At 40.3% G+C, this 72,089-nt stretch overlaps 5 protein-coding genes across 8 annotated transcripts in view; 2 read left to right on the top strand and 3 right to left on the bottom strand.

The window, feature by feature from the left end:
• Positions 1-813, bottom strand: part of LOC141590447 (F-box protein CPR1-like) — a 1,200-nt gene extending 387 nt beyond the window's left edge. The window contains exon 1 of the mRNA XM_074411039.1: positions 1-813. This exon is cut by the window's left edge and continues 387 nt beyond it. Coding sequence (XP_074267140.1) covers positions 1-813 — 813 coding nt within the window.
• Positions 814-10,966: 10,153 nt separating this feature from the next.
• On the top strand, positions 10,967-15,253 carry LOC141592447 (uncharacterized). Of its 4 annotated transcripts, none has more exons than XM_074413124.1 (9): positions 10,967-11,185; positions 11,353-11,473; positions 11,567-11,653; positions 11,857-11,981; positions 13,405-13,501; positions 13,598-13,675; positions 13,951-14,170; positions 14,635-14,861; positions 15,016-15,253. In XM_074413124.1, exons 1-9 carry the CDS (start codon positions 11,088-11,090, stop codon positions 15,067-15,069), a joined length of 1,107 nt encoding a protein of 368 aa, XP_074269225.1. In that variant the 5' UTR covers positions 10,967-11,087; the 3' UTR covers positions 15,070-15,253. The 4 variants fall into 4 exon arrangements, with proteins under 4 accessions (XP_074269225.1, XP_074269226.1, XP_074269223.1 ...); XM_074413125.1 differs by having other exon boundaries at positions 10,973-11,185; positions 11,356-11,473; XM_074413122.1 differs by having other exon boundaries at positions 10,980-11,185; positions 11,836-11,981.
• Positions 15,254-38,164: 22,911 nt separating this feature from the next.
• Positions 38,165-41,558, top strand: LOC141590448 (protein SUPPRESSOR OF MAX2 1-like). The gene is made up of 3 exons (XM_074411040.1): positions 38,165-39,370; positions 39,592-39,876; positions 39,966-41,558. The coding sequence occupies exons 1-3, from the start codon at positions 38,279-38,281 to the stop codon at positions 41,427-41,429; spliced, it is 2,841 nt and encodes a 946-aa protein (XP_074267141.1). The 5' UTR covers positions 38,165-38,278; the 3' UTR covers positions 41,430-41,558.
• Positions 41,559-41,657: 99 nt separating this feature from the next.
• On the bottom strand, positions 41,658-42,119 carry LOC141590449 (uncharacterized). Its single transcript, XM_074411041.1, has one exon. The coding sequence runs from the start codon at positions 42,117-42,119 to the stop codon at positions 41,658-41,660; it is 462 nt and encodes a 153-aa protein (XP_074267142.1).
• Positions 42,120-52,181: 10,062 nt separating this feature from the next.
• LOC141592449 (cyclic nucleotide-gated ion channel 17-like) lies at positions 52,182-57,714 on the bottom strand. The gene is made up of 7 exons (XM_074413126.1): positions 57,018-57,714; positions 56,351-56,921; positions 55,978-56,190; positions 54,778-55,079; positions 54,273-54,384; positions 53,538-53,774; positions 52,182-53,275 (listed from the first exon to the last, which is right to left on the bottom strand). Exons 1-7 carry the CDS (start codon positions 57,044-57,046, stop codon positions 52,586-52,588), a joined length of 2,154 nt encoding a protein of 717 aa, XP_074269227.1. The 5' UTR covers positions 57,047-57,714; the 3' UTR covers positions 52,182-52,585.
• Between the last annotated feature and the right edge of the window lie 14,375 nt (positions 57,715-72,089).

Consider the following 72,089-nt stretch of genomic DNA (forward strand, 5'->3'; position numbering starts at 1 on the left):
ATTCACATTTTCGATTAATAAAAACAGTTTCCCATCAAGCACCCCTAGCTCGACATGGGAATCATTAACATCCGAAAGACTATCAGGCAGTTGTACATTATGAGTCCAACGTTCTTCCTTTATATCAAAACAACCAATCCTCGACATATGACGATCGACAAGGTCATTGCAATCGTAGAACATTATGTTAAGCAAATGGTTTTGTACAACGGTGATAGTAGAACACCATGATTTGATAGATTCAACTCTTATCCTTGACTCGACCAAGTTCCACAAATTAGTTCGCAAGCTATAAACCATGACTTCCATATATTCTCCGGATTCTCTGAATCTGACAACTTTATAATCATCATTGACTCCATCTACAATATGACACATCCCATACCATGGATCTCCAGACGACATATCCTTAATATGAAGTGAAGGGAGTTCACGGTAAGTACGTGTTGATGGGTTGAGCAAGATAAGGTCATCCAGATAGGTATACCCGCACCCTATTAAAACGTAGCATTCGCATGTAGCCACAATTGACATAAACAATTCAAAAAAAGTCGCTGGCTTTGGGTAAGTGAAATGCATAGGCGGAGCATGTGGGGAGTCTAGGTCGTACACGTTAAAGCCCATGTGTCCTGGGACGACTAAGAGACGGTTGGCGTCTGAAGACAGAGCATTGAGGTGGTGTAGTTTCATGAATGTCGGGGATGATATTTCGGCTAAAAATGATCTTGATACACATTTGAAGCGAATAAGGGATTTAACAGGTAATTTAGGAAGAATGGATAAGAATATTATATCCATGGGAAGGGAAGCCATTGAAGATGGATTAATATCTCTCACGTACGTGTAATTTAAAAGATAAACAAATGATTTCGACCCAGGAAATAGTTCTTTTATAAAAGTCAAAGACGATCAGATTAAGGGTCTAACCCCTCTCATGCATACAAATAAATGTGAAGACAATCACAATTTTGATATTTACCTAGAGATTAGCAAAAGGAGGATTTTGATTTGTTCAGCAATTGATTTCCCATTCTTCAACCCCTCAGATAACTCAAATTTGTGTGCTTGAATTGGGAAAATGTGTGGTGGTATGGTGATCAAATGTGACCTGCCAAATATGGCATTGTTTCTTTGTGAACAAAACTTGATCATATGATATATAGGTCTTGTTCCACATAGATTAAACTAGGACTATTATGAGATCCACTTGACCCAAATTTAATGTGTTCCCTCAAAATATATTGCGCTTGAAGATCTCTGATTTACAATCTCTCAATTTGTCGTTTAATATTTCTACTTGTGACTGTTATAAAGTTTTTTTTTTTTTTTTTTTTTTTCTGTTGACCAGGAGAGAGTCGGGAATTGAACCTCTGACCATTTCTTTAAAAGATGAAAGCTCTTAACACTCACATCAATTAATTTTGGAGTTTTTAAGTTGTGAGTTGTGCACATCACATACATCTGATTTTTTTACACCCACTTGTTGACATTGTGGAGGATCACTAATTCACTATGGTTTGTGGCTTTTCACATAATGAAATTGAAGACAAAAAATATCAGAAGGAGAATGAGATTACGTATATTGTGAATTGTGAATTGCTACAATATTCTCCTTCCTTCCGGTTATTTTTTATCTTTTTTTTTTTTTTTTTTTTTTTTTGGTGACGAGGGGTTGAATCCCCCCGGGCACATGCAATACCCTGCAAACCACGTGTGCCATGTGAGACATCCTTTAGGATGACAGGTAACCGCAGCACTCCCGTGTAGGGAGTCGAACACGGGACCTCTCAATTCGTTGCCATTGCAACGCTTTGAGGCACACCCGCACTCCACTACACTCAAGCCACTTTGGTTTTTTTTTTTTTTTTTTTTTTTTTTTTTTTTATCTTATTTTATTTTGGGGTCTCGGTCAATTATTGTCATTTTTATTTTACGATTGTATTTGATGAGTAATTTGATCTTTCACATTCAATTTAATCCATATTTAATAATTGACTCCCTCCTCTTTTCTTAGTCTTTGTGTCAAAAATAAAGGACAACAATTGTCCAACATGAAGAGAGTATATAACTGGCTATAGAACGAGAGCATTTTTTTTACAACATAGCATCTTCATGTTTTTGTTTGTAATAATCGATTTTATATCTCATTCCCATCTTTTGCTACAAAATTGCTCATATAACGTCCCATCTTATAAAATAAATGGAAGCAAAATGAAGTGAGTGAAAAATATGAAGCAAGACTTGTTTAGTAGTCGGGATAATACGCGGCGTATAGATCCCGCGTAGTGCATGCGCGAATGTATCGAGTTTTTATTTTTAGGTATTATTTAAATCGGTACCTTATTAATATTTAATATTTTTTTCCATTTATTTTGATATAAAATCAAAAAAACAATTAAAATGGAAAACTAATCAAAGAGAATTGAGTAAAGTTATGACATATGTATTTTTATGAAAATATATTGTTTACCATACAACAACGGATTTCATGTTATAATTTTCTCCAATTCTTTAAATGAATTTTTTTGTCACGAACCTAATAGTAAGTATAGTATGTGTTAAGTAATTTTTTAAAGTAATCATTATTGCATTATTAAAATTTTAGCAACTTATAATCTATAGTTTAATACCAAATTTATTTTATTATAATGAAAAAAATCATAATTTTGAATTTAATTAAAAGATTAGAGTATAATTATAATTATAATTATAATAAGATAAGATAATCGTTTATTAAAAAAAAATTAGTTTTTTCCTTATTAAGTTAGGTGCATTTTGGAGGAAAAATTAAGAGAATTTTTGTTCTCTTATTAATAAGGAGGATTATATAAATTTTAGAAAAAAAACTAAATTAAAGTGGTAATATATTAAACATATTATTTGTCTCATATTACATTCCCACAAACAAACTCAGTTTTCCAATTGGTGCTTTTTCCCAAATAAAAAGACGTATTGAGATTATCATTTTATCAAAATATAATCTTTTAATCAAATGATAATATTTTCATTAAAATCTAAATTATAGTCTTTTAATTAAAATAAAATAAATTCCCTATAATTTTATAAACGATAAGGGAATAGATAAAGGAGGTGTTTGGTAAACACTAGATTGGTAAATTTTTAGCATATTTAAACTTTTTAACATGTTTGATTCACCAATTTACTAATTTACGTGTTTGGTAAATGACATATTGAAACAGTAGATTGACCTTCAACCTACTGTTTTTCAATTTGTTGCTCCACCCAGCATATTCACATTAGTAGATTGTGAAAATTGAATCTGTCAACCATTTACACGTAGATACAACCATCTAGACCTGGCAAAAGCAACCTGACCCGATTGACCCGACTCGAAAAAGCTGACCCGAGACCCGAAGTGACCCGAACTACATCACCCGAATGTGACCTGAAAACCCGAATTGACCCGACCCGATCCGAACATGACCCGAGCTTTCTTGACCGAATCGCCCGACCAAAATGACCCGATCTGAAACCACCAAACCCGAAAATGACCTGACAAAATATAACTCTAATTGAACCGAAAAGACTTGAAATGGCTATTTCTCTATTATTCATTGACCCGAAAATGACCCGACCCGAAACAACTCAACCCGTTTGACCCGAAACTGCCCCGACCAACAAACCCAAAACTGACCCGAAACCCGAAATGACCCGTCCCGACCCGAGTTAACACGAAATCAATGAGAAACCCGAACTGACCCGACCCGAACCCGACCCGTTGACCCGTTTTGTCAGGTCTACAACAATCTATTAACCTAAATCCGCTAATTACCAAACACTTTTATTAAATCTGCTAATTGCAACATACTAGTTAAACATGTCAATCAAATCACATGTATAATCTACTCCGACCAATTTGCTTTTCTTTATTATTAATCCTGGTGAAGTCAAACAGTCAAAGACATTGATTATCTCTCAATTATTTGTTTGTCTTTTTAAAATACATTTTCACAAATAATAAAACTGCAAACAACTAATTGAAGAGTAAAGTAGATTTTAAGGACCCGAACTTTTGATAAAACTAGCTATAAGGACCTAAAGTATTAATAGGAAGCTTTAAGGACCTCAAATTCCTCTTTCCGTTAAATTTAACGGATATTGCAAGCAGTTGCTTTTATTTGCATGATTGCCTTTGTCTTTTGTGCTCGTATCTTCCTAATTAATTGATCTCTATGTTTATTTGAGTTTATATTACAAAGTATTGCTTTATTGAAGTTTACTGCTTCGTTGGTTTTCGGGAAATTCCATTATTTCATTTTGATGCATGAATTATTTTTAATTGCACAATTTCATTTTGAGTACGTTTTTATTAGTAAATCCGTCTTACTTTATTTGTGAAACCCGACACCTTAATCCTGATAGAAAAAGATAAAACAATTCCAATAATCAAAGATAATAGTACTAATACACGGTACTACACTTAGGGACTTAGGGTGAGCAAAACCGAATATTCGATAAGTTTTGAAATTGTATCGGATATCTTATTTTAAGAACTCACTTTTCTAGTATCCTTATCCATCTTTAAATACTATTGATACGTATCTATACGGTTTGATGAAAATTGTATCGTAAATATGAAAATTCGTATTATATCTAAGGAAATTATATAATTCATATCGTATAGCGTATTGTATACAAATATTAAAATCGCATCGTATATTTTTGTACACCCATAACTACATTAATACTCATATCCCTTCTCTCTTCATCATACTTCTTGCTTGTTGGCTCCTCCCTCATTCTTTATTACTCCCTCCTATTCTACATAATCTTCCTCCTTTCCTTATTCATCTATTCACAATACCTTCCCCATTTCCTTATGGGTGGTGCTCATTCATGTACGGATTTTACTCTTTCATGGACAAAAATGACCATTTTACCCTTTTTATTTCAACCCCAAATTTTCAATCCCAAAGCTCATCTTCTCCTTTCTTCTCATAGGAGTAATGCTGCAATTCTCATTAACCCATTAAATTTTTCTTCTAATAATATATTTTCATACAAATTTCTACTTATTTCATCATTATTAATTGTATTTAATTCTATGCTTATTCTATTGTTGTGTCTCCATTGATGAGCAAGGTCTTCTTCAATGGAAACTAACTTGTTTTTAAGACATGGGTAAGTTCTGATAATCACCCATGTAATTGGGATGGGATTGGTTGGTGTAAAATCTAATAAAAATGGTTATGTTGTTGAATTGAGTATTTAAATCAGTAAACATACAGGGAGTCAGGGTTCATTACGGTCAATTTTGCAGTCTTTGAAATCAAAATCGCTATCGAAACTTGTTTTGTCATCATGTAATCCCTCACCCCAACGCCGACGACGGTTTAAATAAACCCTAATTTAATTAGTGTATAATTAATAAAATTATGAATTAACAATTAGAATTATTACTTGATTGATATGAGAATTAATTAGCATCCATGATTGTGTAATTTGACGGATTTGAATAATTTTGTAAGTTTGATTATTTCTGTAAGGGAGAGAATTAGAGAGAGTTTTTTTGTTCCCTTTCTAGGCAAAGGGTATACAATGGAAAAATAATGAAAAAAAGTCCATGAATGAGCAAAATCCGTACATGAATGAGCAACTACGCTTCTTATTTAACCAACCTTTTTCATGTTAAATGACCATATTGTCCTTGTTACTTTTCTAATATTACAACCCAACCCACCCTTAACCCATCCCATTAAAACACTAACCTAGCCCACTAATCACCCAGTCCGCTAATCTAACCCAGCCCAATCCTATTAACCCTAACAGCTCCCGCCTTATATGTCCCATCTCATCAGAAAACCCTAACTCCCTCTCTCTCTTCCGCCATTCTTTCCTCTCTTTATCTCTCTTCCGCCGTTCTTCCTTCTCCTAATCTTCATCTTCCAACCTTCGTCTTCATCTAAAAATCTTAGATCTCTCCAGTAATTCATCTAAACATCATCAGTCTCTAAATTTTCTTCATTTAAAATCAAAAGCAATGATAAAATTCAAAAAAAATTCTAGTATTAACCTGCCTGAGATGGAGAAGAGGTATGAAGAGGCTGATCTGGGTGAGTTTGAGATGACGGATGACGATGTTGATGTTGGATCGTTTGATGTTGTTGCATGTGTTGTTGATCATGTCCCTGTGGATGAGGAGAGCGAGAGGAGAAAGGTGGTTAAGTTGATGAAAGAAGATGAAGAGAGGAAGGCTAAGAGGTGGATAGCCAGGCGTCCTAATCCAGAGAATAGAAGAGTGTTTATGGAGGAATTATATAAATACTAGAGTGAGTTTGAAATTTTATTGGAGTTTGAGGTTGAGGAGAGTGCAAGGGAGAAGAGATCTGGTGTTGGTGCATGTTCGTCTGATGTTGCATGTGTTCCTGATGCTGCATGTTCGTCTGATGTTGCATGTGTTCCTGATGCTGCATGTTCTTCTGATCTTGTCTCTAATTCAGATGATGAATTAGATCCGGTTACCATAAGACGGAGCCCAGTGATTACAAGATGGTTTTTGGGGGAGCTTTCCAAATATTGGCCTGGTTTTGGTGCCACAGAGGAAGATTAATCTTAAGGGAGGTTGATTTCTTGTCCTATTCTTTTTTTTTATCTTTTTTATGGACTAGTGATGATAACCTGTGGTGTTTATTTGGATTTCTGGTTCATCTAATTGAATTGCCCAATGATCTGTTACGTTGAGGGCATTTGATAGCCTTCAAAGTTGTTGTTCATGCACTATGCCACCACCATTTGTAGTGAAGAGGCTGTGTATGGACAACAATTTTGAGAGTAATGTTCCCTAATGCTGATTTCACTGAGTTGCTCATGTTTTTTGTTAATATCCTTCATACGCCAAAGACTGAATATTACAAAAGTAGTGCAAAGTTCAAAATGGAAAGCTAATACAGACTCTAGTTGTTTTTCTTGTTTCTTCTGCATTGTTTGATCTTGTTGCTCCTGCCTTTATCTGCCAAAATATAGAGTCATAAGCTGAAAGTGTCCAAATTTACAAAAGACGCAGTCTTTGATATGCTGAAAGTGTCCAAAATATTCATACTGTCATCTACATGTCCCATCTGCATCTTCATTTTCCTGCAGCTTAATCTAGATTAAACGCAGTAATGTTACCAACAGGGGATAAGTCCCCTGTTGGGTCATTACTTATATACACCTATTCAGTAATGGTACCAACAGGTTCAATGTCCCTTGTTGGGTCATTACTGGAGCCACTGGTACTTGCAATATTCTCTGCAGCATTCTCTGTTAATATGCTAAGTGAATTCACCAATTCACTTATAGTACTTGCATCACCAACATTGTGAACATATTGTATGCATTCTTTCACTAAATCAATATTTGCATTAAGGTAATCAGGCAGTAAACCAGCTGCTGCTAGTTTAGAGTTGTGCATATGTGGCACAGGATAATCAATGCCACCTTTTTTTTTTTTCAAGCATACATGCCTGCAATGTTATCCACACATAGTTGAGTTTAAGAACATCTTGTTCTTCATATGCAGTGACTGTGTTATGGATTAGTTCATCCAACTTAATTGCTTTTTTTTTTGTTGGAGAGATTGGATTGACCTAAAAAAAACCAAATCCAAGACATTCAAGTTTGGTGAATTGGGGGTGTGATAAGCCAATTCAATTTTCCACCATCTCAGCGATTCTTGTCGCTTTCACGAATTCAGGATCATCATTTGTAAAATGTGGTCTAGCATTGTCTTGTTGGATGATTATATGTTTACTCAAATTAGGAGGCCATTTAGCCTTTATTGTTGTGACACACGCTTTATAACCATATCCCTAGTTACTTGCTTGTTTATAGACTCTATGCATTTGGTTTCTAATGTTCCTCGCTTCTCTATTTTTGAGTTTCTTTTTGCTGGTACTTGGCTAACAAACGGCCAAATACCTATCTTTCCATCGAAAATAACATCACCATTTGACCCATACTTGGGTCTTGCCACAAAGACACATGAACATTACTTTCTCAATGAAACTCTTAGACTCGCACACATCTATGTGGTTCAGCCACCCTTACTCAAATAAAACCTTGTAGAAACTTTTGTTTTTGAAAACCATTTCTCATCCATGTGAATGATATTGCTTTGATCTTTGAAAACCACTCGTTTAGTTATTTCATGATAGTCTAAATGTGCTAGACTGAAAAGTAATCTAGCAAGTTTGTTTTTTTCATTCAAACCTGGTTTGATTGCATTTGAATGTGATTTGATCTGCTTTGATGTCACCCATCTTGATATTGTTGACTGACTTACCCCCATGTTTTCGGCAAGTGAGTGTTGGGTGGTCCTTTTGAGTAGCTCAATAAACTCCAGCTTTGCAATATCTAACACGACCCTCCCAATTTTCTTGCTTCCTTTCTTTTTGTTGTTGACATTCACTGGTATGCATCGTCTCCTTTGTGCCTGTGCTACATTCCACAGGTCAGTTATTGTCTTCCTGCAAACTGAATACCTTGATGCCAGTGACAACATTATCCCATAATTTGGTTTTCCATTATGGCTGTTTTCTAGAATTGTTTCAATGATTTTGGATCTTTCTAAGTTGGTGAGATTCTTCATTGAATGATGTTTTTTTTTAAAGGTGTTTTCTGTGAAAAGTGTTTCTTGGACACTTGCTTATAAATGAACCCTAATAAATACCCCATCTATTTATAGGATAATGAACTTTGCACACTTTTGAAATTTTGGTTTAGGCGCAATATTGAAACCTGGTTGTATTTTGGCTCCATATTTGAATTTTGGTGCCAATTTTCAGACTTGGTGAAGAGGATATCTAACATTTGACTGACAATTTTGGTTAACTTAGTTTATGGGACAACTCAAGTGGGCCAATGAAGATAAGATGAAGGAAATCTATGGTTAATCTGAAGTCCATAGCTACTGTTTTTGTTCTTCATTTCAGTATACGGTTTCTGTAATTTTGACTCGAGTTCGTGTAATTGTAGAGTTTAATGTAATTTTATTAAAAGTTTGTGTAATTTAATTATGTACTGTAATTTAATTAGAATTTAGAATGTGTAATATTTTTAACTCAACGTAATTTTAATTTTACGCGAAACCGTCTCGAATCATTTCTGAGTTGCAGCTGTGTGTTTATGAAAAGGGAGGGAAACGAAATTGCAGTGTAAAAAAAGAGGGAGTCATTAACATTTTAATTATGCAATTACCACTCTAAATCATAACACCCTCTCTCCTATCTCATACCCCCACTTTATTACTTTTCCTTATTTAAATCCACTCCTTATTTCTTGTCCCTCCCTTAAATAGGGAGGATTATGGAGAATATGAGGGAGTATTTCGGTAATCTTTTATAATTTATTAGTCATTCTAACATTTTAAATTGAGACATTTACTTCTCTTTCGAAAATCATAGAAATGAGTAAATATCATGTTTTCTCGCATTGCTTTTATTCCACACAAGGATTTAGATGTAATTTACCAAATGGAAAAAAAGGTCGTTTCAATCTAAGACCGAACCGGACCGAATATTTGGGTTTGGTCAGGTATAAAACTGAAAGTTTTAGGTACAGTCTTTGATTCAAAAACTTTTTATTTTCGATCTGATCCGATTTGGTATGGTCTGGTTTTGCACCGATGCTCACTCTTATGTCTTTTCTGGTAACACAAAAAATTTAAAACGCAAATCTTACAATTTGCATGATTCAAATCTTACACTAGTTTGATACTCCGTATTAAAAATAACCCAAAATATGCTTTTCTGTTTGAAAAAAATTGGGAGGTTCGGGTCCATCTTGCGCCCTTAACTCGACAATTTAATAATAAAAACATACCAAAAATAAAAATGGTGCAGTTATAAATAATTCGTCTAAATGGAATAAATAGCATTTTCTGACACCAAACGAAGTAGCATAAATCACAAATAAACCATTACTTGTAATATAGACTTAAATACAAAAGAAACACAAAAGACAAAGTCAATCATTTTTGGGCCACTTTCGTTAATTTTGACGGAAAGAAGAATTTGGGGTCCTTAAAGCTTTCTGTTAATACTTTAGATCCTTATAACTAGTTTTATTCAAAATTCGGGTCCTTATAGTCTACTTTACTCACTAATTGAAAGAAAGGGAATAAAAAAACATTTAGAATTGAAGACGCTCCGACCTACGAAGCCAGGAAATTTGGGTGATTATTAGAGCATGTACAATGGTAAGCAATTACTTTGTAGCTTGACAAATCTACATCACATTTTAAGCAATAATTTTGTAGCTTGACAATTTCATTCCAATGGTTTAGCTAGTTAATGAAAAAAATCAAACCTACTTAAATTTTAATAAAATTAAAATTATGAAAATAAACTAATTTGTCATTGGTTGATATGATATTGTGGGGCCATTTAAGAACTAAATTAATGAGCGCTTCTTAAGCAGTAATCTAAGAGACATCTCCAATGGTGTAGCAGAAGAACTACCAGTAATTTTAAGAAATTATGAAGAAGTTCCTAAGCTACACCATCGACTTTTCTTCTTATGAGCCCATTTTCTCTCCATTTTCTTAAAAGAAATGGAGGGGCAAGTTTCTATTGATGGTGCAGATCGTATTTTAATATCATCTAACGGTTCTAAATTTACGTATAAAGATGAAGGAAAATGAGGGTAAAAGGGGAAATTAGTCCGTATTATTTAAAGAGATTCTGAGAGGAAATGGAGAGAAAGGAAATGGAGATAATCCATTTCCGATTACTATACCATGAATCCATGATGAACCAGTGCGTCTTGTTTCAGACGGGCCTTTTTGGTCTGAAATAATAAGACGGGATTGTGTAACCATTTTACAGTTAAATGTGACCACTATTGAAAAACCAGTCACATATGCCCGTCTGAAAAATAAGACGAAAAGTGTCCGTCTGAAATAAGAATTTGTGATGATGAACAGCCTTTCTTAACAACAATCAGTATTTAAGGGCCCCTAAATTTTAAGTATCGGGGCCCTGTTCGACCGCACTCGACCGTACCACAGGAACAGCCTTGAAGGTTCTGCCCATTACCTGGGTTGCTATTTCTACTATTAATTTAGATATGCACTTGAAAATGTTAAAATGATGTCTGTCAGTACTAGATTGTTTCCTGTCTTGTTTTTCCTTAGTTGGATTGTCTGCAATTGCACTAAGCTTGAAGTACATTCCAAGTTAAGCAGGTGAGTAAACATTACTTTATTGGCTTTCAGTCTCTGATTCCTTAAATTTGCACTATAATAGCGAGTTCTGACAATTGGATATGCACTCGTGTTGGATACTTCTTTCCGAGTTAAATTATAGTCCCTCTGATTGGTCCTGACAATTTCACTAATTACTGTATTAATAGCAGAACGAACTCATCTGATGTGCTGGGAAACAATACAATATTCACTGTTGCCAACGAAGAGTTCACATTTCCTGTACATAACCGACCGTTCAATAACTGCCATGCTTCTACCATTGTTGAGGTAATTGAATAATTTTTTGGTTTAGTTTTGGTAAAATTATGATTTAAAATTTGTCATTTTGAGTAGTTTCTTAATGAATTATCAGTTTTGTAGGTAGAGAAGAGCCATTTTCTAATTGCTTATTTCGCGGGAACAGTAGAAGGAGCTCCGGATGTGAAGATTTGGTTGCAAAGATATAAGGTAGACTGATTATTTCTATGTAGTTTCTGTGAATAAAGACAGACCTAAATACGCAAGTACATATTCCCACAGAATTATTATTATCCAAATCTTGTAATAGAGTTTCGTAAGTGCATGACATTGATATAGACGATTTTAGCTTAAGACGGTCTTAAATGTGATTCTGAAAATCTAGCGGTTAGTATCCAATTCTTGTTCTGCAGGACGGTTCTTGGAGCTCTCCAGTGGTTGCGGACGAGCAACCTTCAGTTCCAATGTGGAATCCTGTTCTTTTTAAGGTGTTGAATCAATTGATTCTGTTTTACAAAGTTGGTCCAAGTGTTCAAAAGTGAGTTCTGTTTCTTTGATCTCATTATTGTGGCATTGTCAATTCCTGATTCGAATGAAATTTTGGACTGTACTGTCATAAATTTGAGAATATGGTTCTTCTAGTTATGGGGAAAATTTGTGCAATTTCGTTTTTATTAACTGGATAAAATTGATCAGTAAAAGACTGATGTACATTAGTTGCCATTGGCTTAACGACTTAATTTGTAATCTAAATTGACGGTAATCTGCCTATGAGTGGTTGGATAACTTGGATATGCAGTCTGTGTCTATTGCTCAATAGGCTCCAGAATCCAGATACATCACACAGCATGCGAAAAAATTCGTGTCCCGTGTTCTGACAGCCTATACATTGGTCTTAACCACTGGATGTCTGGATCTGCCAAGAATAGTAGAATACTATCCAGTATCCGCTATAATGGAAGTACATTAGCCGTTAGTTCATGGACATGTTTCTTGTTCAGATTATCAGTCATCCTAGATGCCCAAATAAATAGCTGATGTCTCGTGTTCGCCAATTCCAGTTAGTAATTGGTAGACTTATCACTGGCAACCAGATTGCAAGAACATCGTAAGCTAGACATTAAACTCGAAGCTCTTTAACCTATTTGGATAACATTTTTCCTTCACATGTGTTTCATTCTAGTTTATTTCATCTGAATTACTAAACTTTTTCCTCTAAGCTGATGTAATGATGCTCAAAAAACAAACGAACCTTGGTTTTCTTGCAGTTCTTATATTGTCATTTGGCTCACTTCAGTCTCATCAGAAGTGTCTTGCAATGTCGAGTTTTCATCTACCATACAATCACATAACTCATACGCATCTATCATAACATAGATGCATTGGCATTTTGTTAATAATCCTGCTGCAAACATTCTTGTGATGCCAAAGCTGGAGAAGTTAAACCCTAGCTTTGAATTTTCAATCAGAAATAGCTTCTCCGAATCATGCCAGCCGCACCCGGTAGTCTGTTACTGCTACCACTGACCATGGTATCAGATCAAGATATTGGTCACGGTTGCTGTACGTTATGGCTAGAATCACTATTGAATTACGGAAGCATACTGTACATGGTGATGTGCAATATGTCACCATGTAGCACATATTCTTACTGCTCTTCTTTTTCTGAGATAGTAGCAATCATTCTATGCAATTTGCGACACTATTTTCATTATGAGTCATCATCTGTGGCAAGGGTAAGGTTGCGTGCATCCGATCCTATAATACCCCGCCAATTGTAGGAGCTCTCAAGGCAATAGGGTAATGTTGTTGCTGTCAAGCTGAAAGTTCCTTGCATAATGACCTGTGGTGCTTATTAGCCAACTTGTCGTACCCTATCTTTGACTGCCTAATATTCTTCTGCTTGATCTTTTGTTCATCTATTTACAATTCTGCCGAATAATACAGTATGTTCTTTGCAGTTGGACTGGGTGTCTAAGGCGTTCATTTGATGGAGGTCGAACTTGGACAGAGAGAGAACAACTTCCAGCTGGTATATTAGGACCTATTAAAAATAAGGTTTAGATATATTCCTACCCTAATATTGCATAAATTTGTGAGTATTCAACTTCCATCCAGAAGGTAACTTGAATTTTTAATCTGTCATCATATCAGCCTATTTTGTTGGATGACGACCGACTCATCTGTGGCTCTTCTGTAGAAAGCTGGAACGCGTGGGGTGCTTGGGTTGAGGTCAGTCCAACATTCTGAAACTACTTGCACTTTTACAGAAACTTTTGTCTTCATCATCTGTTTAATCCTAGTTCTAGTCGGGACATCTGGTAGAACTTAAGACCACAAGAGTAGCAAATCTCTTCCTCCAGAGTTTTTTACACTGCTGCATTTCCGAGGATTGGAATTTAAGCGCTCTGATTTTTGAGACTCTTGCTAGTGGTCACAAATAATGTTTAAAAATCATGGTGCCTTTTTTTGTTTTTAGTCGATTTTTTTCCTGAACCTTTGTTCAGGTAACATCAAATTTAGGTGAAACTTGGAGAAAATATGGTCCAATATACATTCCTGATGAGGATATGAGTGTGATTCAGCCAGTACCTTACAAGACAGACAATGGGAATCTACGAGTTTTACTTCGATCAGTTATCGGACGAGTCTGTATGTCAGAATCTCTAGACCAGGGACATACCTGGAGTCATGCAGAACCAACTCAATTACCGAATCCTAATTCAGGTTTCCGTCTAAAACACTCTTTTGGAATCTTACAACATTAATCCAGTGACAAGTGCCTCAACAGTTCCTACGTATGGCACGACGAGAGGTCGGATTATCCAATCTGGAAACATGAGACATTGAGACTTACTTGAATATGAAGTTCGCCGGTTAGCTTTACGGCTCTAAATCATTTAAATGACTGGGTCAACAAAGAATTCGACTTCAATATGTTAGAGTTAGGTTTGAATTGAGATCTCTTAACATGAACCTCACATATGTAAATTGTAAACCATGTATTTAGTTGGGTTGTAGTCCGATTGTGGTGACCTTATACTTTACATTATACAGTAGAACACTTGTGCCATGCTCATATTAAAATGCTCCCCGGAAATTTGTGATCTATGGGAGCTTGAGTTGTACATATTTTGCACATATTTCTTCTGCTGCCTCAGCATGTACACTCACCTGAAATCATAATACAGGAATAGATGGGGTAAAGTTGAGCGATGGTCGTCTGGTACTTGCTTACAATACTGATTCCCGAGGAATACTCAAGGTTGCGGTCTCCTATGATGACGGTGACTCATGGGTAGATGCTTTGACGCTTGAAGATGGTAGTTCAGATATGGAATTCTCGTACCCAGCAGTTATACAGGCTACTGATGGATCAATCCACATAACTTACACCTATAAAAGGACTCGGATTAAGGTAATCTCGTGCTGTTTTCTTCAACTTATTTTGGTGTCTAATCTCTTTGTTTCGATTTTCGAATGGCTCATTTTGGGTCAGTTCACATAAGTCACACATCATAAGCTTTAAAGCTTATGATTTCATTGACGAGTACTTCACAATCTCGATGCAGCATGTTGTCCTTCATATGCCACACCATTGCAGCTTCATCAATCATCATTGCTAACATATTGATATGGGATACTTCGGAAGTTTCTATCTCCCTCCTCCGGTTCTTTCTCTTACGGAGTACTTATTTATGATTGGTATTGGTATGTGTTGAAACTTGAATGGGACTAAATCTTGTTATGCTTTGGGATGAGACATATGTTTTGGCTAAGTCGTCGTCCATTATATATGGCTAGTTCATGTACTGATATGCATATGAATTAACAAGGTCGGAACATAGCGAGCAGGCGGCAGGCCGATACTCAACAAGTGCATTGCAACCCAATTATGTGAGCCAAGTCAATTGGATATTAATCCTATAAGTAAGCAAGAACACGAATTTGGATTTATCACCACTAAAATAAAGGACCGTCTTACATGTGAAATCGTCTTATCCAAGATTAGATGATTGCTCCTCCTATTTCTTTGACCAAAACTGACATACATTACAGACTTACAGTATGTATAAAGACGTTAACAAGCAAAAAGTTTGTTCAGATGTAATGCAGATAATCAATTCTGCTTTCATTTTTGGTTCAAAACAAACATAAAAGAGGGAAAGCTTTCCAAACAAACAATGACAAGAAATATAAATGTAAACTAACCTGTAACCAAAAGAAGCTACTGTACTTTCCTCAAAAAAAAAAAAAAAGAAAAAAAAAAGCTAACTACTGTATTCGTACAAATTTATTCTTACCTCCCTTTTGCAGTTATTTTCTTATACACATAGTACAATAATTATGTAAAATGAATCGATTAAATAAATAATACTTCTAACGATTAAATAAATAATATTTTTAAGTTCTAACCCGTTTACATAAAATTTAGTTAGGAAAATAGTTGTTTCATATAAGGAACTCCTTATTTTTCAATTCAATGATTAAGGAACATCATATTTAGTGTGAAGCTCGTTATATTTTACCATTGTTATTACATCTACTAGAAAAATTTATTCACAAATTCATGTATCACAAATACTTGTATAAAATGTGATTTTACGAGAGTTTTTCACAAAATGGGATATCTTGATAACCACTTCTACGGTTTTGTCCACTAATAAAATTATATTTAGATCCATTTTATAATTATATTAATGTAAAACCGTCTTGACTAACTTTTCACGCAAAAAATTGTAGAGTATTCCTTTTTCGGCTGTTGGTGTCTCTTCATACAAATGGACCCTTGTATTTTTGTCACATAATTTCCCTACACCACGCTCGAATAACATGTCTTGGCCTTCAATGAAAACTTTCTGTAGGAATCTCTGCAACCTTTCAACATGTCATTCAACTTTTTCTTACGGAGTAGTATAATAAAGGTGATTGTGTATTTTTGTAACACAACGTCTTGCTTAGCTGCTTGTAACCGACAGACAGATTGCTAGGTAGCACGGACACTCCTCCTAACTAGCCATCCCGTGTCCGACATTGTGTCGGATACCCGGACACCCGACACTCGTTGGACACACGCCTAAATATGTTATAGTTTAGACGAGGAATAAATTGTCAAAAGAGATTGATTAGAAGATTGGTTTGGGTGAGAAATGAGAAATAATTATAGTTAAAGGTCAAATTTTACCTTCAATTACCAAAATTTAGTATCAAATACATACAAAAATAAAATCATACATTATTTATAACCATAAAATATGTTTTTTTTATTAAATTTAAATAGCGTGTCCCGTGTCCTAAATTTCATGGAATGTCGTATCACGTGTCCGTGTCCGTTTTGTTGCTACCTAGACAGATTGTGATCTCTCATCTCTCATAGTCCTCCTTCTTTACTCTCTCACTTATTCCTCGTGAGACATCACAAACCTATCACGAAATAATGTCATCACAGGTAAAAATTTGTGTTCTTGTGTTCTTGTGTTGTATTATTCTATCCCAATTTTCATCTAACTGGAATAATATCTCTTCATCCCAAAAATTTGTCGCCCAATAATTGTTAATGAGAAGCTTGTAGCATTAACAAAGTCTCGACATATCATGATATTTAGTGTGATATTTTAAAAAGATACTGAAGTGAAGAGAAAAGTGAATTTCTTGAAATGCGATTGAGAAAGTCATATATAAAGAAACAGATGTAATACTAATTAAAAATCGTGAATTATATTGTAAGATCTTCATATGATGATAAAAGTGGTTATTTTAGGTTCAAATGTAACAATTTTTTTTATATTTAAAACCATTTGTTGGAATCGGACACCATCCCCTATATACTAAATGAATAGGAAAAACTCAAAGTTTTCCCGTCTAAAATATTTCCCTTATTTTGATATAATTTCTTACTAGTTTTAAACCCGTGCAAAATTGCACGGGTATGTATTTGGGCCGGTATTAATGTTTTTGGATGTATTTTTTTTTTTTGCATTTCTAGTGTACTTACCTAGTTGGTCTAAATCAGCGATCTACATAATTAATGTTTAAACTTCTTACAAATACGTGTTCATATGCAATGGTTTAAGAGGAAATAACAAAGGATATTTTTTTAAAGAAAAATATATCATACTATCTAGTTTTTAAAACTTATGCATGTAATTTATTCGCATTATATGTAATTCAATCCCGTAATTAAATGTAATTCCTTCTCGTAATTATGTAATTTTATTATTATTTATTTTATTTTTTTAAATTATGTAATTCATTTATTTGTAATTAGTTTCATTTATTACGATTTGTAATTCATTCCGCTTATATGCCATTAATTTCATTTATTCGGAATGTATAAAATTATTTCATAGTATTATTTCATAGTATTTGGTTTAAGACGGAATTTGTCGCATGTTTGTATAGCCAGAATTCTGAAGAAATAAATACATTGCACACTAACGAGTCCCACCATAACATGTATTTCCAAAAAAAAGGCTGAATTAATGACGTGACGCGCCCTGGATTGAGTATTGTCTTCTGAATTAATAAAGATAAGATTTTATTCCCTATTTCAATATAGTTTCATATTTAAGATTTGCTTCTAGGTTTTTTGATGATAAAATTTCGTTCTCGATAGGATAAGTTGTAACTAAAATATATGCTATTAAAAAAGTTATAAAACAATATCATTAAATCCGTGTAGAAACTTTTTTCATTAAAATACACATTTCATGTTATGAATATTACTTAAATTGATTTTTTTTTTCCTTTCAAATCGTTAAAAAATAATAAATTGTCAATTTACATTCTATAAATATACTAGGATAAAAATCTATAAACAACGTGCTCGGTATCAAATACGGAGTAAAGCTGAGGATTGATGATGGAAAAGTGGAGAAGAATAATTTTGCCAAAATTGAAAGGATAATTGAAAAGTGAAGATTGAAGTGAAAAGTGTCAGAAAAAGGTAAGATGATAAAAGGTAGAAAGACGTATGCCATGCGATGCCTTTGGTGGCAGATTAGCAGGTTGCGTGTGAAAAGCAAGAATTCCAAAGGCTACGAGTCTAATTTTTTTTGCAGAAAATAAAATTTTAATATGAGGGAAGATAAATTAGAAGAAATTAGAGATTTAAAAATAAAGCTAATTTTAACTTAATCATGTTCATAAGGGTATTGTTCATCCTCGTGCACGATGTATATAACATTCTACTTTTTTTTCGTCTATTACTTTTTTCAACCTTATATTTTGATTTGAGAAAAAAATAGTAAAATTGAAAAATAAATTAAGAAAATTAAGTAATGTCATGAAATATGTGTTTTAGGCCTCGTTTGGTTAATACGGGAATTAAATTGATGTGTTAATTTGCAATGCACGAGAGTTTAATTCCTACATTAAAATTCACGTGAATCCCCCATACTACTAAAAGAATAAAAATACTCTTAGTTTTCCTCCAAAAAGCATCTAGCTAAATAAGTTAATAAGTAAAATTTTCTGTCATTACATTATTATCTTTTCAATGAATATATTTCTTATAACTAAACTCTAATTTTTTAAATAAATTAATAATTATGATTTTTTTCATTAAAATAAAATAAAATTGATATTAAATTATAAATTATAAGTTGCTAAATTTTTCAGTAATGTAATAATTATTACTGTAGAGAATATATAACTTGACACATTCTTACTATTAGTTTCGTGACAAAAAAACATATGCATTAAAAAAAATCACAACTTAAATAATTTTTTTTTATTAGTTTTCCATTTTCAATTTTTTTTGCTTCATATCAAAATACAATGGAGTGAACTGATAAATATTAATGAGGTGCAAATTTAAAAAGTATAAATCCTTCCATATACTAAAAGAAAACTTCTCTAAAGTTTTCTTTCCAAAGTGCTCAAACTTATATATGAAAACAAATTAGATTTTCATTTATTAAACTAATTTTCCATTTAAAATAATCTATACATATAAACTGTATCTCCTATTATTAACTTCGTGACGAAAAAAGAATTTATTAAAATAATTTGAGGTAGTTAAAATATTTTCATAAAAAACACAATTCGTGGAATTATTCAATTCTTTTGATTAATTCTAATATTAATTATTTTTTATAAAAATTCGTGAGATATAAATCTAAAATCTATAACTAATACAGTAAAAATTAAAAAGCCTAGTTAACAATAATCCGTTTGGTTGCCATGTTGGAGTTTTACTTTCCTAGGAATTTTCAAAGACCATGAGGGGGTAGGTAGTTAAATTCCCCCATCATGTAGGAGTTTTACAAAACAACCTAATTATATAATGGGGTAACCAAACAAGGTCTTATGAATAGATATTTTATAAATTGTGTGATCAACCAAACAAGGTCTTATGAATAGATATTTTACTATAAAGCTAATTATATTATTTTATAAATTTTTGTTAATAGTAAATTTTTAGCCACAAGTTCTTACAATAAAATATAAATGTATTTCTTTGACAAATTGGTAAAAACGATGAAGGTTTACTCAAAATTTATTAACAAAAAAGTACAAGAGACTTAATGAAATAAATAATGCTACTATTAAATGTTTGACTTGGTTGTGCGAACAATCTTTGTTATGCTCATGCCTCCGCTGATCTCACCTGAAAGGCGCAGCAAACCTATCATCAGATGATTCCGAGGGAAGCGCCTCTAGTGCTTCTCATTTTATGCTTCTCCTTTAGCCGGTCGAATTCTGCTTAAGGACCTAGTTATTCGTGTCGGCAAATAGTAGAGAAATAAAGTGAAATAGCTGAGAGGGTGGAAAATTAGTTACCTTCCTTGGACAATAGTGTTAGGTATCTATAGGGTGTACTTGTACGGTTATTAGTGTACACGTGGATAGTGTCCCACTTTGTACGTTCAACCAGTGGTCAGAGGCAACAAGCTCTCATGGCTAGTTTAAGTTTATTCTTAGGGTTGTACAACATCGTTCATAATGTGTACATATGCAGTGGTCGGAGGGGCTATGTCCTCATGACCAACTCCTACTGAAGTAAGCAATAACACCTTGCCCAAACATTACTTCATCTGACCGGCTTTATGACTCGATTCGTATGATACGTAATTGTGTGTCTCGTCAATTGCTCCAGCCAAAGGCTGAAAACGTCGTTGGATGCCCTTCGGTTATGCTTGGCACGTATCCCGAGCCTCCCTTAGATAACTTTTAGCTTTAGCTTGGGTCAAGGTTGTGTGTGCCGGTGCACACAGCTGTCTTTTCATCACTTTTTCAACTAAAGTGACTAGTAGTAATGCCCCCATTTACCCGACCAGGGTAAATAGGGTTGCTACCGTCTCGGTTTCTCAAGGTAGTGCATCAAAACTCCAATTAAGAAACAATTATTATAAAGTCCAAAGTTTAGTGATTTACAAAATGAAGTATCAAAGCTACGAAATCCAACTGTAATACTCCACTGAAGAGGTACATTGATAGGCTTAAAATATGACTAGTGCTTAAAAGAATTGAAAGTACTACTCATATAAAAAAAAGTGCATTTTCGTTTCTGGTTATCCATGCAAAAGAACTCCACAGTTAAGCGTGCTTGGCTGAGAGTAGTTTTAGGATGGATGACCTCTTTAGGAAGATTCTGGGATGTGCATGAGTGAGGACAAAATGCGCTGAAAAGGACCCATATTGATCTGTGGGCCATGTACACAGCCTAGCATGCTACCATGAGTGACTGTTCCTGACCCAGGGTTTGGGTCGGGGTGTTACACCAACTAGTAGCGGAAACAAAAAATAAGTTCTAAATCAAAAAAATGTCTAAATCTAAACTAGACTCTCTGCATGACATCAAGCTCGTCCGGTAGCCCTGTAACAACTCGGATTATAAAACAAAGGAAAAACTTATACTAAATGAATTATCAGAGTGCAACAATGATAAAAGGGTCAAGGTGGCAGAAACACCTGACCAATCCGGTTCGCTACTAAATCCAAAATGAAATTACTACATTATTAAAGGTTCTCAAAACATAAAAGCAAACTCCTAATTTATTATTCGTCTCGCCCCTCGATGCCTCCCAAGCAATATCATCCAAACAACGACGAGCATTCAACCTGGGAGTGGGGTCAACAATCAGTCGGGAGTAACTAGGTGCTCTCCCAGTCATGTTTACAACAATTGAATATAACCAACAATCAAAAACAATTGAAAAGTATAAACATTAAACATGTGAGACCATCTATACTCATGAAAACTGGACACCAACTTATCATTAATCAACGATATATGAAGAGATACAAACACAACATAACAACATTGCCAACCAGATACAATCAACAATGAAGAACCAAATCACCAACCACGGAGCGTATAACAACTGCCTCCACTTACCTCAAGCGTAGTGTATAGAACGAACGCCGTTAGAGCGTATAACAACCGCCTATAACTGTCAGAGGGTATAACAACTGCCTCTGAACGGACGGAGCGTATAACAACTGCCTCCATCGCTGTGGATCGTATAACAACTGCATCCACAGTACTATGTATAGCGTATATCAATTGCCTATATGCCTAAGACCTGGCCAGACTCTCGGTGCAATAACTGTACACCGAACGACACACGGGGACCAGAGCGTATAACAACTGCCTCTAGCCAATCCCGAACATAGACCTACGGCAAATCCCACAAGGGGTAGCGCTTGCTCATTCCGATCGGTATGTAACTGATATCTCACGTCATCTATACAACTAGCCCATAAACAATGCACAGTATAACTGACTGTACAAACACGTGAATACATCACTTTTTAATCATAGGATAGTATAACTGACTAACCTACTTATCATACGAACAAGAGTAACCAATGTAACATGCAATCACAGCATTATATTAGAATCGAACACAAGATAATGTGTGAAACAAGTATCAACCATTCAATGTTATAGTACTCCAGCTATAACTTTAACGATAACCATTCAATGTTATAGTACTCCAGCTATAACTTTAACAATAACCTTACCTCGTAACTCAACGTTATATTAGCTCAGCTATAACATTGACTTCATTAGCCCAATGTTACATTAGCATTAGCTATAACATCGACATGTGACTTAAGTTATAATAGTTCAGCTATAACATTGAGCCATAACCTCAAAGTTATACAACTTCATCTATAACTTTAGCACGACCCTAGAGTTGTACCAATTCAGCTATAACATTCAGCCATAATCTCAAGGTTATACTAGTTCAGCCATAACTCTAGGTCTTCTCATATACCACCACTAAGCCACCACTAGGGTTTCTATTGGGAACTCTAGCCGCATGCCAAAACATCCAAAACGGAGCATAGGCAATATATGTTATGCAAATTAAACAATAAAACGCATACGTAAACACACAAACACAATTAAACATGATAATAAACAATCAAACACGTTCTAATTACACAAGTCAATCATTTAATCATGTAAGTTACATCAATTGGCATAAACACAATTAAATGAAAACAACTAGTTACCTTTTTATCAATTGATGAAAACCTTCATAAAGAAAACGACCAACAAAGCCTTGTCTCCAACACGTGTCAACATCCCCAAAATCGACTTTAAAGAATATCTGAATTCAAATCCATGAAAGCACCATAAAATATTCTTCTTCTTTTTTACCCATTAAAATAAGAGACCCAAAACGTAGGTCTAAAGGCCCATACAAATAATCCCCATAAAATTATTTGGAGATGAATATGATGTAGAGGTAAGAGCAAGGATTGTGGAAATATATTTTGTGTATGAGTTTTTAAGAAAGAAAGATATTCAACAATGGAGTCAAAGGGAGAAAAGAAGAACAAAAGAGAGGACAAAGAACTTGACGTGCTGCGGCACTTTGTGCGTGAGAAAACACAAATTCTCATTGAAGACGGGCACTATCCGTCACAAGCTGAAGACGGATAGTGCCCCTCTCACAATATGCAAGTGGCACTATTCATGGGGTGCTCCATTTCTCAACCACTTGCCCTCCCACTTGCCTTATTGTGAGAGGGACACTATCCGTCACAAGCTTGTGACGGATAGTGTCCGTCACAAGCAAAACTCTTTGGAAAACACAAGGTTGAGCAACCTACTTGTGAGTTTAGGGTTTTGTTTTATAAGGGGATTAATAAGTGGGCTTTGGGTCCATTAACTCTTACAATGGATTATCTGATTATAAATTGGATTGAGCCATATTAAAATACTTGGAGAGCTCATATAAGAAAAGTAAGTATTAAATTAAAATAGTAAAATCGTGCATCGACATTTTAACCCAATCAAAAGTAGGCCAAAATGAGAATTAAAAAAATAGAGAATTGATGCGATAAATATAAATATTTCCAAAATACATTGATACACTTTGAAATAATTAATTTAATAAAATATTCAGAAAATTCACGTGGTACCCTCGAATTTTGCCATTTTGCATGTGGTACCCAACTTTTTAAGTTTATGTACATGATACCCTCCATGTTTGATTTTCATGTACAACATGCCTTTTTTGTCGCTATAAAAAAACTCAATTGCGCATAACTCCTAGACCGGAATTCAGAATCGGACAATTTTTTTTCCTAAAATGATTATCTCCTCATAATATACGATTTGAGAAAAAAAAAATTGTCGACTGACATTTTATAGGGTTTTTTTTAAACGAAAATCTCAAATCAACCATATTTTCGATCTTAAATTTTCGAATGACCATTTTCGTTTGATCAATCTATAGATCGCAAAGAGATAATCAATTTGAAAAAAAATAGTCAATTCCGATTTCTGGTCTATGATTTATGCTCAATTGAAAATTTTAAAAACGATAAAAAGGGTACGTTGTGCTTCAAAATCAAATCTCAAGGATAACATGTGCCCAAACTTAAAAAGTTAGGTACCACGTGCAAAATGGCGAAGTTTGAGGGTACCACGTGAATTTTCCGTAAAATATTCTTTTAAAATACGGGGCGTTACAAGCCCCACCAATATCCATGGCATCATCAATACAAATCCGCAAGTCTAACTGCCCACCAAATGATTGAAAATATCAGTGGATCACTGCGGATAGTTTTTAAAAGAATTTGACACACAGAAAACAAAAAGTCAATTACATGGTCGAGTAAGGACATTCAATACACAAATAAGCCTCAAATGTGACATTGATCTAGTCTAACTGCTCACCAAATGATTGAAATATCGTGGATCACCGCGGGTAGTTTTTAAAAGAGTTTGACATACAGAAAACGAACAGTCAACTACATGGTCGAGTAGGGTCATTCAAAACATAAATAACCCTCAAATGTGACAATGATCGTTACGCAATAGTCAAACTATTGAGCCAGGATAAATCCTACTCTGACCAGACTACATGCAATCTAGTATTACCTAACTGGGGCATTCCAGCCAACATAATAGACAATGTCTAGGCATCAGCCAAGAGAGGGAATAAAGGGCAGGACTATCATATTAGCTTGGCCAGCACATAACATATAAGAAGCAAGTTTTGGATACCGAATTAATTAGCACATGTGTAACATCCCACTTACCCGACAAAGGTAAATAGAAGTGTTACCATCTCGGGTTTCCCGAGGTAGTGCATCAAAACTCCATTTTTCAAGACTTGGCCAAGTTAACCGGACCCGAATGACCTGATCCGATAAGGCTGGCCCGAGACCCGAATATGACCAAAATTTGCTTGACCCGAAACCAGAATTAACTCGACCCAACCTAATTCGAACCTTGATTGACCCAATGTTGACCCGAACCGAGATAACCTGACCCGAAAATACCCGTTCCAAAATGTCTTAACATAACCTAAAATAATCTGAAACGACAAGTACTAAATCATATTAATGTTATATACAACAAAATAGAGTTTGATTGGTTGCAATCATTTCTAATAAATAGTTAAATTTGCAAAATAATATTTCTTAATCAAAATAATACTAACTAATGTGATTAAGCCATTAAGTCAAAAGAAACTCGGCTCTAAATGACCCATACCCGAATGTGACCCGGCTCGAAATGGCCCGACAACAGGTCCCTCAAAACTACCCCAAAATCTAAGGTGACCTAATCCAATCCAATCTCATCCAATCTAATCCAAAATATATGATAGACTTAAAATGACACTGTAATACCACGGTTTTCTGATCCTAGTCTACTCGGACGAATAGGGAGAACTCGATCGAGTAGATTGTCGTGTGACTTATGGTTAGGTTACTGTCCAGGAGCACTCGGCCGAGTACCCCAGGTACTCGACCGAGTGCCCGGTCTAACGGATTTAATTTCCGCGGTTTGATTAAGGTGATTAGAGGTTATAAATGTTTCGTTTACCAGTTACTAATCCTTTTTTTTTATCAAAACCTAAACTACGTATATCATCCCTCTAATCACCTTAATCACAACCAAGTCAAGTGCGATCGATCGTGAGTTTACATTTCCGTCTTTTGTCCCGTTTTCATTGGTAAGTCTCTAGTGCCTTGTTGATCAGTTCGTATTTTGTCCTTTAGGGTTCTGCCCTAATGTTTGATTTGGGGAAAGAGAGGCTTTTTGGTATGATTGTGACATAGAGTATGGTTGTGATTATTGTAACACCCCCATACTCCAAGTGCCTTACCAGGACCACTCAGGTATGAAGACATTACCATCTCGGTTACCCGAGGCAATGATAATCAAATAAACAATGAAGAAACAACGTTTAATTATAAATACTTAGCGAAGAGTTACAATTCTCAAAACCAAACCAAAAGTACGATACATGTTCTCAAACCGACATTTCTAATCCGAAATGTAAATAACTATTAAGCTACAGCGGAAGACTCCTATCATCATGTCGTGGCCATCCCAGCTATCCCAGTACTCATCTCAATACCTGCTCAATATCTGCTCACCATCCCCGAATGGATCACCGCAGGTTTACAAAACAACACCGGGGTCAGTACTAATCACACAATTCAATATATACCAACAATAAGATAAACAGACAGCTTAACTGTCACACACACACAATCACGCCAAATCCAATCATCTCAATCACCGATCATCCCACCTGGACCACCGCCATGGGAGACCGCAGCCGTACCCACCAAATCCCCGCTCCACATAGTGAGCGATAACCCTGTCCATTAATGTGCACATCCCTTCTGTGGCGGGTTCCACAGAAGGCGAAACTAGGGCGTGAAGCCACTCCCGCAAGTGACCCCACTCAGCCGAGGACACGCCTCGAGAATCATAGACAACAATCACAATCACAATCACAATCACAACCGTCACAATTCAATTACTATATCAAACAATCCATCTCAACACATCAACAATCATCCCATTATGGGACTAATACTGAGTAGGAAATCCTACCTGGTAAGCACACAATCAGACGGTCTCTCTTCTTTGAATCAAAAGCTTCCTCTATGAACCCTCCTCCTATCATACAACACATAAAGGCTACCAAATCACATACTACACATAAACCCCCAAATCTCTAAATTAGGGTTTAACCAAATCAAAGGAAAGACAATAAAAAGGGTACATAGATCTTACCCTCGACGCAAGGAACTCAACGGTATAATCAACGCTAAGAACTGACCTTCCAAACTCCGGGGATTGCTAATAATGCGATTAAGAAGATGAACTTGCTTGCTTTCTCTCTTAAACAGTAATTTAGGTTTTGCAAAAGTGATTTAGAATAATGACGACAAAGCTTATATACCCTAATCGCATAATTAACAAAACCCGAGAAAACTCCCCCGTAAACGGCTACTCGATCGAGTACCCAAGGTACTCGATCGAGTACCCCCTTACTCGATCGAGTGCCCCACTACTCGATCGAGTACCCAACAGTCGAAACTTTTTTAAACGCAACTTACCCTTACTCGACAGAGTAAGGCCTACTCGATAGAGTACCCCAAGACTTATAAATACGGAGTATTACAGTCTTCCCTCCTTAAAAGGAACTTCGTCCCCGAAGTTCAAACCACTACTAAACAAAGATACTCCCATAACATTCCCGACTCAACAATCAAACAAAATTCCACATAAAACATGTTACTAACCCAACTCATCCCGACACAACATATAAAAGGGGTATAAAACTCTTAAAAACTGTTCGCGATCATCTCATACCCCCCTAAAAGAAACAAGGTTACGTCCCCGTAACCATACATACCTGATCAAAAAGGAAAGGGTAACGCTCTTTCATAGCCTCCTCTGGCTCCCATGTAGCTTCCTCGGTCTCGTGGTTAGACCAACGGAGCTGCTCTCACCACTCCTAGTCTTTCTAACCTTTCGGTCTAGAATCTTTTTAGGCACCTCAAGATATGATAAGGACTCATCTAGCTCTAAGTTCTCGGCATCTAACACATGTGACGGGTCACTCACATACTTCCGCAGCTGCGATACATGAAACATATTATGCACTCTCTCCAATGCAGCTGGTAAAGCCAGGCGATATGCAACTTCCCCAACCCGCTCTAAGATCTCATACGGCCCTATAAACTTCTGACTTAGCTTGCCTTTCTTCCCAAATCTCATAACCCCACGCATAGGAGACACTTTCAGAAGAACCTTATCCCCAACCTGAAACTCTATATCCGGCGATGTAGATCTGCATAACTCTTTTGTCGATACTGAGCTGCTCTCATCCTTTCCCTGATCATCTTAATCTGTTCCACCATCTCATGCACCATCTCTGGTCCTAAAACCACTGCCTCAACACTATCGTCCCAACAGATTGGACTCCTACATCTTCTCCCATACAAAGCCTCAAACGGTGCCATACCAATACTAGTGTGATAGCTTATATTGTAAGAAAATTCTATCAAGTCCAACCTCTGCTCCCAGCTACCACCAAAATCCATCACACAAGCTCGCAACATATCCCCAAGAGTCTTGATTGTTCTCTCATCATCCCGTCATGCGCAGGATGAAATCTTTGTACTCATCTTCAAAGTTGTTCCCAATGATTCCTGCAACTCCTTCCAAAACCTCGATATAAACCTCGCATCTCTGTTAGACACTATGTCCTTAGGGACTCCATGTAACTTAAGCACGTTCTTTCGATAGGCCATAGCCAATTGTGCCTTAGTCCATGTATCTTTCATTGGAACAAAGTGAGCTGACTTGGTCAGTCGATCCACTATTACCCAAATCATGTTGTTACCTTGTTGACTCTTTGGCAAACCCACAATGAAGTCCATGGAAATGGATTCCCACTTCCACTCAGGTACCTCTAAAGACTGAATCTTACTTTGTGGTCGTCGTTGTTCCCCTTTAACTCTCTGGCATGTCAAACAACGGGACACAAACTCAGCTGTCTCTTTCTTCATCCCAGGCCACCAAAACGTTTTCTTCAAATCCTTATATAGCTTGTCACCACCTGGATGTACTGAATATGGTGTACAATGTGCCTCTGTCATGATAGTCTTTTTCAACTCCTCATCATTAGGAACACACCACCTACCATCAAACCTCAAACTACCATCTGTATGAATAGAAAACCGGGACACTGTCCCTTTCTCTACTCCAGCTCTCCACTCCACTATCTTAGGATCCAACGCTTGCTTACCTCGAATATCATCATAAAACTCAAGATGTACTGTCATATCACCCATGACATCTCCTTTCTGCATCATATGTATCCCAAAGCTCGCTACCTCATCTCTCAGCCTCATCAAAGATAGAGCTGTACACAGAGAATGTACACTCTTCCTACTCAAAGCATCAGCTACAACATTGGCCTTCCCTTCATGGTAGATGATTTCCATGTCATAGTCGCCAATCAGCTCCATCCACCTCCTCTGTCTCATGTTCAACTCCTTCTGAGTGAAGATGTACTTGAGACTCTTGTGATCAGAAAATACCTTAAAGATTGCTCCATAAAGGTAATGTCTCCAAATCTTGAGAGCAAACACCACATTTAACTCCGGATCATGGGTAGGGTAGTTCTCCTCATAAGGCTTCAATTGCCTAGAAGCATAGGCAATCACTTTACCATTCCGCATCAACACACATCCCAACCCATTCTTTGAGGCATCTGTATAAACCTCAAAGTTCTCGCTTCCTTCAGTCAATGCTAAGACAGGAGTTGTGGTCAAACGCTCCTTTAATGTTTGGAACGCCGTCTCAAAACTCTCATCCCAACGAAACCTGTTCTCTTTCCTCATCAACGCTGTCATAGGTCTAGCTATCTTGGAGAAATCTTTCACGAACCATCTGTAGTACCCAGCTAAACCCAGAAAACTCTTGATCTCAGCAACATTCTTTGGTGCCTCCCACTTTGTCACTGCCTCAATTTTCGCCGGATCCACAACCACTCTCTCCTTAGAGATCACATGCCCCAGAAAAGCAACTTTCTCTAACCAGAACTCACACTTGGACAGCTTAGCATACAACTCATGCTCCCTCAAAGTTTGCAACACGATCCTCAGATGCTCCTCATGCTCCTCCTTAGTCTTAGAATAGACTAAGATGTCATCGATAAATACCACTACAAACTGGTCCAAGAACTGTCTGAAGATTCTATTCATCAAATCCATAAACACTGCCGGTGCATTAGACAACCCAAACGGCATCACCACATACTCATAATGGCCATACCTCGACGTGAAAGCTGTCTTTGGTATGTCCACCTCTCTAATCTTCACCGATGGTACCCCGACCTCAAATCAATCTTAGAAAAGACTGATGCACCACTCAACTGATCAAACAGGTCATCTATCCTTGGCAAAGGATACTTGTTCTTCACCGTTACTCGGTTCAGCTCCCTGTAATCTATGCACAACCTCAGACTCCCATCTTTCTTCTTTACAAAAAGAACTGGTGCTCCCCACGACAATACACTAGGTCTAATGTATCCCTTCTCTATCAAATCATCCAACTGCTTCCTAAGCTCCTCCATCTCCTTAGGACCCATACGGTACGGTGCCTTAGAGATTGGTCCCGTCCCTGGTTTCAACTCAACGGTGAAATCTATCTCCCTCTTTGGTGGCAACCCCGGAATCTCCTCTGGAAAAACATCTGCAAACTCTCCCACCACTGGTATCTGATCAACTATCGGACTCTCTATCCGGTCATCTCTCACATGGCACAAGATCAAAGGACATCCCTTCCTCAGATAAGACTTCAAGGTGACAGCTGCAATCAACTTAACTTTGGGTTTGACTAGAAACCCACGATAAGACACACTAACACCCTTAGGACCTCTTAAAGACACTTTCTTTTGATGACAGTCTATCTTAGCTTTATACTTTCCTAACCAATCCATCCCGACTATCATCTCAAAACCGTCAAAAGGAAACTCTAGCAAGTCTACAGGTAGATCAACTTGCCCCACTATCATAGATACATCTCTAAACAATCTCCCACATGATACAGACTCACCCGAAGGTATAAAAACTTGCTCACTAACAGACTCAAATACCCTCAAACCCAACTGTTTAACATGACTCGACACACAAACGATCGAGAAGCCCCAATCAAACAAAACAAAGGTAGGAATACCATTTACAAGAAAAGTACCGGTGATAACGTGCGCATCTTCCTCAGCTGCTTTCTTCTCCATCATGAATAACTTGCCACTGGTCTTCTGCCCACCTCCCTGGACAGTACTGGCTGATGTGGTCGGCTTAGCACCCGACCCTTGATTGTTGTTGTTGTTCGTTGGTGGTTTCTAATAAGAATTACCGCCGTTGCGGTTGCCTCCACTCGTAACTCGACTTCCCGGTTTGGCCATGACCCGGCCCTGGTCTATTGCTCTCGCATAGCTCTGCGCAGGTCTCTGGAAAGATCCTGGTGCACTTGTGCACTCATGTCTCTTGTGGCCTACACCACCACAGCTATAGCAGGTCACTCCCCAACTACCACTAACACTTCCACGGCCACGCCCAAAGGAAACCCCAAAGATCAACCCGACCCGAGAAGAAAACCTCTTAGACTGATTGTGGTTGCCTTTCTTGTGATTAGATTGGCCACCACCCTCGCTCTCAGCCTTCCTTTTCTCACCACCTGACCTCTCCTGAGCCATCTTCACCAACCTCTCAGCTCTCCCAGCCCTCTCATAAGCTTCCTTAACATCAGTAAGGATTCCCACGGGTAACTTATCCATAATCTTAGGGGTCAACCCCTCTCAAACCTCAATGCCAGATTCTCCTCACTCAAACCCATGTCCTCGGATACCTAGACTTCTCATTGAACGCTGTAGTACTCGGCCACGAGACATCTCGGCGGTCATCTTAAAACTGTCGAACTCCTCCCTCAACTTACTCCTCACATGTTCCGGTACAAACTCCTTCCTCACAGCCCTACGAAACTCCTCCCAAGGTATAGCAGGTAACCCTTGGTTTGTATATATCTCCTTAGCACTCACTTTCACTTTGTATCCCACCACTTGCCACCGCCTCCCTCGGATAGAACGCAGCCTGTTCCACTCTCATCTCATCCGGACAGTGAACCAAATCTAATATGTTCTCCATCTCTCTCAACCAACTATCAAGAAGGTTAGGCTCCCCAACTCCCTTGTACTCTTTCGGGTTAAACCTCGCGATATAGAGGCTGATTTTAGAATGATCAACCTCCTTCTCCTTATCCTTATCCTTATCCTTCCCCACAGTCTTTAAAGCCTCAGTGAGAGCATCTTGACGCTCCAACATCTTAACGATGTCATCAATGTTCATAAGCTCAGCTCTCGCGTACAAAGCAGTCTTCTTGGGTGGCATCTTGAAACTATATATAAGAAAGGGGAGACATAAACACACGTACTAAACCTCAAAACATGAAAACACGCTGCCCAGAACCTACTCGATCGAGTTCCCAAACATACTCGATCGAGTAACGGGCTACTCGATCGAGTGCCTAACATACTCGATCGAGTACCCAAACATCAGACCCCAAACAGACCTTCTGATCTCTAACATACTCGACCGAGTAGCGAGTGACCCCCTACTCGATCGAGTACCCCTAGTTACTCGATCGAGTACCCAAAAACACGATTCTGGACTCAAAATCGTCAAAAACCCACCCGATCGAGTCAGTCCCACTCGATCAAGTCATGCCAATTCATAAACGCTACCCGCATGCTATATCATATGCTAACATGCTAAACTTTATAAAACAACATTATATCATAACTAAACATGTTACGCATCTTTTCATACGATCTACGAGATCATTTCATCATGTTATTAAACGCCACATTGTAAAACATCCAACATGTTATCATTCCATCAACAAGTTCCCATATATCATCACTTTTCTTTCACATTCTCAACTTTCTACTTCAACACCCAACAATCACACACACTTCATCACATTCTTACACAAGTTAACCAAACACACATACGACTCGACAAATACTCCCCCCATGTGACCGGTTCAAAATTGTAGGGCGACTTCGCGACTTTAGGACGTCTCCCAAGCCTTTGCATTAGCTCCTACAACTTTTACCCCGGGTTCATTTTAGTTGACTCCCTATGTTCATTAGGTTCATTGGTTACAGGTTTCAGGATCGTCGCTCTGATACCATTTGTAACACCCCCATACTCCAAGTGCCTTACCAGGACCACTCAGGTATGAAGACATTACCATCTCGGTTACCCGAGGCAATGATAATCAAATAAACAATGAAGAAACAACGTTTAATTATAAATACTTAGCGAAGAGTTACAATTCTCAAAACCAAACCAAAAGTACGATACATGTTCTCAAACTGATTGTTCTAATCGAAATGTAAATAACTATTAAGCTACGTGGAAGACTCCTATCATCATGTCGTGGCCATCCCGCTATCCAAAGATTTCATCTCAATACCTGCTCAATATCTGCTCACCATCCCCGAATGGATCACCGCAGTTTACAAAACAACACCGGTCGCCGCACTAATCACACAATTCAATATATACCAACAATAAGATAAACAGATGACTTAATCGTCACACACACACAATCACGCCAAATCCAATCATCTCAATCACTGATCGTCCACTGGACCAGCCACCCGATGGGGGACCGCAGCCGTACCCACCAAATCCCCGCTCCACATAGTGAGCGATAACCCCGTCCATTAATGTGCACATCCCTTCCCGTGGCGGGTTCAACGGAAGGCGAAACTAGGGCGTGAAGCCACTCCCGCAAGTGACCCCACTCAGCCGAGGACACGCCTCGAGAATCATAGACAACAATCACAATCACAATCACAATCACAACCGTCACAATTCAATTACTATATCAAACAATCCATCTCAACACATCAACAATCATCCCATTATGGGACTAATACCGAGTAGAAATCCTACCCGTAAGCACACAATCGGACGGTCTCTCTTCACTGAATCAAAAGCTTCCTCTATGAACCCTCCTCCTATCATACAACACATAAAGGCTACCAAATCACATACAACACATAAAACCCCAAATCTCTAAATTAGGGTTTAACCAAATCAAAGGAAAGACAATAAAAAGGGTACATAGATCTTACTCTCGACGCAAGGAACTCAACGGTATAATCAACGCTAAGAACTGACCTTCCAAACTCCGGGGATTGCTAATAATGCGATTAAGAAGATGAACTTGCTTGCTTTCTCTCTTAAACAGTAATTTAGGTTTTGCAAAAGTGATTTAGAATAATGACGACAAAGCTTATATACCCTAATCGCATAATTAACAAAACCCGAGAAAACTCCCCGTAAAACCGGCTACTCGATCGAGTACCCGAGGTACTCGATCGAGTACCCCCTTACTCGATCGAGTGCCCCAGCTACTCGATCGAGTACCTAACAGGTCAGAAACTTTTCTAAAACGCAACTTACCCTTACTCGACAGAGTAAGGCCTACTCGATAGAGTACCCCAAGACTTATAAATACGGAGTATTACAATTATTGCTAGGTGACGAATCCGTAGAGGAACAATTGTAGCTTCCGCTGTTGCTTGTGTTTGCAGATTCGTAATAAGGTAGGGTTTCTCTACGCAGTTGACTGTGTAATTAAGTATAAGATGGTGTGATTGTTTTACTAGCATGATTACTATTATTGTTGAGATTGTTACTTTGGATTTGACATGTTTATATTGGTATTGTGAGTTTGGTTGCTTGTTGTGTCTGTGGTTCGCGAGGTGCGCCCTCGGCTGAGTGGAGTCATCATCGGAAATGGTTTCACGCCTTTGATTCGCCCCTTGTGGTTCCGTCACAAAGGGGATGTGCACAGTAATGTGCATGGGTTATTCGCTCTTGGTGTGAGCGAGGCTTAGGTGGTAAGGTTGCGGTCCCGACTAGCGGTGTGATTACCTGTTGCGATGGGTAATCTGACAGGGCTGCACACTTTAGTGTGTAGTCAGTGATCAGTGATGAATTTGAGGTTGGAGGAATGCGAGTGGTTGATTTGGATGCTTATTGTTGTTTTCTTATCTTGGTTATTCAGTGAACTGACCCCGTTTATGTTTTACAAAACTATGGTGATCCATTCGGGGATGGTGAGCAGTTGATTAGCAGGTACTCCTATGGATGGCTCACGGGATCTAGCTGGGATGAAGTCATGACTTAGTTTAGAGTCTTTAGTCTTCCGCTGACAGTTGTCATAGTTTTGGATATTTTGTTTTGTCAGTTGTAGTACTTTTGGTTTCGTTCTTTCAGTTGTATACTTTTTGTTAGAACACACTTGGTTGATGATGCCAAGTTTCATTGTTATTTAATTGTTTGCTTCTTAATTATATTGTTTAGCATTTGAAGCACTCAATGAATTTCCAAAGATGGTTCAAGAATGATTAAGATGAAATTATGACAAGAAATCCCTTAGCCTTAGTCAAATGTTGTAAACGATTACAAATGCTTAGTGATTGAAGCAATCAAATGGACTCTCAAAGACGGCTTAACATGATCAAGATGAAGTCAACAAGAAGTCAAGACAATGATATGATCCTAGCATTAGTCGAAAAATATAAGAGTAAGTGTAACATTCTCATTTACGTCAAGTGGCTGCAAAACCATGCAACAATGCACTGCACTGTGGTTTCTGATACTACCGTATGGAGGAACTTTTATTCGAAAAGTTTAAGTGTCAAAATATTTACAAATTTCATATTCTCAAAGATTTTACATTTGAATTATCCTAGTTTGAAAACAAATCTGAAAAATCAATTTGCAAATCTCACATGTTGACTCCTCTAAAGATGTGCATCTACCTTTACATAAATGGAAAGTTGATTTAGTCAAGTACTAAAGCACTCTTCCATTTGTGGTAAGTTGTCACATGTTGAGTGTTTGTGGTTTAGTTTTCTGAAATTTTAAGCCACAAATTCACATTGATTAAACCTCTAGATTTGTGCAATTACATTTTACAAAAATGGTAAGTTGAACTTGTCAAACTTTTAAAGCTAGAAAAGTTTTTTGCCATTTTGGTAAAGTGTCACATGTTGAGTGTTTTGGGAAGAGTTTTCTGATTTTGATCAATGACTTGTGCTCCAAGCCTATAGCCTAACACTTACCATCACTCAAAGGCTATCTATTTAATATTGGATTTAATTAACCTAAGTTGTACTACTTAGATGATCAAATCCACTATAAATAGGGTGCCTTTGCTTCATTTATTTCTCAAGACTTTTATGAGCATTAATTGTTAAAACACTTTGCAAAACATCAGCTCTTGTTCTTCAACTTATTTGCAAAATTGTTTTCTATTTTAAAAGTCTTCAAACGTTTTTCAAAAGGGTTGTAAATCTCCATGTATCAGTTCGCTGCACTGTGGCATCTGAGTTTGTTCCATGATTCTCGTGTTTAGGTCTTAATTGTGATCTCCATGTTCATTAAGTGAACGATTGAGATTCAAAGACTCTGTAATCATGTGAGATAGAACTTAAGTCTTGAAGCGGAGTAGCTTTGAGCAAGTGAAAGTCTTGAAGCGGAGTAGCTTCAAGCAAGTGCAACCGGAGTAGGTTGACGAATTATTTTCATTGTAAGGGGTTTAATTGTTTGAGTAAATTTCTAAATAAGCAATAATAAAATAACGGCTGGACATAGGCCTCGGAGTAGAGGCTGAACCAATTTTTTAAAACATCGTCTTGTTTGTTCATTTACTTTTACGTTTGTTCTCCTTATTTATATCTTGTTTATCTCGCATGATCTGTCACGTCACGTGTTCAATCATCGTGTCTCGGACTTTTTGATTGATTGATCTTGTGAACTTAAAACGATTAAGTATCTCAAGTTTTCAACTTAAAAGGGATTCACTTAAGATTTTCATTGCTAAGAGTAATCAACTTAAAAAGTATTCACTTTATATCTTCATTGCTAAGTTGAAGAAAAATACTCTTTCATTCATACTTTTCTGGTTTGTGCAACAGTAGACTTTACTGTGACATATACTGAGCTGAATTTGTGTGTATATAATTCTAACTCAAATAGTTCTAAGTATAAACACCTTTAACATTTAAAGTATTGTCCATATCAGCTTAGTCTATTGTCCTAGATTTCAAAGAAGCTTAATTCAAGCTTAAAAATTTTAATTGGACACCTAATTCACCCCCTCCCCCTCTTAGGTGTTCTCGTCCTTAACTCTTCACTTTTAAACAGTCGAACTTTAAATCATGTTTCTTTATGGTCACTTTTGATATACTGTACCTCGGACAACCGAGATGGTAGCACCTTTGTATGCTAGGGTAGTCTTTGGTAAGTCACCTTTGTATATGGGGGTGTTACAGACACGACCTTAAACTAACCCGACATATATTCAACCCGATAATTTACACCTGGCAAAACGGGCCAACGGGTCGGCTTCGGGTCGAGCCAATTCAGGTCGAGTCAGTTCGGGTCTCTCATATTATCGGGTTATTTTGGGTCGGGTCGGGTCGGGTCATTTCGGGTTTCGGTTGTTTTCGAGTATGTTGGTCGGTTTATTTTCGGGTAAAGCAGGTCGGATTATTTCGGGTTTAGGTCATTTTTGGGCCAAGGATTAAGACAAAAAAAAGTACGTTTAGTATTATTACCTATTTGTAGTTCAGTTTTGATAATTGATTATTTATTTTTAACATTAACTATATTAAGTCTTTTAAATTAGTTATTTTAAGTTTTTTTAATTCAATTAGTGTTGTGTTTTGTCGAGTCGTTTTTGGATCGGTTGGTTTCAGATCCGTCATTTCGGGTCTGGTTTTTTCCGGGTCAACAAAGTTCGGGTCAATTCGGGTTTCGGGAATAGTTAAGAGTTGCAGTTCGGTTCAATTTGATCTCGGGTCAGCCTTTTCAAATCGGGTTGTTTTTACCAGGGTTAACCCGATTGACCCATTATCGCTTATATGGCTTCAACTTACCTCCCTCATTCAAAAGGGTGAGATGGATTGGTACTATCCTAGAGGAGATATGACCAACCTAGTTTTTTTACCTAAAAAAAATTGACCCATTTATCGCTTATATGGCTTTTCCACCTCTCTCTCTCATGCTTGAACTTCCCCACCTTTATAACTCCATTTAAAACAAAAGAAACCTACCCAAAAAAGCTGATCAACAACTTTAGGAGATGTCCTTTTATTGGCATTTGCGAAGGAAAAGAGAATTTTGGCCTTCCCACTTTAATTCGCTCTGTCTTTTTCTCCATCTCACTTCTTCTCCTTATTCAAAGTTTCAAACCTTCCCCTTTCTCTCCGCTCATTAACAAGAGCAACTCACACCCATTTTCCCTCCTAATTCCAAATTCCGTCAGGCCCTTTAAAAATTGTCATACATACAACCGCAACACAAAAACTCAAATAAAGCCGAACAATGAATTCACTTTATATAACACTCCGTAATCCGTATACCCTATTCGATAAATAAAAATAATGACTTGACTGTATACAACGGTCTCACACAATAATAACTAACTGCATTATTATAATCAAACCCGAATTACTAAAAATGAGGGGCGGATTTAACTCAATACAACCAACCCTAACACCGGAATCATCCACCGTAATAACCCACGCAATATCAGAAGCCAACCGTCGAAACCACGCCCAAACGACGTCGCTTCACGTAGCAGCAACACTCTTAAGTTCACCAACCGGGTTGTTCCGTCAAGCATGCATCCGGTCTAACCCGAATTCCTCTCACCCGTTACAGTGCCGGGCTTTAGAGCTCTGCTTTAGTGTGGCTTTGGAGCGGATCCCCACGGCCCAACGCCATAATTCGGGTCAGGTTGGTTGGCCCGTGGACCCTCCTATTTCTAACTCGTTAATGGCGGCATTGAAGCGTGCCCAGGCCAATCAAAGGAGATATGTGCCGGAGCAACAGCAGCATTTATTGGGTGTTAAAGTGGAGCTTGAGCAGTTGGTTATTTCTATTTTGGATGACCCGAGTGTTAGTCGGGTCATGCGTGAGGCTTCGTTTTCTAGTCCGGCTGTTAAAGCTGTCATTCAGTTGACTCAACCCGAATTAAGGGTCCATGAGGACCATGACCCGAATTTGTACTTGAACCCGAGAATTGTGAATGACGTGGACAAAGTATTGGGGATACTATCTCGGTTGAAAAAGCGGAATCCGGTTTTGGTTGGGGAGTCGGAACCTCGTGGGGTGGTAAAAGAGGTATTATCCAAAATACGCGACGGGCTACTGAAAGGAGTGGAGGTGATGGTGATATCAGTGGAGGAGGAATTGGGTTTGGATAGAGGGGAATTAGTCAGCAAGGTTAAAGGATTGGGTGAATTAATTGATAGGAAAATGACGGGGAATGGTGTAGGGGGAAGTGGGGTGGTGGTTGATTTAGGTGACTTGAAATGGTTGGTTAATCAAGGTGGTTCGGAGGCGGTACGAGCGGTGGTGATGGAAATGGGAAGGGTTTTGAGGAAGTTTGGTGAGGGTAGTAGGATTTGGTTCATTGGGACGGCCACTTGTGAGACGTATTTGAGATGTCAGGTTTATTGTCCTACAATCGAAAGTGAATGGGATCTTCAGCTTATTTCTATTGTTGCCAAACCATCTTTGCCTCGGGTTTTGGCTAGGTATATATTCTAATCTTTGATGGTTTTCAGATTAATTTGCAGTGAATTTTGATACTAGATTAATTATTTTTTGTATTTATGATATTAGTATTGAAATGTACATATATGGTACTATGGTAGATTGGTAGGCTGTTTCCGAATGGCCTATGATGAAATTTACGTCGAGATTCTGTTTTGGATTTTAGATTATGGTGGGCAATAGAGATTATGAAAGATTCTGTCTTTTGTTGAATGGATAATCATATGTTTATGCGTATATTTTTGTGCAGAATCGGATCTATCGATTCTATTGAAAGTTTAAACCCAATGAAAGGTCTTATGCGGGTTTCTGAAAACTCGGATCCTTGGAGAAGATCTAGTTGCTGCTCACATTGTACAGAGAAGTATGTACAGGAGCTTGCAAAGCTAGAAGCAGAGGTTAAATTAGAGGCAAATGTCGCGTTATTACCACCATGGCTGCAAAATGCGAAAATGCACGCTGACGATGATCTTAAGGGCGCGGCTAATTTAACTCAGGTCTGCTCATAATTCAGTTTTTGATTCTTTCATAGAATATATCATGTTTTATGTTCAAATTTTGCCTTCGTTATTGCTAATGATTGCAGATTCAGGCAGAAGACTTCAATTTGAGACATAAAGCACTAGAATTGCTGAACAAGTGGAACCAGACATGCTTGCGGCTCCATCCCAGCTTTCATCACAATGTAAGCCCCGAGAGAATCATTTATAATCCAAATATCAGTTATCCTGGAGCCAGTCTAGTTGATTGTGAACGTCCAAAGAGGACACCAGGAAGTCCAGTCAGGACCGATCTTGCTCTAGGCCCGATAAAGATGGCTGAAGTTGCCCAAGATAATGTCCAGATAGCCTGTCTCAAAGACTTTCTCGGCTGTAAAGTTGATGAATTTCAGGCTGATGTGAACTCATTCAAGAGACTCCTCAAAGGTCTCGTAGAGAAGGTTGGATGGCAGACCGATGCAGCTTCTGCCATTGCTTCGACCATAACCCATTGCAAGTTGGGCCACAGGAAAAGGCGAGTTATTGGAACGCCGGGAGACATATGGTTGCTATTTTCAGGGCCAGACAGGATTGGGAAGAAAAAGATGGCGGCCGCTCTGTCTGAGCTTGTATATGGAGTGAGTCCCATCATGATGGCTCTTGGTTCTAGACGGAATTTTAGTGAGACGAGTCTAAATTTCCGTGGAAAAACCGTTATTGACAGAATTGCCGAGGTGGTCAGGAGGAATCCATTTTCCGTGATAATGCTTCAAGACTTTGACGAGGCCGATTTGCTAGTTAGAGGGAGTATCAAATGCGCAATGGAAAGGGGACGTCTTGCTGATTCCCATGGCCAGGAAATCAGTCTTGGCAATGTCATTTTCATCATTACATCGATGTGGATGCCAAATCAGGATAAAGTTGGCTTTACGCTGAACGAAGAGAAGCTTACTTTTCTAGCAAGTGGTGGTTGGCAGTTGAGGATATTAGTTGGTGGCAAAACCACAGGAAAGAGATCACCAAGTTTGACAAATGATGATCTAGAAAGGTCCATCAAGCAAAGGAAGGAGTCGGGTCAAGGACTTTTGTTCGATCTCAATCAGTTGGCGGATAACGACGAAGATAGGTTAGATGGATCCCACAATTCAAGTGATCTCACCGTTGAACATGAGGAGGAACACGTGTCCCCTGCACCGAAGGAGCTATTAAATTGTGTGGACGGGGCTATTACATTCAAGGCAGTCGATTTTGCTCCAGTAAAACATAACATTGAGAGGACTATATCATCAAAGTTTTCGGCCATTTTAGGGGATAACTTCTCAGTACAAATTGAAAGTAAAGCCCTTGAGAAGATTTTGAGTGGGATTTGGTTGGGACAATCGATGTTAGAATCATGGGTAGAGAAGGTGTTGGTACCAAGTATCAAGCAACTTAAGACGACACTGCCTTTGGTCATTGCTCATTCACCTCTGCAAAAACTGAGTATCCGGCTTGAGCTAGATAAGGAAGGTGGGAGTCGGGAATTTGGCGATTGGCTACCGAGTAGAATCTCAGTGGTAAGGAATGCATAGTGAGACAATCCCAGTGGGATTATATTTTGTGTAGAAGCAATGTAAATACACTTGAAAAGTTGTGTTTTGGAGGGAATTTTGGCATTGGTTAAATTGGAAAATGTAGGAGGAACACAATTTGGAGGGAAACCAATGCGGGGATCTATAAGCCTATGCCATATATTTTTGTGAGTGTAGTATGTGTATTCAGTGCTACTCGTACATGGTTCCTCTCATAATCGTTTAAGTTTAATTTCTCTCAATGCATATGATTATTATTATTAGACGTGTTCTTGAACATGCGATTAAGACAATAGTTAGTACGAGGTTAACATCCGCATACTTTCTGGTGTTTGCTGCTGTTAGGGGAATATCGACCCACATCTGTTTTGCTTCGGGTCGATAGGAAATGGTTCGACGAATGGGTGGTTCGAGTGAATTGTAGAGCCAAGCAGTGACGAGAGCATTTTGAGATCTCCATGGCTCAAACTCAGCAGCCGTAGTGGCAGGTTTCGGAATGGTACCGTCGACATACCCAAGTTTGCCTTTAGCGAGAAGAGCAAGGGTTAGTCCACGAGACCATTCATTGAAGTTGGCTCCATTGAAGAGAATTTGAGTGATGTTGGTATTCGGATTTTCGACAGTGACATAGGTATAGGATGGTGGTTTCGGGGTAGGTTCAATGACCTGGTTGTTTTCGGGAGTCGCCATAAATTTTCGAGTTCGAGATCGGAGAAAAAACGAAGAATATAGGGTTTATGTAGAATCGAAACCGGCTGATAATTGATGTTGGTTCGTTCGTATCTCGAATGATTACATTGGCTCGATATTTATAATACTCACGAGATCTAAATCGTATCAACTAATATCGCAATATAATATAATTATTCTAATACATATATTATTCCGATTACGATAATATTATCGTAATATTCCCCTAACAGCTGCTAGATTGAATACGGATATAAGTCGTATAATTTCCAAATGTGGCAACTTTTTTTTTTTTGTTTTTAAATTATGCGTCATTCTTAAACTCTGAAACTCTAATGAAACTTGGATCATTCTAAGATAGAGTTAGTGCGTTACGAAGAAATGAGGAGTAGGAAAAACAAAGAGGATTACATTGAAGTAAATGCGGAGACGAATTTGCCTTACTCGGTATAATATGTGGTTCAACATTTGCCGATTTAAAATGACCAAGTTCAGTGGACTGCGCATTGCTCATTGACGTTTACTTTTGATCCTTTTCTTTCTTTTCAAAACGTTTACTTTGATCTTCAGTCTACACGGTTTCAGTATTTCTAGACACCCCAAGATTTGGTTGACGACGTTAAATACCGACGAATATTTTTTGTCTTTTCTTTGGCGGAATAGCCTATAGGTACAAACAATATTTACCTTACAAAATTGTTGGGGGTGGCCAACTCAAGTCCCATATTCACTGTCAAAAAAAAAAAAAAAAGTCCCATATTGAAGAAGTAGAAGAGTGTTGCTTTTATTTATAAGAAGACCCACCACTCCATTACTATGAGGTTTTTTGGGAAGGAGCCTAACAACAAAACCGTGCGGGCTTGACCCAAAGCAGGTCACAATATGATACTAATGTGAGGGAGTGGTGGATATGGGAGTCTCAACGATTAATGCCCAATTACATATCGTGTAGCTTGAAAATGATTATTTAAAATGTTCTAGTTACAAAACATATCTATAAATTAAACGTACTTATTATAAGAAATTCCAATTATGATAGGCCATTTCAAATGACTGGGGATGATTTGCAGAACTCATTTCTATTATTACATACTGATGGGGCGTATATTCACATCACGTGACAATCAACACATTAGACAGGTCAAAGATATCCACAAGAAGTCAACGACTTGACGACCTAGCCGATCGGCCCATCGGCTGTCGGCTGGTCCCGGCATGACAACCCCCAAATGGACACATACCGCGTACTCATATCCAAGACCCCTCGGCGGTGGGTCATCGAGAGCCCGCCGGCCACCATAGGTCCCTCGGCCGAGGGGTAGATCAGTCTTTCCACCTGCTAGCCACTTGGCCACTTGGCCACTACGTGACAAAAGGTGAAGTCTATAAATACTCCTCAACCTTCATTGAGGAAAGGATCCCAATCCAGAAATACATAACTTGACCTAAATACACTATTCATCTGGTATAATCTTCCTTATCTCTCTACAATATATTCCTAGCCAATTAGCATACAACTTATACATCTAAGTTTACTGACTTGGGCGTCGGAGTGAGTACGCTTGGCACAAAGCCAAACCCTCAGTTCGTTCATTGTTGCAGGAGAGGCCGAGAGGAACGATTAAGACCAAAGGAGAATCCAATTCAAGACATCATTCAACAAGCCACGGGTGGTAACTATACTTGCTCTGGAATTACACCCGGAACAATTGGCGCCGTCTGTGGGGAAGACACTAGAAGCTAGTCACATTCATTCCCAAAAAAAAAAAAAAAAAAAAAAAAAAAAAAAAAAAAACACACAAAAACCCACCCAAAAAGCTAAGAAGATGTCGAAACAGCAAGAGGTGTTCGTAACCGACGAGCCCCTCCACCCGATGATACCTTCAACAATTTCAGGGTCATGCGGCCCTCTCTACGGCGAGTGATCCAACCGGAGTTCGGGATGCCAATAACACCAGATGCGCCACTACCCGCCAACCAAGTCACCCTCATGGGACATATGGTCGACGTGGCATTACTAAAGCAACCACGGACCTCATTGGCGTCGGCTCACACTGTCACACCGACAAGAGCGGCGGAACCCGCACAGAAACCGGGGCCCGAATGTGACTCCAAGAGACTTGAATGGAGCACTAGAAGAAGTTGGCCTGTCAAAAACGCCCAAGAGCCCGAATGCAAGTGGTGGACACAAGCCCGATCAAGCTCGCGGGAGGACGACGTCACCGCGGCGGCCACGAGGCTGCCCGGAGAAATGAAAGAAGTCCGACTCATCGAGTCGGAGAAGAAGAAGCCCGACTCGCCCAGTCGGGGACGCGATCCCTCCCGCTACGAGGAGAGGAGCCGGGTTAGGAATGCGAGGAGCCGATCGCCACGAGTCATCCGGCATGTGATCGATGCCCCTCGGCGCCTACGTCCTAGAAGTCCAGGTGCCAACTAAGCTCAAGTTGCCGCCCATATCATACAAAGGGGAGGGTGATCCAGCCGACCACGCTGAGGCTTTCGAGTCTCACATGTCGGTATGGGAGCAGCCCGATGAAGTGTGGTGCCGAGTTTTCCCAACAACGTTGCATGGGATGGCTCAAAGTTGGTACAAGGGGCTTCCCGATGGCTCGGTATACTATTACGCCGACCTAAGGGACGCCCTTCTAGCCCAAAGACTCTTGCAACAAGAGGAGGGCCGTGGAGACATCGGACCTCCGACTATCGACGGAGGAGGGGGCGAGTCTCTACGAAGCTACGTGAAGAGGTTCGACGGAAAAGTCCAGGCAGATTCGAGAAATTAATCCCGAATTGGCGGCCTTGTGATGAAGGGCCTCCCAAGGGAGACTTAAAAAATGATCTCATCAAGTGCGGAGGATCGACTTGGACGCCGCTAGAAGGATGGCCGACCGGCCATCAAGGTAGAGGACTACCACAAGACCTGGGTAGGCCCCAGCGAGGCCGAACACTCAGAAAAGAAGAGCCACCGGGAGGACAACCCGGACGAGAGACGCCGTGACAACAACGGGTCACGGTCCGATGAAAGACGCCGTGAGAATAACAGGTCACGGTCGGACAAACCTGCCAGGAGACAGGACTCGACAGGCGCCGGGTGGAGTTCGGGGACATACCACCAGAGGCGGTATAGCGATAAAACCCCTCTCGTCGTATCAGCCGCCGAGGTCTTTGCCCTGAGTAAGAGCGAGGGCCAAAAGTGGGAGAGACCCCCCAAGCCAAAAAGTGACGGTGACACGAGCCAGTACTGCGAGTACCACGGCCACACCGGCCATTTAACCAACGACTGCCGGCATCTAAAGAATGCCATTGAAGAGCTGATCCGGAAGGGGAGCCTCGGCAAGTACGTTGCCAAAGGCCAAAAAGCTGATGCCGGCAGCTCAGAGAAGAAATCCGTCTTCGAACGGATAGGAGTGATCCACGTGGTCATCGGGGGCCACGAGAACGGAGGGTCCGCTCATGGGTACAAACGACACCTGAACGAGCTCTATCAGGCCATCAACTTTGTGCCCAACACAGCCACCCCCTCTTCCAACATCCCCGACATAACTATCGGAAGAAAGGACTACGAAGGAGTCATCGCTCCTCCTCACAAATGACCCACTTGTAGTCAATTTGGACATATCCAACCACCTGGTCAAGAGGTGCCGATTGACACAGCGCATACACGAATATCATGTTCGGGAGTGCTTCCTCGGTCTCGGCCTGAAGGTCAAGGACTTAAGCCCCCGCACCAACCCGCTATACGACTTCTCCGGGGCCGGCCTGGTACCACCGGGATCAATCGGGACTCCGGTGACGTTCGGCGAAAAGAATGCGGCTAAAAATGTCCTAGCTGAGTTCGTGGTCATCGACGGCTCGTCCGCCTACAACGTTCTCATAGGCCGAGTCACTCTGAGCGAGGCTGACGCAGTGATGTCCATCCGGGCCCTAACACTGATGTATGTCTCGGACCGGGGGGAAGCGCATAAGCTCATCTCCAAGGACGAGAATGACGAGGTGGTCAACGTTCAAGTAGCGCGGAGGATGCAATATGCAATCCCTCAAAGTAGCGAAGAAGTCGGAGAAAGGGAAAAGTCTATCCTTGCAACAGGAGGGCGACCTCATGGACGTAACTAGCGGCTGACTGGGAAGGTGTGCCTCTGATGAACCATGAGGACACTGGTGATCTCGGGAAACTCTATGTAGCGGCGGAGGTGTCCAAGACAGCTGTGGGCACCCCGACGCATGTTTTTATCTAATGAGAATCGTCCAAGTATTCCATCGAAATGTTCATTTTGACCCATAGTCACCAAGAAACAGCGCTGGCTCGCACCGTCATACCGACAAGAGCGGCGATCTTTATCGATAAGAAGATGTCGGCTCACACTTTGTCATACCGACAAGAGCGGCGATCTTTATCGATAAGAAGATGTCGGCTCGCATTTGTCATACCGACAAGAGCGGCGGTCTTTATCAGTAAGAAGATGTCGGCTCACACTGTCATACCGACAAGAGCGGCAGTCTTTATCAGTAAGAAGATGTCGGCTCACACTGTCATACCGACAAGAGCGGCAGTCTTTATCAGTAAGAAGATGTCGGCTCACACTGTCATACCGACAAGAGCGGCAGTCTCTATGAAGAAACAAAGCGCCGTCGCAGTCACCCCAAGTAGTAGACGCCACGGCCGTCACCCCAAGAGGTTTGACGCCGTCGCAGTCACTCCAAGTGGTAGACGCCACGGCAGTCTCTATGAAGAAACAGGCGCCGTCGCAGTCACCCCAAGTAGTAGACGCCACGGCCGTCACCCCAAGAGGTCTGGCGCCGTCGCAGTCACTCCAAGTGGTAGACGCCACGGCAGTCGATAACAAGAAGCAAATGCAGGCTCACACTGTCACACACTGACAAGAGCGGCGATCACCGACGCAGGTGATACGCGCAGAGCGTTCACAATGCCTTAGAAGCGTTAACACAATTGAGACACGCACTCTAGACTGCCTCGGCCAAGCCGAGGCGGGAACAAAAGAGACACTCAATTAATGACGGAAGGAGACAACCTGCACAAAGACGGAGACGCTAAAAGGGCGATCGAAGCTCAAATACTAGCGCAAGGAAAAGAAGTGAAGTAAAAACGAACTCTTATTAAATATATTCAACGAATTACAAGAAATTACAAGGATAAGCCAAAAGACAAAAGGTTACAGATGTTATCTCCCTATGTCCGTTGTCGCTCGCCATCGGCGCCATCGGCGACTTTCTTCGATGGGTAACCCGGCTCCCTTAGAAGCCTCGGCTTCAGGCGGCCTCGGCTTTAGCCTCGGCGACCTCGGCCGCCTTTGCCCGCTTGGCTTCCTCCTGGGCCTCTTTAGCCTTCTCAGCCAGAGCTGCCTTCTCAGCGGCCGCCTCCTTCTCTGCCTTCGCCCTCACCGCCTCTTTAGCCTTCTCCGCCATGGCCTTCTCCTTGGCTTCGAGCTTATCATCAAGCAGCTTGTCATATCTGCCCCACGGAAAGGAACCATCAAGAGGGAAGAGCTCCTCAATCACTTCCCTAGCAGCTCCTTCGGCTAAATCCCGGAATTCAGCACACATGTTAGGGAGCATGACGGTTTGAAGCATCTCAATGTCCTTCTCCTTTTGCCTAATGACGGCATCTCGATCCGAACCACCTCCGCCTTTGGGCCTTAAACAGTCCCTGGATTCATTCCTCTGCCGGAGGTAGAGGTCGGCGTGCCTCGAACAAGTGTACACTTCTCCGCAGCTTAGCGATCGGCTGCCGCCGCACCTCGGCCTTGGCTCTCTCGGAAGGACCTCCTTTTCAACGTCCCCGCCTAAGTTTTCTTTCGGCCAAGAGCGCCCTCTCGGATCTCCCCTAAGCCTCTGCTCATTGAGGAGATCCTGCTTTGCCTTCGCGGCCACCTTCTTAGTAGCATTAAGCTCAAAAGCGGATTGAGCCACGACCTTCTCCTGCTCTACGACACGAGCACCGGTAAGACTGTTCCACCTCGCCAGCTCCTTGATCAGCTCCGTGCCCTCATCTATGAGTGGGAGAAGGAAACCTTCAGGGATGAAGGGACAAAGGTGGTGACATTTTGAACACCGCCCGCAAATGGGGAGGAAAACCTTCTCAGGATGAAGAGTTCACGGTGACGTGTTGATCATCGGCCGCCGAGAACTCCCCTCCACTTGCCGCCCAACAGGAGCGGCGGACAACCGCGGCTGATCTACAAAATTTAAAGTAAGCATAAGCATCGACATACGCAGACATGCCGAAGAGCTGTCACGCGGCCCTAAGGAACCAAGCTAAATGCGAAGCCACGAAAGAACAATACCGTGCTTGGCCTTCTTGGCCGAAAGACGCGTCTCCTCGTCAGCAGCAGAATCAACGGTCGCGGTAAAGACCGTCTGCTTTCTTTTACGGACAAGGGGCGATCCCTCCTCCTCGTCGGAGTCATCCCCGTTGGAGATGCAAACGATCTCCACCGTCTTCTTCTGAACAGGGGGGATGGAAGGCGAAGCCGATGTCGACGCCACCACCGCCGAGGACTTCGTTTTTCGCGTGTGGCGCGGCACGTTACTAACAACCTTCGCCTGGGTCTCCACCGCACTAAAGATTTTCAGCCGCTGCTCTATGAGGTCAGTCGGCGATCTCCTGCGGTCATTGGGGAGAGCTTTGGGATGTAAGTTAGCAACGGTCTTATCTTTGTTCAGACCCATTCTCCGGAGGATATCCTCGATGTGTCCGGTCCAAAATGGCCTGCGAAGGAAACGAAGCAAGAGTTAAGTAGAAGAAATAAATCAAAGTTCAAAGACACAATGAGAACGGTGGTGAGCCTCACACCGACCCCACTCACCCCGCGCTAGGGCCGGTATGAGGCCGACATGGCAAAGCGGCTCATCCTGAAGAATGATCTGCGTTGGGGGGATCCATCTTTTCGGCAGCCCACTCTTGTCCAACTCAAAAAGCCGCATTGCCAACCTCTCGTCGTCCGAAAGAAGGACCTTGCCAAAGATCCATCTTGAGTTTCTTCCGGAGACCCACCCGTCATGCTCCGCTTTAGTCTCACACCGCAAGTTAACTTGATCTTTGAAAGGAGCGGGGTAGCGGATAGTCGTTCGGCACCTTAACGTACACCCACCGACCCCGCCACCCTTGCAAGAGGAGAGTTTGTCGTGATGACATAACCCTTCTCCGTTGCACACTATGCCACCGCGCGCCGAGAAGGACGGCCGTGGAGGTAATGGAGTCGGCGAAATAAGTTCACCGTTGGGGCCTCCCCCTTGAAAAGACAAGCCAGACAAAGCCGACTATGGTCCTCATAGCCAACGGGTGCAATTGGGCAACGGCAACGTTCATGGCCTTAAGGATGGCCACAACATGCTCATTCAGCGGAAATCGGAGCCCGTACTCCAAGTGCCGCATGTATACGCTGGTGTGGCCCGGTGGAGGGCAACAGACGACTGACCCTCCTCCGGGATAACAATTTCGTAGCCCTCACCGAAGAAGAAATGTTTCTCGAAAAATATCTCACCGGAACAATGGGGCTAACTTATGAGTCCAAGTACGATCGAGACGGACTTTACAGGCGAGGCCGTGATCCATAACGTACTTCCTCACGTTATTAGGACGAGCCTCCTCAAGATCATCACCAAAATCTTCTGCGTCATCATCGACATCGAATCATCCTCCCATTCCTCAGAGAATCCGAGGATCGACTTCGGGAGAAGGAGACCTACGGCCCGGCTTACTAGGCCGGCGTCGGAGAAGACATGTTTACAATGAACTTACAAAATTAAAAATTGGAAAGTTTGTTTGTTTACCTTGAAGAAAACGCTCACGGAGTAACAACTATGGAAATTAGAAGACAAAGAAACCCTTGAAAGTTTAGAGAGAAGAAAATTTTGAAGAATGAAATTGGTGGGCAATTTCACGGGCAACCGCCCTATTTATAGGGAAAAGCCCATGAAGCGGACCAATCGAGAATGTGGACGACCCATGAAGCGTCAACCAATCGGCGTCCGGACACGTGTCGGACATGCAACCACAGGATGTCAATCGTTGCAACAGTTGTGTCAATCAATGCAACAGTGACCAAACGTCTTCAACACGCCCATTCAAATCTCTCCGCCTATTCACCTTCCTCAACAAATTCCCAAGCATCCGTTCTCCGCACGGCCACATAATCAACCAAGCTAGACACCGCGTCGGGGGCAATCAAAAATAACCTAAAAGATCAACCTCGGTCTCGGCCAGCGTCCTTTTCTTTTCCACATCGGATGCCCAATACACATCCATGTGGAGGGGGATATGGTACGGCCTAAGAAAGACTAGGCGGAAGAGCGAAGAAGCCGCGGGCTAGAAGCCGTCGCAGAAATTTTTCACAAATCACTTGCGCGAGAATATACGCTCGGACGTACATCGAAGCCCATACCACGGCATAGACTACGCCGGGGCAAATTGATGGGGCATATTCTCGCACCGCCGACCAAGTCAACACATTAGACAAGGTCAAAGATATCCACAAAGAAGTCAACGACTTGACGACCTAGCCGATCGACCCGTCGGCTGTCGGCTGGGTCCCGGCATGACAACCCACCCGGTAATGACACATACCCGCGTACTCATATCCAAGACCCCTCGGCGGTGGGTCATCGAGCCAGCCGGCCACCATAGGTCCCTCGGCCGAGGGGTAGATCGATCTTTCCACCGCTAGCCACTTGGCCACTTGGCCACTACGTGACAAAAGGTGAAGTCTATAAATACTCCTCAACCTTCATTGAGGAAAGGATCCCAATCCAGAAATACATAACTTGACCTAAATACACTATTCATCTGGTATAATCTTCCTTATCTCTCTACAATATATTCCTAGCCAATTAGCATACAACTTATACATCTAAGTTTTTCGACTTGGGCGTCGGAGTGAGACGCTTGGCACAAAGCCAAGCCCTCAATTCGTTCATTGTTGCAGGAGAGGCCGAGAGGAACGATTAAGACCAAAGGAGAATCCAATTCAAGACATCATTCAACAAGCCACGGGTGGTAACTATACTTGCTCTGGAATTACACCCGGAACACATACTCTTTGTGAAAGTGTGATTAAAGAGGCATAGAGGCATAAGTATTTCCTTGTAAATAAAATTACAATTTTCCATAAAAATATCATTTATTTCTTTCTTTTTTGAGTTTCTTATCTATGCCTAGTGGGCATAGGATAGAAAAACCGTTATTATTATTAGTATTATTATTATTACGGTTTTTCTATTATTATTATTTCTGTTTAATGGTATTTATCGATCTGATTTTAACTTTATATTCGTACTTAGCCTCCTGTAAAACAGTGTTACATTAATAATGATTATGAATATGAGAAAGCTTGGGTAGGGTTGATTAGAAATTAATAAAGCATTTAAGGCGACTACACCTTTTAAGTATAGTTAGGCGTGAGTGGTAAGATTGGAGAGATAAGGTGATCCCTTTTTGGATTTACGTTCATGCATCATGCATGCACCAAAGTAGCTTTACAAAATTATTGAAAAGGGTAAAGTTTGGCGTTTTCTTTGTTTAGTGAACTTTAATGCAAGATAATATTCATATTATTAAGGAAACACTAAAATTACGATTAGTACTCCCAAATGCGCTTATCTACTTCATTTGGTTCCTAGCCCATGCATGTACGTAAGATTAGCCTTTACAGAATAACAACAAAATCTTCTCAACCACTTTCCTAGCATATACTCCGTATAATCTCCACTAGTACTACTTGTATGTCGTTTATTATTTAATTAATTAAATCAAGATTAGGCAGGTAATTAGTATTAGTAATTGGTCTAAAGTAGAAAGGATGTTGTCATTACTCATTAGTGGATGAATTTGTTTTTGCTCATGCATGCATGCATGCACGTCCAACCTTTTATTTTTGGGTCAACCTTCATATATTTACGCCTATATCTCTCACTTTATGACAAAACCGGTCGAGTTCATGCCACGACAACTGATTAATATTCTGAGAACAAAAATGAAACCGGAGTTTAACACCGTTGTACTTGTACCCAAATAGCCAAAATAGGTAACTATCAGCCGCTATGTAACAAACAGGAGCCATAAGAGGAGTGAAGTTCACATTCGTGTTAACCCGTGGTAATGTATTATGTATTATTCGGAGTATTTGATACAGGCAGAGGAACATTTGTATATTAACCTCTAATATTACTAGCTCATCATTGCGCTACTCAGCATATGACCCAGTAAGTAGCTAACTAACTGGGTGTCAAAAGGCCTACAAGTACCGCGGCATATCCCAACAGTTTCCCCCGAAACAACATTAGCAGATCGTTGGAAAAGAAGATGATGCCTTCCAAAATTCCACTGGTATGACTTTCTTCTATGTAGCACTATCCAAATCCTTGTATATTTATCATTAAATTGTATGGTTAATGGGTTTGTTCCACGTATAATGGTATATGATCATCTCATACAAGTTTTTCAGGAATTATTATTCATCATCGGGTTCAGCAGAAAAGTCGGGCTCTTCAGGCTTCTGCAATTTTATCTTCTGGGCCCCTCTCCTTGTATTAGCTGCAAATTTCGAAGCCAAAAGCGTGACAGCTAGCTTAGACTTCGCCCGAGGAGTTACCGGTTCACTTTCCTCCTTACTTTCCTCGTCATCTCCTTCCGATGCAAAAGAATTGAGTGACGACAGGGACTTAGCTGTTTTCCTCCTTTTAAACCGCCGCCGTGCAACCTGTATAAAGCAAGCAGCCCAAGTCCTCCAATGGTGAGAATACAACCGAAATGTATGTTGGAGTTTCTTGCTGTGAAGTCGTCTAAATTGACTCGCCACAAACTTCAAATCTTCCGCTGTTAATGCAAAGGCTTCCACTTCAACAAGAGCTCTCACAGTTCGGGTTGAGGAAGGAAGATTAATAGATGCTTTTGGGTTCAAAGCCCAAGCAAGTAACTCCTCACCACAGAAGTCTCCGGGTTTGAGAGTGATTGAATTGAAAAAACCCGTTCTGCCTCCATTCGTGGTGGAACTCTCTAACTTACCCCTGATTATGAAAATCATTTCTGTGACCGGATCACCCTCCCGAACAATGTACGTGCCTTCTGTGCATAATGAGGATACCAGACGCTCGCAGATAGCATCCAGTAGCTGATGATCCATCTGTGAGAAGAAAGGAACCTGCATTTTATAGACAGTGGTTGGTTATTACGACCCCCATTCCAATATTATTGGCCCTATCCAAACTTAGTGGTAAGCTCAAATCCAACTCATACGGAAAAGATACAGATAATGCGACAATAATCGTTTAATAGTTTTAGAGCATTTTCTAGATGAAATGCTGTAATTTAGCAAGCTAACAGAAACCAATTTAAATACAAATAAATAAAAGAAGATTTTTTTGGTTTTTAACAGAGCAGGAAGCCAAGAATAGTTAACATACTCTTCGAACGAGGTCCAAGCACAAGTGGCGTTGGATATCTCGGCGTAGATCAGCAGGTAAGCTGGTTAAAATGGATTCTTCGTCGACCCCGCGATTTGCAAGCCATTTATACTGAACAAAGCGTCGGACACGCTGCCTAAGATCTTCTGGAAGTTGCCGATGCCTCATCCACTCTTCTGTGTCTCTTCGCTTAAGTCGCCACTCCTCAAGTCTTACAGTTATGGATTGCAGATATGTCTACACAAGAAAGGGAAAAAAAACTTTTTGACTCGGGACGATTATCTCATACGAAAAAGATAACTGAAGATTGAAGGAGTATTGAAGCAAATGAAGTTTTAAGTTGGACCAATTTTTTGCAGATACACAATGAAAAAAAAATATACTTTTAAGATACTGAGGAACCTATCATCAAATTCGCCCTTGCATTAGGTATGACAGATGTAATTGTTCTTACTAAAACTGAAGAAGTACAATAGATTTTATTTTGATAGCTTTATTTGAAACAAACATGAAACAAGAATGAATAGTGACGTGGGTAACGAAAATGGATAACTACTTAGTTGTAACGTTAAAAAGGAGACCAAGGATCTCAACAATATAGGAGATCAAACATTTGCGAAGCTCCTATTGAGCAAACATCGTTAACATAACAACATACTGAGTAGTTTATCAATAGCAGATCCAGCAATATAAAACAATACAGTCACAGAAAATAAGAGGGAAATCAAGAAATACCTGCATATTCCCAATCAAATGTGCAAATAAAACTAGACCGAAGATTGCGATGAGTATGGCAAATGATGTTTCCCCAATGAATGTACTTGTATCCAGATTCTGCCCGTAAGAGCTGTGGGCAAAAAGGGTAAAATAAGGCCTATTAGCATCTTAGTTAAGGATGAATGCACTTGGAGTATAATATTTCGTCACTTTTTGTGTCAAAAGCAATAATTTTCCAGAATCATACCCTGCTTCTAGGGTGATTTACCCGAAAAAAAAGGCTTAGTTGGTTTCATTTCTCGACTCTAACCCTTTCTGTTTGTAGTTTACTCAAGATAAAGGTTTGTTACTGTTATTGTTGCATAAATATGAGTTCTGAAACCATTATGGCCACTGGTTTAAGATTTTTGCCGTTGAGAAAATACCTAACACACCATTGATAATACTTGATATAGTAAGGAAACCATATTTATGCAACAATAACAAACGCCACTCTACTAGCAAAAGCTTGTACAAGTCTCACCTCAATTGTTGTAAGCCCCACCATAAACAATAGAAGTACTTGGGGATAAATTTGGAGGAGACAACATTTTTTTTCACTGCACCCTCGAAAATTCCATATGTGAAGCTGCTACTTTGTTTTGGATCACAGTTACTGAATACAGTAGTTGTGTTTGCCCAAAGCATACGATCAGGTGTATTGAAGGTATTACAATCTAAAAAGTGAGGTACGCATGCTTGAGGGCCCTTTTCATGTTTGCAATAGAACTTACAACAATGTGTATACCGCTCAATGGATAGCAAATACCATGATGCCCCCAAAACCTGCAAAATAGCAGAATGATCGCAATTGATAAGGCGATTATCCGAGAAATAAGAAGAGAAGGAAATGCAGTAGAAGAACAGTAAAGTACTCAAATTATGTGTTAAAAATGTTTCATTGCATCATTCAGTTATCCACCTATTCATACAAGGGTTGTAACACTTCAAAACTGAACAGGTTGTCACAATCAATTTCTATGTATGTTAAATAAACTCAGTATACACTCCAACATATATCGACCCCATTCCAATTGTCACAATCCATGGGTAACCCATATGTACATTAGTAAACTTCTTCGGTCACCTTTAATACATGTACGTTATCTGCGAGTTATGTTTAGGCAATCTAATGCAAAGTTACATCCAGAAACTTCTACCAGGGCTTGAAAAATGAAGCATATTCATATATTCAAATTTCCAACTAAAAACCAAACACCTCCATTACCCCAAAGGCCCAAACTTCAATGCTTCAAAGGCGTACACAACAGGCAGGATAAAGGTAGTTACATATTTAAAGGTATGAAGTCTTACCCCAATTTGTTAACACTGAGATGCTGTTTTAAATGACCCCACTGAAAAATTATGTCGAAGATATAACTGAACTAGTGTCACTTCATAATCTAACAAACATAGTTTAAAGGTCATTTTGCTTTGTGAAGCCAAATAATACGGAGTCTTTTGTATTACAGAGAATGGAGTAAATAAACCAAAATAATACTGCAGCAAACAATCGAAGAAATTCAGAAATGAAATATTTGGGATCATCGAACTTTATGCACGTCTACAGTTTATACCATGGTCGACACTCTCGAGTCTCGACAATGACGTAACAAACTAACAACATCAAATTTGTCCAGAAATAGGGAAATTGCATTTGGTAATTGAAGGAAAAATCACGTACATGGCTAGCTAACATATACAGCAGTAAATTATACACTGCTCCAGCCCATGCAGTCTTTGTGACAACTCCCGTTGCCTTTACGATTTCAGAACTCAGAGGGAAGATCAAATATAATCGAGGAACATACTGAAGTAAAACAATAAGTGCAAGTGCATTGTTGTTATGATCAGTTCTTGGACTCCTTGACGCCGGTATAATGAACCAAATGAGGATCTGCAGGAGCATACAGAAGCAAGGAGGATAAGCATCAACATGAAATTGCCTGTATGAGTGTATGGATATGAAAGCAAATAAGATGATAAAAACTTTATTTTTAAAAAATATTTAGATCATTACATATAATACATTTGAAAGCAAATTACAATCAACACACCTGGGGCATTGGCAATGTGGCAATAAGATCAATTAAAAAATCATTCCTCATGTACCGTTCTGCAATCAACTTTGGATCCCTGACAAGTTCACCCCTTCCAAAAACCCGGGAACTCGGAGCAACATAAGCTGTTCTGAACTTGATGACAATGTGCAAAAAGTAAAAGAGATCTGCTAATGTCCGAAAGAGCGTGACAACAATTTGCAACTTCAAATCCGTCTTGACACACGACGTCTTTTTATCTCCTCCAATGCCCGGCAAATAAAAGTACAATGGGTCAATAAAAAGAGCCAGCAAGCATGCTACAATGAAAACCCTGTTCCATTTCAACACGATTTCGCTCCCAGGATCCAAAATCTTATTCCTCCATGACTTCTTTTCTTGTGGCAACACCTTGGGTTTGCCATACTTAAAAGGCTCACTAAGTCTACCACTAGCTCCCAAACCAGTACCGCCATTGTTGTTAAAATACAGTGATGAAAGCATATAAGTTGAACCAGACTTCTCTAATCTTACTGGGTCTGTTTTTGGCAACACAAACTTTGGTTCCTCTTTATCACCATAATAAAACCTACCATAATTGCATCATATAACAAGCATAATAAATAAACACTTTATACACAATAAGCAACATCAACAAATTATAAATTCAAAGTAAGCATCCTACCTCACTAGCTTCTCCTTCTTCAACTCCATGCCAAATGAGTGAATTGCCTAGTAAGCATAAATATGAAAACTTTATTTACAATTTTCGACTTTTTTCTACTTTACCTATGATTAATGATATTACTAGTTCTCACTTCTCCCTGGCTGAGATTCCGCTCCCTAATTTTAAATCCTGGTTCCGCTACGGCTAACAACTCAGTTAACAACTCAAAGATTACTAATCATAAATTCACTTTTAACATGATTTAAAACAAGAAATCACAAAGAAGACATCAAATCTTATAAGGCAATGTCTCTATTAGCATGAAGAAATTAATGGTGTAAGAAAATCATTATATCCCTAAAGTTGAGATCTTGAATCTATGATTGCATTACAATCAAATGATATTTATGATATCTTGCATCAAAAGCATACAAAGCAGGTATCTTTGAATAACATCAATTTGAAAAACAAAAACCCAGAAACAAATAAGAAAAGAGCTTAATGGCTACATTGGTAGATGAAACAGTGTGTGAGATAATTAATTTTAATTAAAAGGGGAGATGGAGAGATGATACTATGATAGCCAGGGACAGGGTAGGCTTGAGTATGAGCAAGAGAGACGAGTCAAAATCTCAGTTGACTGAAAGAGCACCATGTGGAAAGGGACGACTTAATTTTGTCATTTTCCATTATTTTCTCCACAAATTCTTGACTAGGGCGGTTAATGAGACAAGATAGCTCGCGAACAACTCGAGTTCGACTCGGTCGAAGCTCGGTCAAATATCGGCTCGTGTGAGCTCGGCTCGGGCTCGGCTCGAGAGCTTAACGAGTCAAGCCGAGAAAACGTTGGCTCGGCTAGAAAAGCACGTAAGTGGCTCGTACTTGTGTAATTAGATGAGATATTACTCATAATTTATAAAAATATTTTGTCATGATTATATTTTTGTATCACACATATCAAAAATGTCTTGTTAATTTTCCAATATTTGTATATAAAACTTTCGAGCCTTGTTATTGAAGATATCGAGAGAGAAAAAACGACATTTCAACAATTATATATATGCTCGAGTTGAGCTCGAGTTTGGCTCGAGCTCGCAAGTTTGATAACGAGCACAATTTTTTAAAGCTTGAGATCGGCTCGAACTCGAGTTTTACTTTATGAGCACAAGTCGAGAAAGGTCAAGCTCGGGCTCGACTCGGCCCGTTAACACCCTGTGGACATGGGGGGCCCACGGGGGCGCTTGGGAAATAAGCGTTTGCATTTGTGGAGTCGCCACCATTTTATTGTAGAAAATTGGAAACCGCTCAAATACTTCGTGTCATGTCAAGACACAAAGTAGTGACACGAACACTAAGAACTCGTCAACCTTAGCATTCTATGTCTATAATGACTCTCGTGGATGTCAATGAACACGGATGTTCATAGAGATCTGGAGTAAGGGGTGAGGGTACGTATTAAGAAGTCCTTTTACTGAACACCTAATCTTGCCCGCCTCGATAGCGGCCTCTATTAATGATTAGGGAAATCATTTGTACTCGATATGCTGTCGATTAAATGCATGAAATGCAACGAACAACATTTTGATCCTAACATGTGAGAATTAGCTATGTCGGTGAACAAGTAATTTAGCACCCATTAATGTCAAATTAGAGTTTAAAATCAATTACATGTGAAAACAAACAAATAAATCATAATACGATAAAATAAATAACAATAATTAAAATAACAATAATTACAACGGTTTAATGATTTACGTCAAAAATATATTTAAGACGGATAATTTGAGAAAAACAAGAGAAAATAAATTGGGAAAATACGGACAGATTAGAGGTGATATTAGGGTTAATAGTCTATTAATACGTAAACTAATGAATTAGGTCAAAGCAAGAACGGAAGTTCAGAGACATAAATCAACCCGGAATAGGCGCAACAATGCTGCGTCCCTTGGAAGAGGCGCAGTGGTCACTACGTCTGTTCCTGAGGTGAGTTATGGCTGTGAAGTCAGAACTGCCATTCGTTAATGTTCGTTGGTACGTTTAATGGTTGATTATGGATATTTGACTCGGATGAAAGTGATTTGGCATATTATTTACATATGAAATTGTCATAGAAGCGATAAAAACGAATTAAAATGAATTAGAACGAATTAGGACGGGTTATAACTAGCTTCAAATTAATTAGAGTACACTTATTAATGGAAAGGCTTGATAAACTGAAAATAAACAATGAAACATGTACAAAGGTCGAATTCCAGAGACTTAATATGAAAAAATCGAATCTCCAAAATCCGGGTTTGATTTAATGACGAAAACCCGCAAATATTGATTATAGGGGATTTAAGTCGGATTTAAAGCGATATATTTATGAATATGTGTATTAAGATTATTATGTACGAATGAGTAAGAAGAAAACAAAAGAACAAAGGAAAAGGAACGAATTAACGAAGAGGCGAAGAAGAAGAAGAAGAAAAGCAGGAACTGCGGCAGCCTCTGGAAGAGGCGCATCAGATGCTGCGACTCTTCGAAGAGGCGCAACAGTTGCTGCGTTTCTTCTTGACGTCTGCCTACTGTTAATCCGTAAAAATAGTTTAACAAAAGGGTTTTAGAAATCGGTTTTAAGCATACTTTTGACGTAAATCTTACATTAATTAGTACAAAAATAAAATACAATAATAAAAGAAGGGATTTACACCTTCAGACTTACATGTTTGACGAAACGAGATTAACTAAGTTAACGTTTAGCGATTTCTCGACTCGAATGTATGAAGAAAGTGCCCTAGTAAGAGGATTTAGATTAAATTTATTGATTAATTGAGGTGTAGTTGGTCAAATTGGTCGGTCATGCAACGTGACTAGTACTCAGAAGGATCCGAGCTTACGTGGTTGATTAATCAAGCACGTAGACGTCAATAAGCTTAGAGCACGGTCTTAGAATGCAAAGGGAGAAGATAAGGTCGGACACTCGTGTGAGAAATATGTGGAACGAAGGTCCCTATTTATACTAATCACACGGAGGAATTATGGAATGACTAAAACTTTGGAAACAAATCTCGAAAAGATCTGAAAATATGCAGAAAAGGATTGGGGAAGAGGCGCAGCAGATGCTGCGTCCTTTCCCAGAGGTTTCCTTCTACGGAAGAAAGATTTCCGTGTTTCTGTTATGGAATTGGACTTCCTTATTCCTTAAAATAAGATTTTCGGGATATATTTTACCAAAAGGATATAAAATTGATTTATGGAATAAATATCCGGAATATTCGAGAACATTCGACTCGGCATTTTAAACGGTTCATTTGAAAATGAAGCGGTTTTTGGTCCAGACTCCAAATAAACTCCAGTTACTGTCAAAACGACCGTATCGGCATGTAGATGACAACCAAGGGGTAGACACAAGTATTTGAGCTATCACTTGATGATATACTTACGAACTGTCATAAATCGTTCCATGTACCAAACATGCGGCCCAATCATCACCGGGTGGCTTGCGGGAGGTGCAGAAATGAGGTATCTACAGAGCCCCCCACTTTGACTGTGGCTTGGAGAAGGAGAAAGTGAAAAGGCGAAAGTGAAAGTATAGTCATCAGGTCAATCGAAGATTACAACCTGACAACTATGGCGACACGAGGCGGCTCAAGGGGTCTGAGCCAAGGACCTGTCGTCGGGAACATTTTAGAGTCTGTTGATTATTGGGGAGGGTCGTTTAAAGTCCATTATACTACGTAAGGAGGCTCGACAGCCATAAGAAGAAACCATGCCTGAGATTTCTTTCTCGAGATGCTGCCGGGGGCGCGTGGGAGCTAAGGCTAAGCGTAGGAGCTAAGGTTAAGACCTAAAAGATATATAAGGATTATTCTAAGGTGTGAGACCATAAATAGAAAACATCGGCGAGAAGGCGGCCTAAGGGTAACCGTGGTTTGGGTGTATGAACCCGAAAAAAGGCGATCCTAAGGGGTTAGGATCCTATAGGTGAAGGCTAGGTGTAGGAATATGGGTAGTTTGGGGAATCTAAGAGAAGGTTGGTATGAGAACATCCGGAGAACGATACCTTTGCCGAACACCAAGAGGGAAAAAAATATATATTGAGGGTAGCAGGAGTCGGTAGAAACTGTTGGGGGAATCTGCTTGCGTTGGTCTCAAGTGAACTCCATCTATCTAGAAGTACAATCGGTTGTCATGAGCTCTCGCTTAAGAAAATTGTAATACCACAATTTTCCTAAGTCTGCTACTCGGCCGAATATGGCTTACTGGGCCAAGTAAGTGTGTCGTGTGTTTCTGGACAGCTTTCTGCCCAGGAATACTCGGCCGAGTATGGGAATACTCGACCGAGTAAGGGGTACTCGGCCGAGTATAAGTTATAATCGACCGAGTATCCGGTCTGACGGGTGTTATTTCCGCGGTTTTGATTAAAATGATTAGAGATTATATATAATCGTTTATCAGTTTATAAAATCATTTCTCCCCAAAACATAAACTACGTTTCATTCTCCTCTAATCATCTTCATCAATTCCAAGTCAAAGGTCGTCTATTGTGGGTTCTAGCATCTCATTCCGTGTCAATCGCCGTAGTAAGTGTCTTATCCTTGTTGATCTATTGTCGTTCTTAGAAGTTAACAAACCCTAATTTGGGTTAATTTGGGGGTTTAAGGTTTTTGTCATCGTATGTGTTGTTGATTATCATTATTTTAGGTGACGATGTGGTATTTTTTATGCATTTGTATGATTGATTGCAGCGTAGCGAATTGCGAAAAGGTAGGGTTTCTCTACTCAGTTTCTGCTTAATTGATTTTAGATGTTTTGATTGTATTGTGTATGATTGTTGTCTGCTGATCATCGGAGTGTTGGTGCGGTGGTGGTGTGGTGGTTGTGATGATGTTGTGATGGTTGTGGTGGAGTTACTTGCGGGAGTGACTTCACGCCCTAGTTCGCCCTCCGTGGAACCCGTGACGGGAGGGGATGTGTGAAGGAAAAGTAGATCTATATACTTAACATATTCATATATGTTTTATTTTAATTTGTCATAAAATTAATAAATGATCTTATGCATGCAAACTAATAAACAAAATAAAGAAGAAATCATTGTCTTACATTGGATTTTCGGTTTATTAGGGCACAAGAGAGATCACCTTCTCTCTTGTTCTTGTGCTTTCCTTAGTGGAAGAACTAAGATCCAAGTGTAGGATCTCTCCCAAAGCTTAATACCCAAAGCACACTCTTAATAAAATTAATATTATGAATACTAGACAATATTAATTTTTGTAGAAAAATTGACCCAAAATAATTTGGTTTTAATCTCCCAAAACCGGTTGAGAGAGAAGAGAAGAGGAAGTATTTTTATCTTTCTAAAATTCTTAATTTTTAGATGAATGAGGAATGAAAATACTACACTAACTATATTTTAGTGTATATTAGGTAAAATAAGATGAAAAACCAAAGTGGTTTTTCATCTCAAAAAACCGGGTGGAAGGGGGCATGGGAGGGAGCCAATGCATGCTTGAGTTGTTCTTCACAATGAGCATTAGGGTTGCATGGCTAGTTAAGTAGGTAATCATTATATTTACCACTCACATTATAAACACAATATTATCCTTAATCCTTCTCTTAATTTCGGCACTTTCATAAAACGGAATCCATTTTATTTTTGTCAATTTGTCAATATGTCACATGTCACATGTCACATAAAATTGTTATGTATTTTAACATATTAAAAATCAACGTATTATTAAAATTTGTCATATACAAAAATCGACTTTAGTAATTCATAATTACTTGTGCCAAAATATTTTACCAATTATAAATCACAACAATTTGTATTTATAATAATTCATTCAAATTTAATTGTTTCCTTAAACAATAATTTCATCTGAGTAATGATACAATTCGATTACTCAGACCGTATCTCATTTTAATCAATTTTAATGAGATACGTAAATATTACTTCCAAAATCGTCCGTCAATTTTAATTAAATTAATTGACTCGTAACGTTATACGCTCAATTAATTGATCAATTAAGAGTGTTGCCCTATAGGTATGACCTAGGGGATCAATCTGATCACCACCGTCCGCACGACGAAGAATGTCAAACTCTAGTCAACCAATCATTACCGATATGTGTGGACCAGTTGACAGTAAAAATATTACTTCCCAATTGTATTCTTTATAATGAGACTTAAACATGTGATCATCATGATCAACAGTCGTGATCGCATTATTGTTGGAGGACACATATTCCAACAATCTCCCACTTGTCCTCGACAAGTGTGCATCACCAATTCTCTTGTCCTATTACTATCTCCCACTCAATGCAAGGTGTCTTTCAGGTCGTACTTGCAAGTGATCATATCAAGAGTGGTTTCCTCGATCTGGAGAATAACTGATTGACCGGATTTATCCACCATGGATACATTCCGAGCGTGGCCACGCATTTCCAGTTCATTACTCCTCGAGTGGCCCTGAGATATTGTTATAACCCTGACTAGGGGTGGACAATTCCTATCGCACTCATTCCCTTCAACTAGCCACAACCATCATAACCCAAAATATGCCCATTTGACCCCATTTACGAAGGTCGTAGTAACACAAATCAAAGTTAATCAAATCGTGCCATCTTAGACGAATAGTCTTTAGTCAAAAGAATCGACTCATTTGAATACTATAGCGCTCTCGCGCCACGACCAGGCTATATAAATTTGCCAGAACTCTATAAGCGGTCATAAGGCCCGACAAAATGTTCCTAACAGTCCGCCTATGTGATCGACTAGTCATCTCACATGACTCTATGGCACTTGAACTTGCCATCAATCGCCTCACACTCTAGTCACTTCGAGACGTCACCTCATGTAAGTAACTATTGGCAAATACAATGCTAATCCATGTTCACTTAAACGGGGTTCAATTTGTCTCTACAACCCGTTGGATGTAACAAGTATAAAGTGAGTTAATAATAACTCAAACGACAAATGTCGACATCACACTCGGGTAGTCAATACCATATTACAACCTTGTGATGCTTATCGTAAGTGTAAACACTTATTAATTGCAATAGAAGTTTAACATGCCATGTGTCCATGTGTTCAAACTTCTTATACTTGCATTTTCCTTTACATTCATGTTCTCTCTCATAGCATGAACCTTACCAAGTACACATCAAGGTTCCCGACCTTGGTTTCTGTTCTTTATCTTGAAAGAACTTCTTTATCGATTATCACATAACGAACGAATTTGTGGTGAACGATATAACTTGTACTGATCAAGTGCTCCATTCACACACAATGCACTACGTATATGTTTTGTAGAGTCTTGCAACAATTTGTCAAGATGATTAACCTAGCACTTCTCACAAGTCCTAGCATATTAGGAAAGATTAGTTTTGAGTAACTTCTTATTCAACTAAGTATCTTTCCAAAACTTCTTATTTCTCTTTCTAGCTTGAAAGGTTTAGGATTCTCATAAATCCTTACATGTGCTCGAATTTTCTATAATATGTGCAACCTCTTGACACACAATAGTGCATTCCGTCAAACACGGAAATCGCTCATCGGATTCTACTCGAGAGTTCATGACGTTTCTGTTATGGCTTACCAATGAATCATCATGCTCTTATGCATATGATTCACCATTGGACATGTGCATGATTATTCTAATGGCGGAAACATTAGTAACTTTTAATCATGTCATCAACTATATTTAGGTTCAAGGAACGACCATGACTGCTAATGGCAATTCCATTTCATTTAGATGAATAACCTATGTTTCTTGTTGATTCGATGTGTATTTCTCAATACTAATCCAATATCTCTTGATGTAATTGGATTCATCATGATCCATTTTCATCCAGAATTGAAAACTCAAAACTTCCTTTGTAAAGGAAGGTATTAGCTCGTCATTCTTCAATGAGTGATGAGTTATAAACTTTTACAAGATGATTGCTCCCACTAAATTCCATGTCTTCACATGATAATTTCTAACTCCCACTGGATTCCACATGTTTCGAAATTGATTACTCAATTGAAAACATATCAAAATTGGAACGTGTGTTGCTTTGCAAAGTTTATTAAGATGAAGCCATATATGTTCCCATCATATCTTTTCAAAATTCCTATTTTGAAGAGGTCTCATCTCAATCTTATGGAAAGAGATTTTAGATCTTTAACACATTCATGTCATAATGATGTGTGGCAATGTCATTTATCAAATATAAGTAATATCTAATGCACGTCCTTCAAAATATCCCTTTTAGAAGGAGGTTTAACCAATTCATTTTCATAATGAGGTTAAGTAATGACATTTGGGAGGTTAAAACTTGGCTATTGAAGATATCGGTATATCAATCCTTGCAACTTGTTTATAACTAGTATGTTACTTTGATTCATTTAGGCTCTTAAGTAAATCTCAAGGTTGAAACTATTGGTCAAAATTTTTCATAAACTAGTCAAAACTGTTGTTAAGACTTTACATTAGTCATTTTGTTCCAAAACTTTCTTTTGGTCTCCTCGTGTAGTTATCTTGAGAACATACTCTTATGATTACTTCACTTGGTCTCTTTAGTCATATAGAACTTACTTGAGACCATAGATCTCATCTATTCGGTATACTATATAAATAGATATTCCTTCATTCAAATCATTCTCTCTTGCGTAGATCTTCATTTACACAAGTACACAATTTTATCTTGCCTCGTGTATTGTGTCCTTATTTTTCTCCCACTCTATCTTTAGAATAAATACACTATAGATTCAAAGATACCATATGAGACACAAATAATGAATTTGAAGTATAAGGAGAACTATCTCATAGGTTGACTAATAGTTTTAGATTTCGTAAGTGTACTTGGTGATTGACATTCCTTTAAAAGAATTCATAGACTCAAAATCACTTTGTAAATGATCATACACAAGCCTTAAGCATGTGGACATATAATGAATCCCGTCATTATATTTGTCTATTAGATCTGATGGGGCATATTCTGCACCCGTTGACCGAGTCAACATACTGAGCAAGGTCAAAGATATCCACAAGCAAGTCAACGACTTAGACAGCCTAACCGACGCAGCCCGTCGGCCTGTCTCTTGGGTCTCGGCTGGGACAACTAGCCGGCCGAGGCACACATCCGCGAACTCATATCCAAGACCCCTCGGCGGCGAGTCAACAGGGCCCGCCGGCCTGCCATGGGTCCCTCGGCCGAGGGTAGATCAGTCTTTCCACCTGCTAGCCACTTGGCCACTTGGCCACTACATGACAAAAGGTGAAAGTCTATAAATACTCCTCAACCCTCATTGAGGAAAGGATCCCAAAAAATAACCAAAAATACCTCATAATCTGGTAATATATTCCTTATCTCTCTACAATATATACTTCGCCAAGTAACACACGACTTAATCCTTTTAAGTTTACTGACTTGAGCGTCGGAGTGAGTTCGCTCGGTCCAAAGCCGAGCCCTCAGTTTGTTCATTGTTTCAGGAGACCGAAAGGAGGATTCAATCAAAGACGTCATTCTACAAGCACGGGTGGTAATAAATAACTGCTCTGGAATTACACCCGGAACAATTGGCACCGTCTGTGGGGAAAGATACTAGAAGCTAGTCACATTCATTCCCAAACAAAAAAAAACACAAAACAAAAACCCACCCAAAAAGCTAAGAAGATGTCGAAACAACAAGAAGTATTCGTGACCGACGAAACCGAATTCTGCCAAGATGATACCGTCCACAATTCTGGAGTTGTGCAACCCCCCACCGGCCGAGTAACTCAACCGGAGTACGGGATGCCAATAATACCCACGCCACGCCCGCCGACCAAGTCACCATCATGGGACATGTGGTTGATGCAGCTAAACTGAAGCTACTCCTGGACCTAATTGGTAGCACGCCGACTCACACTGTCACACCGACAAGAGCGGCGGCACCCGTACAGGAGACCAGGGCCCAAAATGTGACTCCGAGAAACTTGAACGGAGCACTGGGGAAGCTGACCCTGTCAAGACGCCGGGGGAGCCCAGAGTGCTAGTGGTAGACCTAAGTCCTTCCCGCACTCGCGGGAGGACAGCGTCGCCGCAACACCGACGAGGCCTGCCCAGAGGAGTGAAAGAAGTCCGACTCGCCAGAGTCAGAGAAGGAGTCCGACTCATCAGAGTCAGAGAAGAAGCCCGACTCACCAGAGTCGGAGAAGAAGCCCTTCCCGCCACGGGGAGAGGAGCCGGACTAGGGATGCGAGGAGCCGATCGCCACATGTCGTTCGACACGTGGTCAGACAGCCCCTCAGCGCCTACGTCCTAGAAGTCCCGGTGCCGACTAAACTAAAGTTGCCACCCATATCATACAAAGGAGAAAGCGACCCAACCGACCATGCCGAGGCTTTCGAGTCTTATATGTCGGTATGGGAACAGCCTGATGAGGTTTGGTGCCGAGTCTTCCCAACAACCCTGCATGGGATGGCACAAAGCTGGTACAAGGGACTACCCAATGGGTCGATATACTGCTACGGCGACCTAAGGGACATATTTTTGGCCCAGTATTCTTGCAATAAAAGGAGGGCCGTGGAGACATCGGACCTCCTGACTATCAAGCAGGAGGGAGGCGAGTCTCTCCGAAGTTATGTGAAGAGGTTCGACGCCAAGGTTCAGCGATTCGTGAGCCGAACAAATGCCGGCTCGGCGACCTTCGCACGATGAAAGGCCTCCCAAGAGGAGACTTAAAAACGAGCTCATCAAGTGTGGAGGCTCGAACTTAGACTCCGCCAGGAAGATGGCCGACCAAGCCATTAAGGTGGAGGACTACCACAAAACACAGGTAGGCCCCAGCGAGACCGGCACTCGAGAGTAAGAGCGCGGAGGACAACCCGGATGAAAGACGCCGTGACAATAATAGGTCACGGTCACAGTCCGCCAGAAATGTAACTCGGCGGGCGCCGGGGGGAGTTCGGGACCGTACTACCAAAAGCGGTACAATGATCACACCCCCCCCTGGTTGTATCTGCTGCCGAGGTCTTCGCCCGAGCAAGAACGAGGGTCGAGTGGGAAAGGCCTCCCCGTGCCGAGGGGGACGTGACACGAGCCAAGATCTTTGTGAGTACCACGGCCACACCGGACACCTAATCGACAACTCGCCGCATCAAGAATGCCATTGAAGAGCTGATCCGGAAGGGGAGCCTCGGCAAATATGTTGCCAAAGGCCAAAAGACTGACGCCGGCGGTTCAAACAAGAAATCCGTCTTTGAACGGATAGGAGTGATCCATGTTGTCATCGGGGGCAACGAAACGGTGGGTCCGCTCATGGGCACAAACGGCACTGAACGAGCCGTATCAGGCCATCAACTTTGTGCCCAAAACAGCGGTCCCCGCTTCCAACATCCCCGATATGACTATTGGAAAGAAGGACTACGAGGAGTCATCGCCCCGCACAACACCCACTTGTAGTCCACTTGGACATAGCCAACCACACGTCAAGAGGTGCCGATTGACACAGCGCCTACACGAACATCATGTTCGGGGAGTGCTTTCTCAACCTCGGTCGAAAGTCGAAGACTTGAGCCCCCGCACCAATCCACCGTACGCTTTTCCGGCCTACTGTACCCCTGGGGTCAATCAGACTGCCGGTGATGTTCGGCGAGGGAAATGCGGCTAAGAATGTCCTAGCCGAGTTCGTGGTCATTGACGGCTCGTCCGCCTACAACGTTCTTATCGGTCGAGTCACTCTGAGCGAGGCCGATGCAGTAATGTCCATCCGGGCCCTGACACTGATGTATGTCTCGGACCGGGGGGAAGCGCATAAACTCGTCTCAAACGACGAGAAGGACGAGGTGGTCAACATCCAGATATCTGCCAGAGGGTGCAACATGCAATCCCTCAAAGTGGCAAAGAAGTCAGAGAAGGGGAAGAGCCCATCCTTACAACAGGAGGGCGACCTCATGGATGCAACCGTCGGCATGGTCGAAGGAGCCGAGACCGAAGAAGTGGAAATTGACCCGGGGCGCACCGTAACCGTCGGTGTCAACCTGGAGCCAAAATTCAGGGCCGCTCTCCTAGACCTGCTGAAGAAGAACAAAGACGTCTTCGCCTACTCAGCGGCCGAGATGCCAGGCGTGAGCCGGGAGGTAATTGTTCACAAGCTGAACGTACTCCCCACCGCCGCCTGTCAAGCGTAAGATGAGGAATTCCTCGGTAGAGAAGGATGAGGCCATCAAAGCCGAGGTAGATAAATTACTAGCGGCGGGCTTTATCATGCCTTGTACTTATCCTGAGTGGTTAGCTAATGTTGTAATGGTGAGGAAGTCATCGGGGGCGTGGAGGATGTGTGTAGATTTCACCAATCTTAATAAAGCGTGCCCCAAAGATTGCTATCCCTTGCCTCGAATAGATAGTTTAATTGACGCCACGACAGGCTACACTATGCTGAGCCTGCTGGACGCCTTCTCGAGGATATCATCGGTATTCATGGCCGAGGAAGACATGCCTAAATGCGCATTCATCACCGATGTGACACATACATGTATAAAATGATGCCGTTCGGTTTGAAGAACGCCGACGCAACTTACACAAGACTGGTGGACAAAGTGTTCCAAAATCAAAAAGGGCGAAACATTGAGGCTTACGTCGACGATGCTATTGTAAAAAGCAAGTCCCGACAAAACACTTAGCCGATTTACACGAGACATTTTGTTCACTAAGGAAATACAAGATGAAACTTAACCCAATGAAATGCAACTTCGGTGTCCGGGCAGGTAAGTTCCTCGGCGTACTCGTCAGCGCCAGGGGAATTGATGCCAATCCAGAGAAAGTCCAAGTAATCCTGGACCTGCCGGAGCCGAGGAATCGAAAAGAGGTTATGATGTTGACCGGGAGGATGGCGGCTCTAGCCCGTTTTATCTCTCGGTCAACCGACAAGAGCACCCCATTCTTCAAAGTGTTGAAGGGGAATAAAGACTTCAAATGGGAGGAACGAGCACGGCTTTCAAGCAATCAAAGCTCATCTTCAGACTCTCCCAACCCTGTCCAGGCCGATGCTGGGGGAGACGCTATATCTGTACATAGCAGTTACCTCGGCCACGGTCAGTGCCGTGATCATCAGGGAAGAAGACAAACAACAACACCCAATCTACTTTGTCAGCCATACGTTGTTGCCCGCCGAAAGAAATTACCCGCTGATTGAAAAAGCAGCCTTTGCTGTCGTCGTTGCCGCAAGGAAACTGAAACCCTACTTCGACGCACATCCCATAACGGTCCTAACCGAACAACCATTGGAGAAAGCATTGGAGAAATTTGAACAATCCGGCAGGCTTATCAAATGGGCAGTAGAGCTATCCGGCTTCGGCATTCAATACAAGCCGAGGCCATCGATAAAGGGGCAGGCACTTGCAGACTTCCTGGCCGAGTGCACGTATCAAGAAGAGCAAAACCCCGGGGTATGGGAAGTATACACCGACGGGTCCTCCACGGCGAACAACTCAGGAGCCGGCATCCTTATCATCAGCCCAAACGGGGACGAGTTTGAGTATGCCTTGAAATTTACCTTCTCGGCCTCAAACAACGAATCCGAGTACGAGGCAGTGATAACCGGAGTCGAGCTAGCTAGGGCTGCCGGGGCGGAGCACATCATTTTGAAAACAGATTCACTTTTAGTGGCTAATCAAATCAGAGGAGAGTACGAGACTCGAGACGACGGGATGGTAAGATACCTGGAAAGGGTAAAAGCTGACACTTCAAAGTTGAAATCTTTTCAGATACAATGCATTCCCAGGTCTGAGAACAACCGAGCCGACGCTCTCTCAAAGCTTGCCGTTCAACCATCAAGAATGTCACCAACCGTCTTTGGTGGACATCGGGAATGCCAAGAGCATCACTGAGGCCGTCTGCATGGTGGGTAACATAGAGACCGAGACGACGTGGATGACTCAGATAATGAAATACAAATTGACAAATGAATTACACGGGAGGACCGCAGATCTCTCGAGAAGATAAAGAGGATCGCAGCAAGGTACTTGGTATTTGAAGGGGAATTGTACGGAGGTCCGTGATAAGGCCACTCTGAAGTGTGTCGGCCAGACCCGACGCGAGCTAATTCTGACAGAAATTCACGAAGGCATCTGCGGCCATCACATGGGGGCAAGAACACTAGCCCACAAAGCTCTCCGAGCCGGCTACTTCTGGCCCACCATGCTTGCGGATTCCAGAGCCAAAACAAAAAAGTGCAACAACTGTCAAATGCATGCTCCGGTGATACATGCACCTTCCCGAGACCTGCAGCCGGTACTTAGTCCCCTTCCTTTTGCACAGTGGGGGATGGATCTACTAGGGCCATTTCCAACGGCATCCGGAGGAAGAAAGTACTTGATTGTCGCCATTGACTACTTCCCCAAATGGATTGAAGCTGTAGCGGTACCTGCGAAGACAACGGCGGCCGTAAGAAAGGTAATCTGGGAAAATGTCATAACTCGTTTTGGGTTACCCCAAGTCATGGTATTTGACCACGGCCGAGAGTTTTGGAGCGACACAATAATGAGCTGGTTGGAAGAATTTGGTATCAAATTTGCATACTCCTCCGTCTGCCACCCACAGAGCAACGGACAGGCAGAGGCAGCCAATAAAACAATCCTCAACGGTTTGAAGAAGAAAGTTGAAGACCTAAAGGGAAGATGGGCCGATGAACTACCCGGCGTCCTGTGGTCCCTTCGAACCACGGAGAAAGAAGCAACGGGGTACAATCCATTCCACTTAGTCTACGGGTCCGGGCGATCCGCCAATTGAAGCAACGGTGCCGACATTCAGAACGGCCACCTTTAACCCGGTTGAAAATGAGGAAGGTCTGAGAACCTCCCTAGACCTGGTCGAAGAAAGCCGAGATACAGCACGCCTCAACTTGGCAGTATATCAAAACCGAATGAGAAGAGCCTACAACCGAAGAGTCCACAAAAGGGACTTAAAAGTAGGGGATCTAGTCCTAAGAAAGTCGGCCGCCACCAACAAAGGAAACATTCATGGTAAATTGACGGCCAACTGGGAGGGTCCCTACAAAGTGGTTGAAGAAATGAGGCCGGGTACATACCGGCTGACAGACATGGAGGGTATGCCTTTGATGAGCCATTGGAACACTGACAAT

The sequence above is a fragment of the Silene latifolia genome, chromosome 7 (assembly GCF_048544455.1).
Source record: "Silene latifolia isolate original U9 population chromosome 7, ASM4854445v1, whole genome shotgun sequence".
Taxonomy (NCBI): domain Eukaryota; kingdom Viridiplantae; phylum Streptophyta; class Magnoliopsida; order Caryophyllales; family Caryophyllaceae; genus Silene; species Silene latifolia.

Excerpts from the sequence above, each read along its gene's own strand:
- LOC141592447 (XM_074413122.1), top strand. The coding sequence starts at position 11,088 with ATGATGTCTGTCAGTACTAGATTGTTTCCTGTCTTGTTTTTCCTTAGT. Across the intron at positions 11,186-11,352 it reads GTACATTCCAAGTTAAGCAG|CAGAACGAACTCATCTGATG; the intron begins GTGAGTAAACAT and ends CTGTATTAATAG. Across the intron at positions 11,654-11,835 it reads TTTGGTTGCAAAGATATAAG|TATCCAATTCTTGTTCTGCA; the intron begins GTAGACTGATTA and ends TCTAGCGGTTAG.
- LOC141590448 (XM_074411040.1), top strand. The coding sequence starts at position 38,279 with ATGAGGGGCGGATTTAACTCAATACAACCAACCCTAACACCGGAATCA. Across the intron at positions 39,371-39,591 it reads TTTTGGCTAGGTATATATTC|ATGGATAATCATATGTTTAT; the intron begins TAATCTTTGATG and ends GTCTTTTGTTGA. Across the intron at positions 39,877-39,965 it reads GCGCGGCTAATTTAACTCAG|ATTCAGGCAGAAGACTTCAA; the intron begins GTCTGCTCATAA and ends TAATGATTGCAG.
- LOC141590449 (XM_074411041.1), bottom strand. The coding sequence starts at position 42,119 with ATGGCGACTCCCGAAAACAACCAGGTCATTGAACCTACCCCGAAACCA.
- LOC141592449 (XM_074413126.1), bottom strand. The coding sequence starts at position 57,046 with ATGGAGTTGAAGAAGGAGAAGCTAGTGAG. Across the intron at positions 56,922-57,017 it reads AAGAAGGAGAAGCTAGTGAG|GTTTTATTATGGTGATAAAG; the intron begins GTAGGATGCTTA and ends CAATTATGGTAG. Across the intron at positions 55,080-55,977 it reads TGTATATGTTAGCTAGCCAT|GTTTTGGGGGCATCATGGTA; the intron begins GTACGTGATTTT and ends GCTATTTTGCAG.